At 36.8% G+C, this 60948-nt stretch overlaps 1 protein-coding gene across 10 annotated transcripts; it reads right to left on the bottom strand.

Annotated features, from left to right (window-relative positions):
- Positions 1 to 2484: 2484 nt before the first annotated feature.
- On the bottom strand, positions 2485 to 43636 carry wdr37 (WD repeat domain 37). Of its 10 annotated transcripts, XM_081352991.1 has the most exons (17): positions 42931 to 43636; positions 41170 to 41363; positions 38583 to 38700; positions 37466 to 37643; positions 32925 to 33021; positions 30907 to 31002; positions 30322 to 30386; positions 28870 to 28953; positions 24527 to 24662; positions 22695 to 22766; positions 22469 to 22513; positions 21475 to 21551; positions 18046 to 18280; positions 17811 to 17952; positions 5183 to 5317; positions 4623 to 4737; positions 2485 to 3457 (listed from the first exon to the last, which is right to left on the bottom strand). In XM_081352991.1, exons 4-17 carry the CDS (start codon positions 37601 to 37603, stop codon positions 3326 to 3328), a joined length of 1569 nt encoding a protein of 522 aa, XP_081209117.1. In that variant the 5' UTR covers positions 37604 to 37643; positions 38583 to 38700; positions 41170 to 41363; positions 42931 to 43636; the 3' UTR covers positions 2485 to 3325. The 10 variants fall into 10 exon arrangements, with proteins under 10 accessions (XP_081209117.1, XP_081209120.1, XP_081209118.1 ...); XM_081352994.1 differs by lacking the exon at positions 28870 to 28953; XM_081352992.1 differs by lacking the exon at positions 41170 to 41363 and having other exon boundaries at positions 43421 to 43620.
- Positions 43637 to 60948: the final 17312 nt, after the last annotated feature.

Here is a 60948-nt window from a genome sequence, read left to right as displayed (position 1 = left end):
GTCAGAGTGATGCGTCCCTCATTTTCCTCTCTCTCTCTCTCTCTCCTTTGCCTTTGCTTCATTGGTACAACTTTAAAATGAGGAAAAAAAGGAACAAAAAAAAAAAAAAACAGTAGGGTTTGACATTGCAAAGACAGGTTAATTCAGCTCCATTTTGAGCGTGCAGACTAGAGGTAATGGTGACATACTAATGTAAATGGTGCCATTACGACAACCCGGGTCTTTTTTTTTTTCTTCTTTTTCTTTTTTCCAGAGTTGGTACAGCTTTCTGCTTTAATACCTCAATCCCGCTCACAGGTGACGTGTCATTTCTCCGCTGGTTTCTCTTTGTGTGTCAGTGCTGTATCTTTACACACGGTGTTCTGGGCAGAGACCTGCGTGAAAGGAAAGGGAAACGTCGCCGGTTTGATGTAGACACAAAAGACGAAAAGAAAATGGAGTTGAGAGTGCGAGTCGAGATCCGTGATTATGGAGTAATTTGTACTTAATGGGTTCATTTACAAACCGAGCACATTACAAATTGCTTTGTAAAGCCCCGACCCAACCTTTGAAATGCATGCCACTTTACCAGAGGTTTAACCAGTGATTCACCTGCATTTGTTTATTTCATTTACAGATCCTTCATGTCATTTGATTTAGATTTACGTTTTGTGTGTTTTGTATGCTTTAACCTCGATATATATTATTTGACCAAGTCACAATTCATCTGTAAAGATGTTTATTGTTGTATACCAATAGAATCATCCTTCTCCATTATTATATGTTAGTCCTTTGTCATTGCAATTTGTTATTCATGTATTCTTTAATAAGCTTTCAGTATGAATATTTTCGAATGCCACTTTGTCATGTGGCCACCCTTTACGAACAGTTAAAAATGTCACAGGGACACCTAGTGGTGGCAAATATATTTTCAAGCCTCACTCAGTTCACACCTGATGTTATATATTTTTTTAAATGATAATGAATCTATCCAAGAGTAAACGTGATACACTTTGTCTACCCATAGAAATATAACGTCTATCGTTCAAACATGGCTCAACATTACCTGCCTTTTTCTGTTATCTGTATTTTAAGTCATTTTTTTATTCCCAGTAATTGCTCAAAAGATCATCTTGATGATGTTAAATAAAATAAAAATCTGGTTCATGCACTGATCTCTATAATGATATATAATAATCATTCTATATAGATCAGTGGGTTCATGGCTATTTTCACCGCACTGACAACCCAGTTTGAAATTTCCATAACTTGAAAGACTGTTAATGCACATGTGTTTTTTTTATACTTCTTTTTTTTTTTTGCAACATTCATTTTATGTTTGAGTTGATCGTTTTCTTCATCACAACAGAAACATAAAAAACCCTGGACGAACCTACGTCAAGTAATTCAGTCGTAAAGGCATGATTGATTGGCAATATTGTACTAATGACTGTACATTTTGTAAAAATTTGTAGAAAAAAATACAGAAAAAATTAAAAGAATAACCTTAAGATCTCTCTTAATAAAGTGTACATTTTAACCCAAAAGCATATGCTGCTAAGGTCTGTACATTGCACTTGAGTAAAAAGTGAATGTTTATGTGAATAAAAACTAAAACAATCACGTTGTGTTATACTTTGACCTGATTCTTTTTGTTGTGCTGTAATGTTATTTATATATATTTCGAATTTTTATTTATCTAATGATATAAAGTTTAAAAGCCAGGTGTTTTTGTACACACTATTTGTCAAATTATTGGTTTAATCAAAACGATGTGATCTTTGAAAGACATTTTCACTTTATTGTGAGTGATTTAATTGATTCTATATCTCTACATTGTCATTTTATGATGCAATATGTTTTTAAAATACAGCAAATTAAGTTACTCTCAAAAAAAAAAAAAAAAGGCTCAATACAGAATACTCCACAGAACATTATACCAAGTTAGAGAGACCACTAAAATGTTGAGGATCAGACTCGTTTTTAAAGGACGTTCTGATGGGTCATATGCGTACATCATGATGTCAGCACATGTTGTTTGACAGCAAAGATGAGTGTTTTCTGTGTTTTCATGTGCATTTCAACTCTAAAGTCAAATACAGCCCATTAAACATGGACATCACACCAAAATACATTGCACATTTTTGTTAGACCGAACAGACTATCTACGTGAAACAGAATGAACAACTGACACTCTCCACCAGCGTTTCTAATTAAAGTCCAATGAAGTTCTGGTGAAAGTGCAGTAATGCAGTAACGATGCCGACTGTAACACACTGACGGAAGAACTTCCATTTAAGGATTATTTATGAATGTCGAGAGAGAGGCTTCTGTAAATACCGGCTAAGCACAGTTGTTCACATCACAAGGAGTCCAAAGTACATCAGAACGCATCAGTGTCAGGCATCAGATCACACTGAGCAAGGCATTGACATTTGCTCTGATAATTATCGACGAATATCACAATAGCGAGAACTCTCCTCAAGTAAAAACTACAGCAACATGTGCACTTGTTCTGAATTCAGATGGATTGATTCAAATATTTACTTCTACACAACATGAAAGCCCTTGAAAGGGAAGTGAACATCAATCGTAGGGCTTCATAAACTGTCACGATACTTACAAAGTCTCAGCTTCTTTATGTTTTCAATAGGGTGAATGAGAATAACACAGCAATTATACAGCATTTTGCTTCACATATTTGACAGAGAGGCGGGTTTGTCATGCAAATGAGCTGCGGCAACACTGAAAGAAGCTGATTGGCCGCTTGAACGGCGGTTCCAATCAGAACATCAAGAAGGTGCGGATCCGTAAATGCGTTTGCCGATTTCCGTTCATAAAGGCAGAGTGCTCCGTTTCGTTTGCACATTTCATCTCTATAAAAAGCAAAGCAGAAATTTATACAAAACAAAACAAAAAATCTAAAATGCTGTCGAAAAAAATAAAAAAAGTCATCTGTACAAAGAAACAAACTGAACATTGCACAACAAAAATAGTGAAAAATGACTTAAATGTAACAGCGTGAAGGAATGTCCTGGTCTCGCAGGATTCACGGGTCGCATCATGCAAACACGTAAAAACGGGGTAACGAGACTGGGAGGAACTTCACCAAACCACATGACCAGCGCAGAGATAGATATGCAGAATATCCATTAAATACACGAGTTCCTCACACGATCAAGGCATGACGGGATGAAGCAGTGACCGTAGACGCACACTGGAATGAAGCACTGAATAGTTTCACGATGTGTTCTTTAGTAAAATCTACTGAAGGTGTGGCACTGAAGAACGTGTCGGAGGATTCAGTGGTGTGTTAAGCGTGTGTGAGACTCTGTGTGTGAGCGTGTCACTTCTCCTGCAGCAGGGCCGGGATGTTGATGTTCCAGCCGATGGCCTGGCGGTCGAAGCCACAGGTGAACAGATTGCAGGCTTGGTTCTCCTCGTTCCAGGCAGAGCAGCACACCATGCGCCGATGGCCCTGCGAGTTAAATGCAACATGGGCGTGTCAGGACGCATTCAAAAGTACAAAACAAGCCAATGAAACTGTTAAAGGACCAGGGCCATCTCAAAACCTAGCAAGCCGTCTTCCCACCAAAATACTAGATATAGGATCAATTATATTATATGAAACCATTTCCTTACAACACTTAATAAAAATGGTGAGTGTTTGTGTGAATATCTATATTAGCGTACATCATCATACATATATGTGTGTGTGTATACAGGGGTTTAAATAATTTTACATTAAAGTCAATATAACAAAACTAAATCAAAATTCACAACAGTTTTTGTAAAACTGCTTACAATTTCTGAAACTATGGCTTCATTTCTCGTCACACATCTCTTGCAAAAGCAAACACTTAATTTAAAACCATTTTAACTCTTCTAAAAAGGTGTTTTTGTATCTGCTGAATACATAGTAAAAAGGATTACATACACCTTCATCTGAAAATTAATACACAACATTATACACTACCATTCAAAACATTTATTTTTAAATCAACTAATATTTTATATATTTTAATTCAGCAAGGATGCATTAAATTGATCAAAAGTGATAGTATAGACATATAATTACAAAAGATTTCTATTTCAAATAGATACTGTTCTTTTAAACTTTAATTCATCATATAATCCTGAAATAAAAAATATTAAACAGCCAAGTTTAAGTTTTCAACATTGATAATATTAAGAAATGTTTCTTGAGCAGCATATCAGAATGATTTCTGAAGGATTATGTGACACCAAATTAATATTTTAACATTTCAATATCAATTTTAAAATACATTAAAGTAGAAAATTATTTCAAATTGTAATAATATTTCTCAATATTATGGTTTTACTATTATTTTTAATGTTTGATTTGAATTGGCTTTTTTTTTTAGCGCAGCAAAAGGTGTCTCAGAAGATGCCATAATTTTGCTACCTACTGTATAATTTGAGACAACATAGTTGGAATCATATATATGATGTCAAAAATAGAAAAAACTACTGTGTTGCTTTCCCTTTATAAGAGACGGTCCATAAGAAGAAACATAATCGAAAACAATTCAAGGAACTGTGGAGTGCTAAAAGAGTGAGAGGCAACTTGACAGACATGGAGCAAAAAGAAAGGCAATAAAACCTCCCTGTGAGAAACGTACCTGTCTGTTGCTCCGTGGGAGACGGGCCAGACGGACCCCATTCATGTCAAACAGTCTGACCTGCCTGTTGTCATGTGGCAGAGCGATGATTCTTTGGTTGGCAGAGACGCTTATCCTGCAGGTTAGTACAGTGAATCAATCAATCAACTCAAAGTATAAAGAAATAAGACTGTATTTACACTAAATGCAAATAGCTCAACTGGTTGGCAAAGGCTATTTTCATTCCCATCAGTCAGACAATTTACAAATAACACTGTGTGAATAGCATCCATCACTGCTTGCACTTAGTGTAAAGATGCTATTCGTTGCCTTTTAATGTAAATAAAGCTAGATAGTGTTTACATTAAGAGTAAATAATCAACTAACAACCAAAAATATAATCCAAATCTTTCCAACTATTTCTGGTTTAGGAGTCTGACTTTACTTATTCCTTTCAAAATATCTAGATGTTGAAATACAGTTTCTCAATTTTCCAGGACTTTCTAAAAAAGGCACTCTACTTGTTCAGAGACAAAAGTCTCAGAAAGCTGTCTTACACTTCACCAACCTGCAGCTCTTACCTATTAACGGCTGAGTCTGTGCGAATGGTAGCAATCGGAGATCTCATGTTCTTCAGGTCCCACACCTTGACGGTGCGATCATCACTTCCAGACACCACGTTGTCCCCCACTGTGAACACGGCTGATGTCACAGTGCTGAAAGAAATTAATTGTCAATGGAATCGTGATCCAATCACTCTTTAACACCTTAAGTCTGAAAATATCACCCTGAACAAACGAACATGGTTTTCACAACATGTATGTAAAGTATCTAAACGGACAGATAAAGACAGATCGTTCTGTAGCAACCGGAAGTTGCAGAGGGTCAAGGATCTTGGCTGCTAATGTGAAGGACAGCAATTTAATCCTGAGCGCAAGTCACTGTAACTGGGTTGTGGGAGGTTGAATTACAGATATGACAATCTTGATGTGCGAGACTCTTAACCCCAGAACGCTCCGGCAGGAATTGTGGCGTAAGGGACTTTGGATAAAATACATCAGCAAAATGGCAAGTCCCCTAAAAGTAAGTAGCTCAGCACTCAAGTATTCTTTCAAAGCAAGACAGACTCTCGCCTTTACTGACATGAAAAATGACCGTACAGAGTGACTAGAGAGTGCTCAAGGTGATTTGGTTATCTCTACAGTCCTATTCTTTGCAGAACCCAACGGATCAGGAAGCGGATCATGTGAGCCCCACTGTCTGCACTCACATTGATATACTTTGTAGACTTTGTTTTCCAGTTTTGATCACTGGTGTCATTTCTGAGTACTCGAGTCCAAACCTACTGAGGAAGAGGATTGTGTTACGGTCCTCTACAGTAGCACTGTTGAACAAGTGGTGTATAGTCTCGGTATGGTCCCGATGCATATTAGTTGTGTCTCAGTTTGCAGGCTGCGTGTGTTGACTGCATACATCATCAAGGACGTCTCATTTCAGAAAAGCTACCATTTTAAAATTGACCATTTCCCGTGTGAAAATTTTGGAAATTGTTGTAATTCCTTTAGAATGCAATGAAATATAAGAAGTGAGAATGGTAATAGAAGACTACTTTAGTCTTTGAAATGAGACATAGCAATTGCACAGAACAAAAAGTGCCATGATTTGGTGGAACTCACCAGTTCAATCTGACTGGTTCGCTTCTACACAACTTAAGGATTCAAGGTGGACAGGTTTGGACTGTAGTTGGTTGTCTTCAGATGCGTTCACACTGACTTAAATTCTAATCAACTTTGTTGTCTCATGAATGATTGCGGTCTATCATTTTGCTTTAAATTGCCAACTCTCATTGAAAAGTTTGGAAAGTGACTGGAAGCAGGGGCATCGCTAGTTGGGGGAAAGCTGGGATTACAGAGGACTCAGAGATTACAATGTTCACCGTCTTGTAAACTGAACAAGGAGGCCAGAAAACATAGCGACTCCAACGACCAGAAGTCAAAGTTGTCTATTACAAGCAATCAGACTTGAGAGTGAAAAGAGGCAAGTCTGTTTGGAAATTCTCATTGGTCAAAGTTTTCCTATGTCAGAGAAGAAGTTAAAATATCCTTAACTTTTAGGCGCATGATGAAGCATCGCTTTTCCAAAGCCTTGTGCTATCCCCTCCACATCTTTGTGAAACAACATCCCCATTGAATGTCAGTGTCTTCACAGTATTCCTCAGAGCACAAGTCCTGTGCAATCACCTTAAGTGGCCAATTCTCGGCTGTCACGTAGACTTTATGCTGATAGTCAAAGGTCTGGATACGTGAGCCTATCTAGTGTGTCTTCTTTAATGAGGCTTGAGTTGCTACTGGAATTGAATCTTCCCAACAAATTATATTATTGTGATTATGAAATTAAACTCATCTCTTTCCGGTTGGAAAGACCACCCTCTGCTCCTGTACAGGGCACGAGAGCACCAGCAGCTGGCACAAAGTGAGGCAGAGAGAGTGTGTGTGTGTGTGTGTGTGTGATTTGAGACAGTCTGGGTGAACAGCAGGAATGTCAGCAACCCTCAGGGTCACAGCGCACATTTAACTGCTCCGCTCAGCACACACACTTCCATTTAATGGACCTTAATATTTCTAATCTATCACGTCATTCCCTGCTGACATTTCTCTCTTCTTTGTATTCCCTTCTCTCGGGAGAGCGAGGGAGAGAAAAATGAAGAAAAAAAAAGGGCCAGAGTTGGTGCTCCACTCGCCTCTAGCCGTGCTAATTTGAATTGACATGATATTAAGGTTTAATTAGGGGCTAAATTCCGCTGCATTAAAGATTTGGAGTTGGGTTTGGCTGTATTTAACAGCTTTGCTCGGCTCGCTCCGGCACAGTTCACATCCAAAGTGAAGCGTGGAAACACTTTCTGACACCGTGGGTTGCCACCGGAAAGCAAGGGTGGGGGCGGTGGTGGGGCCGATAATAGATTAAAGGCTTGATTAAAATCCTATTACAACTCAAATGATATTTTGGGAATGTTCCGTTTCCCCCGGGACCACTGACAAGCAAGGTCGAGACTCATTAGAGGAAGAACGGCGTTTGTGTTTAATAGAGATCCAGTGCTGAGCATAATAAGCTCTTTAAAACAATGGCTAATGTAGTTGCATGGGATCATACTCTTGCTGATGCTGGGAAAGATGAGATGTGTGCTCTGTAATTATAATTGACAACTATGAATTTCATACATTTAAAACAGAGTTTATTCTGTGTACACAGTAAAGGAATGTCCAAATCCAAACTAGTGTTATTTTCTATCTTCCTTGGACACAAACGGAGAATCTCAATAAGAGGGAGCTCTCGTGTGTACTATGAAAATGAATAAGGACGGATGAACAAAGTCGGATGAACAGAGTCAATAAAAAGTTCCCGAAAAAGTTTCTGAAGTCATACGATTGATTTGTGATGAACAAAAGTCTTTATTTACCTAAAATCTTGCCCTCCACCATTTCTCTCAAATCCTATTCGTGCCTCCACATAACAAAATGATTTAGTATAACATTGGTATAAGAAACACAACTACTAATGGAATTGGCTGTTATTGAGTGTCTCATTTACATTTGTTACATGGAGATGTGCACATGGGCCAATACTCAACATAAGAAAGCCATATGGGTTTGGAAAGGCAGTTTGGCTGAACTATTCCTTTAAGATTCAACAAATATAAGTCATTTAGCAGTTTACTTATTACAGGTTCAGTCGCCATCAAAGGTCCATAAATGAACCCTTACTAGATTCAAACCTACAGCCTTTGGCCTCCAGCCCGAATCTTTAACCACTAGTCTCCATCAGAGAAACAGAAATAGGTGGGCATGTCATCCAGAATTTACGTGATCAGTCTCAAAGGAGACACCAGCTGTGATGCTTCCTCAGTGAGAAACCCATTCTGACACATTCCCCGAGACAGCAGGTGTGTCTCCCTCTGTCTGTCTGAAATCGAGCGCACTGGCGATACTCTCAGAAGCATCCTGACAGACAGATAGTGTCTCTGACAGGGAATGCCCGGCAGACGAAAGAGGAATGAGGCAGCAAACACTGCGTGCCCCCCGTGTACAGCGACTCATGTCATGTATCATTTGTACTGTGCCACTCATTATCATTTGCACCATCATTAGATGATTAGGGGACAACGTTTGAGGCCATTCTGCCGACTTTTGAGCACAAATATGCACAGGCTACAGGTTCACAAGGTCACATTTTCAAGTCAAGTCTTAAGTCACAAGTCAAAGTCAAGCCACAAGTCCAAGTCAAGTTTCAAATTCTGTTTGAATTCTAGATGGATTCAGATGTTCGACATAAGGGCCTTCAGACTCAGGTTTCCATTTCTGGTCACACTTCATTTTCTAGGAGCACCAGTATATACACTAGTTAGCTCTAAAAATGCTACTCTTTAAAGTTTTCAATGCTTATGCTGCTAACAGCAGATAAACCGGGCAAAGGCTTAAATGTTTCATCTAAGTGTCCATATGCCGTAATGCTGAGCTCATGGAGTGTCCTGATGCTCTGGGTTAGTGAAGTGAGACAGGCATATGTCAGCTGTACTGCACAACTGAGATAAACTTCACTCACTATTAGAAACTGTACAGCAGTTTATGAGTCTCAGTCTACAAAATAAAAAATAAAAAAATAGAAATATGTGACCCTGGACCAAAAAAACTCACATGGGTAAATTTTTTGAAATTGAGATTTATACATCATCATATTTGGCCGAGATACAACTATTTGAGAATCTGGAATCTGAGGATGCAAAAAAATCTAAACATTGAGAAAATCTCCTTTAAAGTTGTCCATTTATGTTGACGACTGTGCTGCATTCACTCACAAAAATACAAGTTTTATATATTTACGGTAAGAAATTTACAAAATATCTTCATGGAACATGATCTTTACTTAATATCCTAATGATTTTTGGCATAAAATAAAAATCTATAATTTTGACTGATACAATGTATTGTTGGCTATTGCCACAAATATACCCGTCGACTTATGACTGGTTTTGTGATCAAGGGTCACATATGTTGTTACTAGTACTGATGGTTTAAAACTAGCTACAGTGCTGTGAAAAAGTATCTAAACTCCATAAAAAGTGTAGATCTATATCCAACATATAGTACATGCAGATATTGGATTTGAATTAAAAGGTAAGCTGCGGTCACACTAGGACACTGCAGCAGTCGTAATATATCATGCCACATTCCGCTGCCTTTAAAGAAATTCAACATCCTAAATGTAAAAATATGGAATATGCTCCACTACACTGAAATGTTGCAATCCCGCATATTTAAAATTTGTATTCTTTTAATTGAGCTAAAAGGTCACAATGTGACGCATCAATCTTCTATTGCTCACAAGTGCGAAATTCCCTTTGACATGGTGTTTGAACATACATGTGTGTCGGCAGTGTGTGTACACAACCACCCTATAAATGGTAATGGACATTGCACAGGCCCCGCCCACAGACTCTGCCCTATTAGCATAGACCCCGCCCACAGACTCTGCCCTATTAGCATAGACCCCGCCCTGAATGAGCTCTACACAATCCGCCAAGTTTATCTCCTCAGAAAACAGAATTCAAATAAGAAATGTATTCTTATTAAATCTACTAAAGTTATTCAATCAAGAGCAGTGAGTGATTTTCTGTTTTTTGATTCATTTCAACAACATATTTAGCAGTAAGTACTGTAAATTACGCTTTAATACACAGATCTAATATACACATGTGATTTTTTTACTTGCCGTTTACGTTCACATAGGCCTACATAACTGACTGTTTATGTGTGTTTTTGTGTGTATTTGACAGTTTAAGCACAATAAGATGTGAAAGAACTTTGTTTAATACACACGGGATGTGCCGTCTGACATCCAGCTTTCTGTGTGCGTTTCGGATGTGTGCGCTCAGAAAACTATTTATAAGAAGTTTAGACTGGTATGGCTTTGAAAACATGCAGATAATAAACTTTTATGACGATGAAGAACTGCAATGTCACATGAGTGTGGCCGTGATAGAGATGATAATCAAAACTAAACAGATGTTTTAGTTTTTGCAGAGTATCCGAGGCACGAGCTGTAAAGGCTCCGCCCTCTTCTGGAAAACGGGGTGGGGAGCAGAAGCTCATTTGCATTTAAAGATTTATGCACAAAAAACAGCATGTTTTTCCTTCCACTCAAAAATGGTATTTACAACATGGTTTACAACATTATCTGTGGGGTATTTTGAGCTGAAACTTCTGGGGACACCTGAGACTTATATTACATTTTGTAAAAATAATGGCATAATGGGTCCCCTTTAAACTCTAGAATGCAGCGAAATTCACATGCACATGAATTGAAGTCAATGGAACAAAAAGTTAGAGTGACCATCCCTTTAGTTCACTCACAAATTAAAATTCTGTCATCATTTACTCAGAATGCATTTTTGCTGTTAACGATGCGAAACATAGGTCAGTGGAAAGGGGGAAAAAACAAGCTCTCGAGATACACAAGACAAAAATTAAACTTATTTTAACCACATGTTTAGAATGCTGTGTCATAATGCGATGTGACATGAAGGTCAATATGGTAACCCACACTCAGGATTTGTCCTCTGCATTTAACTCATCCAAACAAACACGCACTGCAAACCGTGTGAAGAAACACACACTGCAAACCGTGTGAAGAAACACACACTGCAAACCGTGGGGACACACGCCCAGAGTAGTGGGCATCCATTTGCTGCGGCACCCAGGGAGCGATTGGAGGCTCAAGGGCAACTCAGTCGTGGGTGAAGGGCATTGAGGGTGGAAGAGAGCGCTGTTCATTCATTCCCCCACCTACATTTTCCCTGCCGGTATTGAGAATCGAACCGTTAACCTTCAGGTTACAAGTCTAACTCTCTAACCATTAGGCCACCACTGCCCCCTGTCATGCACAAGATGCAAGCTCAACGGTCAAACTTTCTGTCTCTCCATTGTAAATGCGTTGTCGGGAAAATTCGTTTTGCGTACCTACCTTGGTTTGTTTAGGTTTACCTTGGTTTGTAGGGAATTACAAACATAGTCTGTGTAGAGAGAATGGTGTCGTCTTAGCGGCCCCTAATTTAATAACAAATGATCGTTGCAACGGAAGCGAATCTTTAGCTGGAAAATAACTTTATTAAAGAACCGCTATAAAGCCAAAACAATCTCTGTTACCTTAAATTATACGCTTATCTCTGTAAAGCTGCTTTGAAACAATCTACATTGTTAAAAGCGCTATATAAATGAAGATGACTTGACTTGCCTTGACTTGTAAGTTGATTCGCCCCAAAACTTTGACGGTTTAAAATGTTCATAAAGACATTGTAAAAGAAATCCAATGTCTATAGCCACTTTCCAACCAAGTAGTTACAGGAACTTAGTTCCAGGAACTGTCCACTTCTAAACAGTTCTTAAGAACTACTCTCCCCCAAACTCGGTTTTGCTGTTTGCGTTCGCACTGGCCAAGTGGCCATAGGAACTGGTAGGAGGGGTAAGGGAGTGACGCAAGCACGGTGACTTTTATTTTGACGGCGCAACGGACCTTTATTTTGACGGCGCTGAGAACGCCAGAGCAAACAATGCTCGCATTCTCTGTGTTTATTAGTTAGCGATCTGTCTAACAGTACTGTTTAACATGTTATTAGATAGAACTGTTATAGGAAGTAGACAGTATATGAAAAAAAGGTTATTAGCCTATGCCGTGTGGTTGATGTCCAGTGTTGCTAGCTGGGCAGATAAACATAATCGTGTTTGACTTGGTCCCCTCAAAGTTGCGTTGAATTTTCTCTTCAGCATAAAGGTTTAGAGACCCATCTATCACTGTTTTCCATGTTTGTATAGTTAGTTTATGGAGTAAATATATAGGCTATAATCTGTGTGTTTACATTCTAGCTGTTTTAAAAATGGCGGGTGCTGGTGTTCCGCGTGCGTTCGGCCAATCAGCGAACACTAACGTCACGGGTAGTTCCTATAGTGCTGGTTTAGACCCTACTCCGGAGTTTAGGGTACTCCGACCCTACTAAATTAGTTCCTAGTTTATAACTAAACTAGTTATAAAGCTATGTGGAGCTGGATTTTGGACCAATGAGATTCCATTGAGGGCGGAGCTACCGGTTATGGGGTAAAAAGAAGAAACTGCACAACTTGGTAAATGTGTGTGGTGTCGTGTGGAGTCAAGGGAAGAGAAGTGAGGGAAGTGAGTGAGAGAGAGAGAGAGAGAGTCTAGCATGATTCATGTATGTGTGCTATGCATAGACCCACACACACGCTCAGCATGAATGAATATAAACCCAGCCTGTGTGAAGGTGTGTAAGTGTGTGTGTCTGGTCTTTAGGAGGTCCTCAGCTCCTGCCAGGAGCGCTGCAGAGCTCATTCATCTTACGGTCCCAGTGCAGCAGAGCATTCACTCCCACTGACAGCACAACACCCTCTCTCTGTACCTCATGCGTGACTCAATCAACCCACACACACACTGCACTGTACGCCACTCATTACAACCAACAGCTGTCTCTACAGCCCACACACACTCACACATCTGCATGCAGAAATACACACACGCTGCCATTTACTGTCAAACATCTCATTCATTAAGCCTTTCGCCGCATTCGGAAGTCAAACTTTCCATGTCAGGTGTTTCATAGTCTGAGGAATATTCACTGCCGATATACTAGGGTGTTGTGGGTATTGTCAGGCCATTATTACTTAGTTGCAAGTTGTAGTAAGATGCTCAGAGTGTTTTCTAACATGTAGCGATGAGGTCCATTGGTCAAAAGAGTCCATCCTCAAGTCTCTATGATATTCTGGGATTGTGGGATTTTTAGAGCCCTGTGAAATGAGTTTTATTTTCCCCAAATTCAGTGTTTTCCGTTTTATTATTTCAGGATTCCATTTTAATGGTTTAATTAAAGTGTAATAATGAAAATTAATTTGGATCAATTAAATTCATGAAAACTTTAACAATTAAAAAATGTATTAAAATGTTTGCAATAACAGTGCCCTGCGAAATGTGATGGTTTTTGTTGTCGTTTTGTTTTTCAAAACATTTTGTGTTGTCGGTTTCACTTTTCTGGATTCTGTGTTTTATGATTCGCAATTTAATTAATCTTTAAAATAGAATTAAATGGAATTGAACAATTCCTTTACATTTTTGCCAAACAAAGCCCTGTTCACTGCTTAAATTGCTGAAAAATAGTATGATATTCCTTAAATACTGGTTTAATAAACTGTATTATTACTATTATTATTATTACTATAATTAATACTTTGAGAAGAGCATTCTACTGCAAAATAGCAATATATTTCTGTCACAATTTTTTTGCTCTGGAGATGAAGCTCGTGTGAAGAGAGTCCTGGTAGATGCTGAAAACACTAAAGCTACTTTTCACACATTTCTTTATTTTGCCACTCCAACGTCTGATTACACGAGGGGAAATCATGAGAAACTGCAGCACAGGTGTGAAAGTGTGGACTTGTGTCTGTGTTGAGTGTTGCTCAGGGCTCAGTGACGAGTGAATTCAGCGGCCCAACATAATTAGCTGCGTCTCATCAACTCCTGTGTAACCTGACAGCGCTGGAATCAATCTGATGCCCGACTCACATGTACAAAGCTCTTCACATATAACAAGTTCAACTACGAGACGCCAGCGGAAAAATGTGTTACCCCTCGTGTTTTTGGTGTTTTATTGTCAGGGAACACTCACGTTCATTTAATTTACACTGTACTCGTCACTTTCATAACCAAAGCTGTGTCAAAAGTATCAAGTATTTAAAAACTTTTCCTTTTAAAAGAAAAGTTTTCTTCTCTTGGAGTGTCTATGTACACTAAGTGCGAATAGCCCACCTTGTTGGCAGAGGCTATTTACACTAACTCCACCCACTGACGTCTGATTGGGCCAGACAAAATCATGGAAGAAAATTGGTTGTCAACAGTTGCAATAGTTATAGGGAAAGGAGCGGCAGAAAATCGACGCAAATCGACCCGAGTGCCAAACCGAAACTGAACTCGCTCTATTCCCTTTTCCCCATCACATATCTGATCGGAAAGGCATTTATTTTCAATAAAAATTATGCAAATATAGTGGAAATTAAGTGTCTAACGTGTGTTTAATATTAAAGTGTTTATCGGTTAGGGTTGGAGTAGGCAGGGCTTTATTGTCCCAATAAGGAAGCATCCATTTAATAAAGTTCATTAGTTAGGCTAACTACCTTAGTTAACATGAACTAAGAATGAACAATACTTCTACAGCATTTATTAATCTTAGTTAATATTAAATTTCAACATTTACTGATACATTATTAAAATCAAAGATTGTTTTTGTTAACATTAGTTAATGCACTGTGAACTAACACTTACTGTAAAGCGTTACCATCATTTTAATACATATACATATTTAATACTCATTTACACTATGTTATTATTTCATACCATTTAATGTACAACAACACTGGGGTGCAAATCTGCAACTATTTACTTACTACTATTTACACTTATTGCAAAGAAAATACTGCTATTTTGACTTTGTGTAAAAATAATCTATAACTATTTTCACTCAGTGTAAATAGCAAATCACTAAGAAAATGCTGCTATTTTGACTGTGTTAATAGAATCTATTGATATTTGTACTTAGTGTAAAAAGCATATATCGCTAGGAAAATACACTGTTTTCACTCAGTGTAAATAGATTGCTAGTTGCTAGTTACACTAGTAACACTAAGGTTTTGTGAGCAAATGCAAAAAAATATTTTTTTATACATTTACATTGCCAAATAATCTCATATTTTCCCTTCACCATGTCCCATTAGCAGCTCCTTCCTTTCTACAACATGTCCAAATACCCTTAATGTAAAAAATATTCAAACAAAAACAAGAGAAAATACAATAAGAAAATCATGTACACTATCATGGATTGTAAAACACATTCAAACCTTCTTATTAGCAGCATTTACCACAAAAAAATAAGCTTTTTTACAAGCTATGATAGTGTGCTTTATAACACTTTTTGTCTTTATAACAGTTTTGTCTACACACTTATAACTTTACGGGTGTGCAAGGTGCATTGATTTATACATTTCTGGAATAAAACAGCGGACTCTCATACTTTTGTAGGCTAGCTAGAATTAAATGTTTCCTAAAAATGTTTTTACTTGTTTTGGTGTAATTTGTGTAAGAATTTGTAAAAAATATTTTTCACACAATAAATATTGAAATGGTTTATTGTTTTTTGTTTAGCTCATTTCAGTTTTTTTAAAATGTATCAATTAATATTTCTATAAAAAAAAATTATTTTGAGATAACAATAATACAAAAAAACTAAAATACATTCGTGGATTCAAGACATGGTAAAAAAAAAAAAAAAAAAAAAAGGAATGTTAAAAAATACAAAATAAAATAAAAATTAAGTAATTCTAATAAACCTCAACCCCTATAGTTTAAAAAATTATATTTAAGAGAGTATTTTAATAAAACCATCCCTCTCTAATATTACTATTATTATGTAATAACCATTTTATAAAGCAGTATTGTGAACAGGTCCGGTTGTGTATTGTGTGTAATCCCACTATAGCACAGCCTCTGATACATTATTAATTAAATATGACCCCTGAGAGTGATGAGTGAGCTGAATGAATAGTGAGCGGTCGCAGACGATCCACACATGAACACTCGGAGGCGAGTGGCGCTCTCAGAGAGCCTCGGTCAGTGTGGACGAGAGTGACGGACAGTAATTGACTTTGCACGGAGGGGCTGACAGTGGGAAGCGTGCAGCAGTACGCCGGATAATCTCATTACGCTGATTGTCTATTTGAGAGCATTACGCTGGGATCTGACGGAATTATACATGTTGGGCTGAACATAATGAGCGGCGTGTAATCCCCGGTAATCAAAGACTGCAGCGCCTCCTCATTCCTGCCTTAACCAGCAATAACCACCACAACTGACTTCACTCGCACTGCAGCTGGTGACACGCTTTACACAGCAAAGGGATTGAACAGGAACGCTGGAAATAAATAATATAGAGCTAGACAGCAAAGGGTTTGCTTTTACTCGGTTTGAGGAAATTGATGTGAATGAAATAAAGTGCATACTGAAGTGTTCCTGTAAATGCTGTACATGCACTGCCATCTAGTGGTCAGAGAGAGGGAACAAAAACAACAGAGACATTTAGGATGATATTTCATAAAATAGTTCAATTAATGCCTATGATGTAATCCATAAACCTTCATAAATGACATATTAATGTCTAGAATTTGGCTTCTTTTCTTTTGTTTTCCAGGGAAGAAAGGAAGCCATAGATTGGGATGAGACTCAGAATACCTTAACGTCTACACAGCAACACTCTCGCAAAATCCTTGTATCATAACTACTACTTTTGTGACTTTTTCTTCAGAATGAATTGACAATACTGAGAATATTTATCGTTATTTTACAGATTTTGAATGAACCTTTTTTATTTTTTCAGTTTTCATTTTAATTTTAGTTTGTTTCAGTCATTTAGTTCTGCATTTTAAAAATATTTCTATTCAGCATTAGTTTATTTTTATTCCACTTTAGAAATGTAAGTACCTCAACATAAACTTAGTTTATCTGAGTAATTTTCATTTATGTTTATTAAGTTTAATTTTTTAATCTAATATTTATATTTTATATCAGCTTTATTTCAATTAACGAAAATGATTTTTAATAGTTTTAGTTAAAAACAAGAACACTGATATTTATCAGCCATAACTATCTTACAAGTCATGAAAACGTATTTTCATATTTTCCTGTCCCTATAACAAATCTATATTAAATACGAGTTATTTAGTCATGTCACTTTCAAAATTACTTAAGCTACAGTCTCTCACTATAAAAGTAACCAGGCACTAAACCATCGAGACCGAGACCTATATTGAGTTTGGTCTTTATATTCTCTCTTTGGTGACACAACATTAAAATGTCTCTCCACACGAAGTCACGGAGAGATAGTGTGAGTGTGTGTTATGACAACAAGGTCTTTTGGCTTCCTAGAAAAATGTCAGATAGTAAGTTAGATAGTGAGACAGTAAGTGGCCGACAGTCAAGAGCTTTTTTTATAACAATGATTTCATTTTACTCTCATTTGGCGCTTGGCAAGTGTTCATTTGTACCCTGTGTGTAGACAGTCAAACGTCAACATGTAAGAATGTAAGAAGAGATGATGTGACTTACTCGGTGTGGCCTTGGAAGACGTTCACAGAGTGGATGGAGGGATCTCTGAAGTCCCACAGGCGGAAGGTGGTGTCCCTGGATGAAGTCACCACCAGACGTTGGGTGGGATGAGTACAGCAGTGGGTCAACTCTTGATCGTGACCTGCAAACACACACACACACACACACGTGTAAAACAGAGGCGTATGACGCTAAAACCCTGTCAAAGGAAACACACGAGCACTGCCATGTTCACCTGTGAGGGTGTGCACCAGCTCAGAGGTTTCTACATCATAGAGGTTAGCGGCTCGATCCCAGGAGGCAGTGACCACCTGCTTTCCTCCCACCAGCCAATCCGCTGCTATCACCACCCCCTGGTGGCTCTTCAAGGTCGTCGTTGCGACACGGATGGTCGGACATTCATTGGGCCCTTCCGCCTCCCCGTCGGCCTCGTCTTTATCAGAGAAGTCCACGTCATCGTCCAGCGAGGCCTAGTTCAGAGAGCAAAGAAGAGTCAACACACAGGCATTGAAGAAAAGAATGGATTTAAAACTAATTCAGACTTTGATTAGTAAATACATACAATAAAATGTGATTGCAGCCAAAATAATTGAACATTTTAAAGCTGTAGTACACATTGTAACACACTTCTAGCGGTTAAAAAATAAACCTGCATGCGTTTTGCATTAGTTTTGCCGTTTTAATGATCATGGTCATTCTTGTCTTGTTCTCTGTGACAACAAACATTCAGCTTCACACTAGGAGCTACTTTTCTCTGTGTCAGGACTATTACAGTAAATAAAACCATAAAAAATAATTACTCAAACTGAAGTTAACATTAACTAAATTAACTAATTTTATTTCAGCTAGTTGTCAAAGCAACATTTCTCATTTTCATTCAGTTTCACTAAAACTTAAATAAATTAATACAAACCATATGGACATTTAAAAAAAATTACAAAAACAAACGTACTAAAAATATAAAATTACAAATCATTTAGGGTTCGTTTCCACAACAACTAAAAACAGAAATGGTTTTTCTTTGCGTATTTCGTGTACATATGACAATGTTGTCAAAACAAAACACGGATCTGCGAAAACGACTAAAAACGCTGTATTCTGCTGCCAAACCAGTAGGTGGCGATGTCACTTAAAGAAACACTACGTGCCTATTGACTGAACACGTAATACATGCGCTTGACGTCACCGATTTCACAAATCTGCGTTTTTGTAGTTTACACAGAGACTATAACGGTATCGTTTTCAAAAACGTACACTTTGAAACCCGTTTTCAAAAGTTTGCCTTTTCTGGCCCCCAAAACGCCGTTGTCGTATTAATGAACAGCCAAAACGCATAAAAAGTTTTACTTTGTTTTTTTTTTTTAAAACGATGTTGCGTAAACAGCCCCTTAGTATCACAGAGATATTAAAATAACATGACGTATGCATGCAATTTTTCACAAAGTCCGTCCCAACAGCTCCAAAACATAAATCATTATTATAGGTTTATCAGAGTGTATTTGGTTAAAGTAAAGACATGGTTTGGAAGATACATTTTTTGCACTCGCTTATTAATAACATTGTTATTTCTTTATCAAAAAAAAGATACATAGTGTAGATTTAAAGTTGCACTCTGCAATATTTTTTTGATCATATTCACTGAAACCGACACTATGCTCCGACAGAACAACATAAATAAGCCGGTTTCAGAAAAAAACCTGCGCTTCTACCTCCACCTGGAGCCTGTTATTAGTTTTGCAAAAATCAACCAATCCCAGTTCTTCTGGTCCACAGTTTGTCCCTCCCCCCTCCCCTCTCACGCACAATACAATACCACGTGCACACGCCTGAAGTTCGCAGGTGTGTTGGATTGTACGAAGTGTGATGGCGGAGAGAAAAGCTACTAACAAGCTTCCAATTCCTCGGTTAACAACCAGAGCTAGGAGGTCCAAAATAACCAAGGAAAAGAAAATGAGAGCTGAGGAGATGGGCGCGTTCACAGAAAACTTGGTGCACACGCACTGACGAGCACGAACTCGATGGGAGGGTGCTCGCTGGTAGTGGGGGAGGGGCATGAGAGTTGTAAACATTCAAAAGTCCTGTCAATCTGCCAGACTTGCCGATTGCAGCTTTAAAGGGGGGGTGAAATGCTATTTCATGCATACTGAGTTTTTTACACTGGTAAAGAGTTGGATTCCTATGCTAAACATGGACAAAGTTTCAAAAACTAAGTTGTACGTTTGAAGGGGAATTTTTTTTCCAAAAATGCTCCTTCCGGTTTGTCACAAGTTTCGGAAAGTTTTTTTTCGAGTATGGCTCTGTCTTACGTAAGATAGAGCGGAATTTCCTTATATGGGTCCTAAGGGCACTTCTCCGGTAAGATCGCAGGCGCGATCTTAGACTAGAGCAAAGCAGTGAAAGCAGTTCGCCATCAAAGCGCCCTGCCCGGCTTTTGGGAAGTCAATGTCACCAAAGAAGTGTGTTTTTGGTTGCCAGAGCAAAACAACCCTGCACAGATTCCCAAAGAACCCAGCGTTAAGGCACCAGTGGATGGACTTTGTTTTCCTGAGCATAAACGGAGTTGTGTTAGACTGTTTGTTCCCTGCATTTCGACAATGATTGTTTTATAAACAAAGCCCAGATCGACGGATTTGCAGATCGTCTAATGCTTAAGAATCGAGCAGTCACAATGATAAAGGTTCGCGGTCGTGCGTTGGAACGGTGAGTAAAACTGTTGAACAAATGTCTCTGTATGTTGTTAGCTAGGCGGGTAAGCACAGCTAAGCTTCGCCCACACGGCCCGCCTTCAGCCGCTCGTTTTTTTTCCGGAAAGACTCGGTACAACCTATCTTTCAATTAAAAATATAATAAAACAAAAGACTTTTTGGAGATATGAAGGATGCAATATTACTCTATAGGTACTCAAGATTAACAGGAGATTGAGTGAAAATGAGCATTTCACCCCCCCTTTAAGAACACAAAACTAAGAAATAACAGGGTAATTCTATAGGAAAAACATCAGTCAACATGAAACAGCATTCATTACCTATTTTACTCCATAATTGTGGCATATGTCCAAGTAAAATGTTCAGTGTGGGGAAAAAAAAATGTTGGATGAGGTTTCAGAGGTGGAGCAAATTATTATTTTTTCTTGAAATATTAAAGGGATACTCCACTTTAAAATGAAAATTCTGTCATCATATACTCACCCTCATGTTGTTTCAAATCTGTATGAATTTCTCTCTTCTGCTGAACAGAAAGGAAGATATTTAGAAGAATGTCAGTAACCAGACAGTTTCTGGTCTCATTGACTTCCATAGTAGGAAAAAATATATACTATGGAAGTCAATGAGACCAGAAACTGTCTGGTTACTGATATTCTTCTAAATATCTTCCTTTCTGTTCAGCAGAAGAAAGAAATTCATAAAGGATTGAAACAACATGAGGGTGAGTATATGATGACAGAATTTTCATTTTAAAGTGGAGTATCCCTTTAAGTTTTTTGTCTTTCGAATACCATGCTAGTGCATGAATAAATGGTGCAAAAAAATTGCATCTAAATGATATTGATTTCAGCATTCATGTTGAGGCACTTGGAAGAAAATGGAAGAAAACCACAGCTCTAGAGGAGCATTATTACACAAAAAGGAGGCAGAATTCTGACGGTGTGTGTTTTAACACTCACGCTGATGTCTGCTGGGGGCTGGGGAAGTGGCAGCTGTACCATGTAACGCCAGATGTGAGCCGTCTGGTCCCCGGACGCTGTCAGGAAACAGACAAAGCAAACACAGATGGAACATTATATAAAAAAAAAGGACAGTCATCTATCAAATTACATTTAAAAGCATCTGACAGGTGTGGGGAGAGATACAAATAGAGATGAAAAAAATATATCAGTCTTATGGAAAAATAAATATTAAAAGGCAACATAGCCTCCAGTCACATGATAAATGAATGGGGGTTCGATTCCCGCTTAGGCTGCGAGAGGTCCCTCGTTTAAATCCCGGACGAGCCCCCATATGAAGATAAAATTATGCCATACAGATTTGTGGAAGTGTACATAAGATTGTAAGCATAAATAAAATGTATGCTTTTTGAAGATGGAAATCACGTTACAAGTGTGAGAAAAAAAATATTTGCAGCATTTTACTGTTACTCATGGGTGTAATTCATGTATTGTGAAACTGGAGCTTCATGCTAACGCAAAACACTACAATAAAGGTCTCATTGGTTAATAACATTAGTTAATGCATTAACTAACATGAACTAGCAATGAGCAATATATTCTTACAACATTTATTCATGTTAGTTAATAAAAATGTTCATGTTCACCTCAGTGAATTATCTAAAAATGTAATAGTAAATGCTAAGATTAACAAGTACTGTTCTTTGTTAACTAATGAAACCTTACTGTAAAATTTTACCAAATTTAAAGTACTTTTAAAAGACTTATGTTGTATCCCCTGGTAAATTGTTGCTGTGATTCCTGATGGTGTTTTATTGTATTGTGGTTGATATTGTAATTTTTATTTGTACTTTTTTTGAGCTAGACTTTATTTGTACTTCTTGGCCAGGTCACGCTTGAAAAAGTTGTTTTACTTTTCAATAAAGGAAAAGAGAAAGGAAATGAAAGAGCAGACGCTGTTCAAAAACAAAGCACTGAATGTGTTGATGTCTACCTGTAAGTGCCATCTGCTCTGTGGGGTGAAACTTAATGGAGTTGACTGCAAGAAAAAAATAACAACAAACATTCATTAGACTCAATAAAACATAGTTAACACTAACCAAACCCACAGCATATAAACTCTTACGATTCTAATCTCCAAACAAAAGTCCACAAAATCAACACTTTCCCAAGTGTTACACATCATGACACATAAGCGTACTGTGAAAAGAGTCTCACACCTGATCCAGCGTGGCCGGCATACTTCAACAGGCACTTCCCCGTCTCGATACTCCACAGCATGGAACAGTGATCTAAAGAATAATGAATGACAGAATGGTCTCTGAAGCATCATGTGACACCGAAGACTGGAGTTACGGCATTTTAAAATATATTGAATAAGAGACTGTTTCATAACATGACTGTTTTAACTGTATTTTTGATCAAATAAAATACAGGCTTGGTGAGCATAAGAGACTCCTTAAAAAAAAAAAAAAATCAGTATCAGCCATTTTATTTTGCACAAGGCCTGCAATTCAGCAAACCTATGACCCAAATGTGGGGCACGTCTAAATACAATTTAAAACGTGTAATTCTATCAGTAATAAACATTATAAAAAAATTAAAAAAAGTCAGAATAAGTAACAAGGATCAAACTTTCGCCTAAATTAATCTGCCACTTAGTAGGGGCTATCTAGTTTGAATGGTAATTTACAGCTACTGATAGACTATAGTGTTTTTGAGCTCTACTAGAATATATGTTCATGCTTGGATGTTAAATGTTCAAGTTTTCCCATATTTGACATATTTGCAGCTCCTCTCTGCCCAGTCTGTCAGAAACGCTCTGTTTAGTTCCTGTCTCTATGAAGCCCCTCCTTCTAAAAAGCACACTGTGCTCTGATTGGTCGGCTGCACCAGAGTGCTCTGATTGGTCAACCACTTCAAGCGTGTTTGAGAAATGTCCCGCCCCTTACCATAACTGAGTTTCAACACACTACTAACTAACTCAACCAGGCCTCGCTTCTTTATTTTGTGCATGGGAATTATTTAAATAAGGAATATTTGTGTTGGTGTGGAATGAGGTGTTGAGAAAACGCAAGACTACAATGGAGGCGTTTCAGGCGTTTTTGTAACTTTGCAGACTTTTTTCATGCTCAAAAAGCAACATTTCACACTAAAGAAAGGTGAACATGTAAAACCGGATGATAGGACACCTTTAACTTGGCTAACAGTGATGAATACTTGAGCTTGATTAATGCATGTCATGACAGAACTTTGTATGTTTTTGGTAATTAAAATAGCAATAGAATTACGTATAATTTATAGATGTGACCATAGAGACTTATATAAATGGAAAAGATCACTTTTTTTTTTATTTAAAAAAAAAAAAGGTTTTCTGGAAAAATGGAAGAAATGAGTTGAATATGTATCAGAAAGAAGGTCAGATTTTGCTGCTATACTTAGATGAAGATTAATATATAATGTATATGTTAATACTATATGTTTATTTAATAATAATTCACATAAGAGGAATAATAATAATATTTCACATAATAAAATTATTCACATAATGAGATTATAATAATAAGTCATATGAGGTTAAGGATGGAATCTAACTAGGACACATGTTCTCTCTCTGGATGTATATAGTTTTTTTGCCCTTAATTATAACTTAACTTTTTCTTTTTTTTCTTTCTTTTTTTGTAAAAGAGAAAAAAATGAACAAATCTGTAGTACAATTTATATTTAAAACACATTAGGTAATTGTACATATCTGTATTTGTAAAGACACTTTGTGATTGCATTGACCACTATATGTAAACTGAAATATACTATATGACTGTACTCAAATGAATGATCAAAATAAACATAAAATAACAAAAAAAAGAATTAAGTAAAATTAAATAGAAATAAAATTAACTACAATTATTAATTATTAATTCATCATGCCATATTTATAATACAGTTCTTTTTCCACTGTTCACAAATATTCCTGATTTTTATTCAATCTGGACAGAACAAAAGAAAAAAGTGTTAATAATGTGCAAGGTAAGTGTGGTTGTGGCAGTTTTACCTGCTGAAGCTGTGCCCAAAACCAGCGGCGTAACCCGAGTCACGGCCAGGTCCCATATCCCATCCCGGTGTCCCACATACTCCTTAACCAGCTGACACACTGCACGAGATGTGGTGGCTTTGAAACTGGACACAATCTGAGGGACGGAGAGGAGAGTGAGCATTTGATCAAAAGATCTCTCACACACACACACACACACAGATCTAACTACAGAGCAACAGTAAGCAGCGCAGAAGCATGGGATATACTCAAACCATACATCACTATAACATCTCTACACGTATAACACACGTCATGTGGTTACAGCTGGATTGTGTGAACACACTGCATTCAGTCATACAGTCTCTCACACAAGATCAAGGTCTATGAAAGGAGAGCGTAGTCAATACTTCTGAAATGGGGAAGTTCAAATTAAAACACCCAAACAAACAAACATAAAATAACAGCCATCAATACTGTTAAAATATAGAAAAGCTTACAAAAACTAAATTAATTAAAAATACAAACAAATGAAAAAACAGTTCGTAAATTTAGAAAATTATACACGTAAATATATGGATCATATCTGAAAAGGAAAGAAGCTGAGCTAAAAGAGAGCAAGTTGGTCATTGGCTGCTATGTAGCCAATGCATATAGTATATGTTTATATATATATAATACAATGGCAGTAAATGACACATTTACAAAATTGCTGAAATTACACAAACAACTATTTTATACAATATTTACTTAAAATTCACTCAAAGATCTTCAATAACAGAAAATGTGGTACAATCGCTGTAACACACAACCTTTCCTGGTGAACTACTTTAATCCACTGATGTGTTTTAGAACTTTAAAAAAAGGACCCAAATATTGTCCGAAATGAACGAACTGGCCTGGTTGATTCACTACCGTTCAAAAGTTTGGGGTCTGCAAGATAACGTGAGATGATTTAATCAGGTTGTTATGCTCGCCAGCATTTTTTGATCAAAAACACAGTAAACAGTAATATTCTGAAATATTACAATTTAAAATACTGTTTTCTATTTGAATATATTTAATGTGTATGTAATTCAGTGTCACATGATCCTTCAGAAATCACTCTAATATGTGGTGCTAAAATGATATATTTTCAAGTTGTTGAACAGAAAGCATTTATTTGAAACAGAAATCATTTAAAACATTACAAAGGCCTTTACTGTCACTTTCGATTTATTTAAAGGTAGGTTAGGCAGTTTCGGAAAGGCAAGCAATAGCAATCTAGCTTTAGGAGGATCGGTAAAAGGCGGCTGTTGTTTGTTTGTGGTGCTCTGTGACTGACGTCTGTCTACAGCTCTGCATAGCCTTGCAGAACGCAAGTCTATTATTGATTGCTATCAGGATGTGAAGAGCTTCAACCAGTATAACAAAGAGTTGTTGTTTTTTGCCAACCCTAACTTTATTGCATCCTTGATCGATAAAAGAAAGAAGAAAAAAAAATCTTACTGACCCCAAAATTTTGAATGGTAGTGTATATCATTATATCACGAATTAAAATTTTGCAGATCATTTGGTATTTAGATATTTTAATAGGATCTATACTTGACTTAAATTAATAAAATTGCCCCTTCTGAAAAACACCAAAATACTGTAGTTGCACTGTAAATTGTAAAATATTGTACATCTGCAACTAATCTCGTAAGTAAAAATGTAATCTTGTCTTGATACCTACAGTGATGACACCAACAAAGTTAGTTTCACATATATTTGAAAAAAAAAAAAATGCTGTAATATTTAGGGATGCATGATATATCAGTGACCATTTCATGTCGTACACTATCATTTTTAGTTTTGTTTCATAATGTGAATCATATCAAATTCTAAAATCGTAATTGTAATTAAACTTACATTTAACTTAAAAACCTAAGTGTGAATCTCATTTTCTTTTTTCAACAGTAATATGATCCAAGTTAAACAGTTTAGATTATAATACTAGCCAGCAGTCATAAGATAAAATCATAAAAGTTGATTTCAACATTTCTATATCAGTGCATCCCTAATAGTGTTTGTAAAAGGCAATGTTCAGAATAAAGAAGTATTGAGGTACATTGTCCTAGCTTTAACAAATGTTTTGGCATCACAGGAAGCAAATGACTTCTATGGTCCTGTTTACACTAGGTATTAAGATGCGTTTTGGTCGATCGGATCACAAGTGGACGATGCTAAATACAGGGGTAAACGGGGTGTAAAACGTTTTGAGCTTGTCCACTTTCGACCTCTTCCAGAGGGAGTCGGAAACGCATTCGACCGGATTGCTTTTGTAGTGTAAACGCTCATGTGGTCGTATGCGTTCGAACCGCCACAAAAGACCATTAACTCTCCGCCTACTGACCTAATGCGTAAACATTATGGGAAGCGCGATAGCCAGACGGGATTTAAACTTTGTCGGCTGAAATGTACCAAGCACAATGTTCTCTCACCATTCCTGATTTTTGTGGGAGCAGGATCAAAAGCTGCTGCTTTGTGCGTTTCTGTCGTCTCCGGTCATGTTCATATGTAAATTGTGCAAGCTTATATAGTCCATTAGATCAGAAGATCTGAAAAAACCCATACATTTACCTGCCCATAGACCCTACCCTCGAAGAAATCAGGACAGAAGTGGTTGAAAGTGGACAAAAGAGATGGATTAAAACACTAGGTGTAAACGGGTATGTCTCCCTCATCTACTTATGATTCGATCGACCAAGACACATCTTAATACCAGGTGTAAACAGAGCCTATAAAGCAATGGACTGAGGAAAGTATGCAAGCATGTCAATATGCAGCCTAACTACTAATAAGCACTGCTAAGCTCGAAATTTCACTGAAGGTAAGAGCAAACACGGCAAGCACAATGAGCCCTCATCTCAGAAAGGTGAAAATGCTCTTTAATATTAGAAAACAATATTTTATAGTGACTGACCAAGCTACTCATGTCAAAGACAATCTTGAAAATCATGAATTATCAAGTACAATACACTTAAAAGTTACAGGAAACCTGAGGGCTATTACCCACAAGAGGGCACTTACTCATAACTACATTTGTAATGCATCCATTTGCAATATTATGATTTAATTTGAACAAAATAAAAAGTCAAAACACCAAAAGTATTCCACTGTCTGTTGCTGTCATGTTAAAAAATATTCTCTTAACAATATATGATATAAAACAATACTAACACAATACTTTGTTTTATGCTGTGATGTGTCATTTACAATTTAATAGTTAACAATTACATAGCTGAACCAAAAATACAATACAAAACAAAGCATTTAAATGAAAAGTTGAAAAATTATATTTAAAGAACACAAGTATTATTCTTTATAATACAATAAACAAGTATGTAATAAAATGTATAGAAAATAAATATTATTGCTACTAGACACTTTTTTTTCTTGTTTTGAGCCTTGTCCACAGATCTCAGCTTCAACATACAGCTGATTTTTATTGAGTGAATCAAGTTCTAATTTTAACCAATTATTAATGTTTTCAATACTTTTTATGGTGTTACAAAAGCAGAACAGAGTAAAACTACACTATGCACAGCCTGAAAACAAGAGAGCATTTTCAACACTGACTAAACAAGAAACATCAGCTAATGTTCCCTGTAACGGGGGGGGGGGGGGGAGAGCTGTTGGCGTTTTCTCTTCTGCCGTGTCTAGTGTTTTTGAAGAGAAGGGTTTGTATGAGGGATACCACATTACAGAACTACTCAGCAGGGGGGATCAACTTTTTATGTTATAAAGTGTGAATTTAATTACAGAGTTTATTAAATTGCTGCCAGTTTGTTAGAATAAAAACGAAAAACGAAAAAAGAAACGAGAAGAAAAAAGACAAATTGAGCTGTCTAAACTCTTCAAAGCCAGAATACGGTAATATCTTTGTTAGATTTAGCCAGCTGTTATGGTTCTCTCCCAGCCAGCACATCTGGCCCAGGACACCATCAAGATATTTAGCCATGGCAATTATTATTTTTTTGGCTTGTACGCAAAATTCTTATTGGTCACAGAATATTTCTGATTGGCTTTTTTCATCATGAACCAATTCAAGATTTCGATTTGCTCTGGCCAAATGCTTGAATGGGGTAAGATTTGCTGGCAGTTAAGAACATCAACGTCAATCAAAGGTTTCCAAGCCAAGCCAACTATTCAGAACATCCATAAGCGAGATTTCTTGATACTCAAGAAATATTTAGATATTTACAAGTCTTAACGTGTCGTATAATGCTGAATTAATGTTAGAGTTAGCCAGATAAGCACAGGTTGATGGCTTGTTGTTATTGGGTTATGACCCCCAACTGTTGGATAGTTCATGCATTTTGGCACACTGAGGAATTAATTACCCATGAGTCTCCACCCCATAACTCCCAGTTTCCTACATTGAAGTTGCGAGGTCCACCTACTTTCCCCGGGAAAGAATTTGAGCGCTACATCAGTGAAACCGAGAGAAAAGAACAATTGTAATCTGAGGATCAAAACGTTAAAAAGATGATTTTAAATTCGAATCAGCACCATTCAGCTCTATATTCAAGAGTCTACAGGTAAACAAGGTGCTTAGGTCCAATAAGTTGAGAGAAAACATGACATTTGAAAACATGAGCTTTCTAAATGCCTAACTGACTTCATTTCCAACAGCCATTTGGGTAAGATGACAAAATATTAGAGGTGTAAACATTTAAAATAGTAACTACACAACAAAAAATAAGAAAAATGAGATGCTGATCAGTGTACACAGATACTAGTTAATATTGTGTGAGTGAATTTGATTTCATTATGATTTGCTATTCAAATATGAGATGAAACATGAAAACAAAAATTTCTAGTCCAATTCAGAATTATTATTATTAACGGAGTATAATCGGAAATGTGCCGATTGTGTAAAAAACTGGGTGTTATTCCATATCAGAATAGATCATGAAATTCCAGAACTGATATATTGAACTTTCTATGTCAGATCAATGCATGACACGTTTTGTACCCCTATACTATTGATAAACTGGTATGTAACTCCATGAAATATGTAGTTTGTGTACTTGAAAGAAACCAGAATCTTACCAAACAGAGCACAACTCGGCAATACTAAAATGCATTTCAGCACAGAACCACTTCATTCACAAATCAACACAGAGACTAAATATAGACACGTACACAACCACCAAAAACAGCTTCGTATATAGACATAGACAAATCAATACCAAAACTGAACAGATGTAACGATACCAGTTGTTCAACTGTGTAAGAACACACCAGGTGATGAAATTACTAAATTGTTTAATGCCATTATGGTAGATGCCTTTCAGTTCCTTAAAGGGATAGTTCGCCCAAAAATGAAAATTCTGTCATCATTTACTCTCCCTCAAGTTGTTTCAAACCTGTATGACTTTCTTTTTTCTGTTGAACACAAAAGAAGATATTTTGAAAAATGTCGGTAACCAAACAGTTGATGGACCCCATTGACTTTCATAGACTATGGAGAGTAAATGATGACAGAATTTTCATTTTTGGGCGAACTATCCCTTTAATAATTATGGAAACTAAATGAAGGAGTGGCAATAATGGAATTTCAACCTTTGCTGTGAAGTTGACAGATTTCACTGGTATTGTGACAGCCGTTCAATTCTAAAGTATCTACATATGTTAAGCAGGAAACTCTGTAAGCCGGCTAGAAAGAGCAGAACTTTGCACTGAGTCTTGTTATAGAGATTAGTGAGGTTCACAGAGAAATATTCTGAGCTTGACCCACAGTAACAATTTTATTCAGAATGTGAGCGATAACCCCATAGACACAATCATACCTTGCTCGTGGAGGCCTTGTATGTCGTCTTCAGCTTTTGGGACAGTTGACTTGTGCTGTGACTAGCTGTGCGCAAGAAATTATAATATTATGAATGAAATATGAAAAAGATGAATTATTTGTTACAATATTAGTTGTTAGTTTTCATGAATACATGTCTCTCAGCTCAGTGAGCAGAGTTAAGTTCTTCCACAAAAACTATTTTTATGGACCTCGTTTTTTGTACCAAAACACTGTCAAGCTGAAACAAAAAAGGGCCCCGTTCTACTGTAAATGTTTGTCTACGGAGATTATATGGCGGTATGATTTTATGCTCCTGTTAGTAATGGGTGTAGCTGAAAAAGCCAAACCCCTTCATTAGAAGAGAGTGTCTACAAACATTTGACCATGTAGATCTTTTGATAATTGAAGAGCAAATTGGAGTTAAAACATCATCATATCATGCAAGGACACAGCTTTAGGCAAAATATTCTCGCTGAACCATCAAAAGACAGCGTTATTATTTATTCAAAAGCTTGTTCAATGATCTGAAATTATGAATGCAGAGTTAAACAAAAGATGAATGTCAGTTTTGTTTCGCATGTACCTTTTGTTTTCAAGGCTCCTTTGCTCAGATCACCGCCATCGACTGTCTGTCCTTCTCCAGCCAAACGTTCGTTTAGTGACTCAATCTCTCTTCGCACTGCACAAAAACAGAGGTTACGGTAATATGAGCGCTGACAAAACAAAACACTTATCTTGTCACATTTACACACAATATAAAGGATAATGTACTTTCAGCTAGTTATTACAAAAAAAAGACTTTCTAGATAAGTAAATAAATGGATGTGAAATATTGATTTGACAAGAAAGTGACCGCAGGATAACACAACAAAGGTCAATTGCAAAAAAAAATACTGAGACTAGAATCAAGTATACCTGAGAGCTGATTAATATATATATATATATATATATATATATATATATATATATATATATTAGGGCTGTCAAATTTAGCACGTTAATAACGCGTTAACGCAAAATCATATTAACGGCACTAATTTTTTTAACGGACGATTAACGCAGCGCGTATTTTCTGTTTGACCCGTGGCCCAAAACCTAGTTGGAGAAATGCAGATACACAGTGTTGGCAACTTAGCCACATTGCAGACCCCTTTAGCGATTTTTTTCCCTTCAACAAAGCGCCCAAACCTTATTTAGTTTCTGAGAATATACCGGTACCGCCGGTACTGCTCTCCCAGCACGCGCGCGCGCCTCTCTCTCTCTCGCTCTCTCTCTCTCTCTCTCTCTCTCTCTCTCTGCGTCTCACGCGGAGGAGCAGCGCTTTAATTCAGTTAAACACAGATATTATGTTGCTTCTCTAATTTTACAAATATAGCCGAAATCAGAGCACGGATATTGTCTTTAGCTTATGTGTATTTGATTTCACCAGACGACGGCTCGATTATCAGAATTTTTGTGCAGATTAACGTCTTGGAAGGGAGAGCTGGTTATGTTTATTTGGTCGCGTTTCAGTCACCATTTCAAATTCATTCCGTTGTTTGACAACAGAAACAGTAAAATATACGTTTTATTGAGAATGTATTGAGAATTTAGCTTCAGCAAAATGGGCACAGAGAGAGACAAACTACAATGTAATAATAAATGCTAAATGTACATTTAGCATTTTCAGAAGAGCTGCCCTGTCATGCAAAAATCTAAACATGTTTGTGTTAGTAAATTGCTCAGTGCAAAGAAAGAGAAGTAATGGGAACCTGGTATTTCTTTTTTCTTTCTACATGTGTCTAATAGACATGAACAAGTTCTTTGAAAAACATCTATGACCTTTGAAACATGTCTCGTCTTCATGCTATATTGACTATGGTTTCAATAATAAACATACATTTGCATAAAGCATCTATATTTATCAATGCCCACGTTGATTAGAGTATTACAAACTTGAAAAGTATTAATTTAAGGTATATTTAGAACAAATAAAAAATGTGCGATTAAATGCGATTAATCGCGAGTTAACTCATGACAACCATGCGATTAATCGCGATTAAAAATTTTAATCGATTGACAGCCCTAATATATATATATATATATAAGATCTGAATCCTTAATTGTTATCTGTATTAAAAGTGATATATATGTTATTTACATATATATATATATATATATATATATATATATATATATATATATATATATATATATATATATATATATATATATATATATATATATATATATATATATAACATATATATATCAATTTTTATATATATATATATATATATATATATATATATATATATATATATATATATATATATATATATATATATATATATATATCTCAAAATTGATATATATATGTTATTTATATATATATATATATATATATATATATATATATATAACATATATATATATATATATATCAATTGTAATACAGATAACAATTAAGGATTCAGATCTTGTAAGTGTGCAAGTTAACATCTCAGATAAATGTGTTGAGATTGTGTTGTCACCATAACATTAAGAATAAGTCATGTAAAAAATGTCCAGTCCAGCAAAAAGGATGATAAATATGATGAAAGTTATTTGGTTAATACTCACATTCCAAGTTTTCAATGTAGAGATTTTCAAACTCCCGTTCGATCTGTCCAAAAAGATCTAGTAAGTTGCTCCTTAAGGCCATCGGCAACTTGGAGTCCTAGAAATTGAATCAAATAAACCATATTGCAAATACTCAAAGATTGCATCTTCAAAACACCTTCAAACTTCAGTGAGATGCGTTTCTATGACATTTGCACTGTTCGTTTTACTTGGGTCTGTACATTCTATCTATGCTAAAAAATCAAAATAAACTACTAAAACACAGGGAGAGTCGAGGGCATCTTGATAACAGGATATTTTCAGGAGAAAATAAATAAAAAAGCACAGATCTACAAATAAACTTTACATAAAATGTCTTGCTGGTCTAAAACTTTACATCTAATTATTCGTATTGTAAATGTAAATATATTTTGTTGTTTTAAAGGTTTACATAAAAATATTGCGGTTCTAAAAGTCTACGTTAAAATTGATATAAAGTTTTATGTTAAGATATTTTACAGTAAACTTCAAGACAATATTTAACTTAAATGTAAAGTTTTCAGACAAGACAGTTTACATAAAATATCTTGCTCTTCTAAATCCTTACATCTAAATGTTCTAAACAATCTAAGTGTTCTAAAACTTTACATAAAATAGCATGTTGTTTAAAAACTTTATATCTAAAAGTTAATTTAAAATCTTGATATTTTAAATGTTTGTTAAATATCGTTTAAAAATTTTACATCTAAAAGTTTACGTAAAATATCTTGCCGTTTTAAAACTAGATCAAAAAGTTCACAAAATATCTATCGTTCAAAAACTGTAAATTAAAATGTTTAAAATATCTAGATGTTCTGAAATGTTACATCTAAAAGTTAATGTAAAATATATTGCTGTTCTGAAATTTTAAATCTAAAATTGTATCAAATATCTTGCTGTTCTTAATGTTAAACATCCTGTTGTTTTAAAACTTTACATCTATGATTTTACGTAAAATATCTTGCTCTTATAAATGTTTATGTAATATATATTTTGCAGTTTTAAAGGTTTACAAAACTATTGCTGTTCTAAAAGTTTACATTAAAATAGATGTAAAGTTTTACATTAACAAGATATTTCAAAATGATATAAAATATCATGCAGTTCAAAAACTTTACATTTAAAAATGTACTTAAAATAACTTGCTGTTCTGAAACTTTACATCTAAACTTTACGTAAAATATTATGGTGTTCTAAAACTTTACTTAAAATAACTTGTTGTTCTACAAGCTTTTAAGCCGTCTTTTTTTTTTAAATGAGCCAGGTTTGAGACAGAGAGTAACCAAACATTACTAAGGATGTTCAGACAAAAAAGATCTCTAACGAAATCTGAAAAAAAAGCAGAAACAATAAAGAGATCTCTATTCAATAAATAACTAAATCTACCAAAACAACTTACCTCCATTATCAACGATAAGAAGTTCCAAGTAAAGTCTTTCAGCCTGATTAAAGCTACACAAAGAAAAGGAATCCACAAACAAACATTGTTGTTGTGTTTTTTAGACTAGCTATGTCCATATTAACTACTCCAGGACAACTAGGTGTGCTGTCAAGTTAACAAGAGTTTAACGGTGAGAACAGAGTAAGCTATGTCAACCGCTCTCCATTATGTCATTACCACATGTACTGAGAGAGAGAGAGAGAGAGAGAGAGAGAGAGAGAGAGAGAGAGAGAGAGAGAGAGAGAGAGAGAGAGAGAGAGAGAGAGAGAGAGAGAGAGAGAGAGAGAGAGAGAGAGAGAGAGAGAGAGAGAGAGAGAGAGAGAGAGAGAGAGAGAGAGAGAGAGCAATTAAACAACAGCTCAACGTCTATTCTTATAAACCTACTCAATCCTAAACTTGTGGTCACCATAGCAACTGGACATAATGACAGCATTGAGAGGGTGAAAGGCGGTATAGTCTAAATCCAGTGAACGGTTTACAGTAGGGACTGCCAATCAGAAATGACCCCACAGAGGAATAGAGGGAACAATCGAAACCCATAATGGGCCGCTCTTTAAAAATGGATGAGGCTGTAGACCATAGAAAGCACAAACCATTGATAGCCACCACTGGGCATCAGGTCTCAAGTCTGAAATGAGCTTGACTATTCTCAACACATCTTGGCTTGTTGAATAAAACGTATTGCGTTGAGAATAATGTTTAGTATGATTACTAACATTTCAAAGAAACATCCATGATAATTTTAACATTCCTTTCATAATATGTAGAAAGAGAACTTTTTAAGAACATCCAAGTTCTTACACTTTATTTGAATGGGAGAGCTGATGATTCCTCTGGTGATTTACGAGCTTATCACTGACGTACTCCAGTAATGTTTGCGTTAGAAATGTGCGTCAATAACAGACTGGTTTAGGACAAATGATGTGTGTTATAGGATGTAAATTCCAGGGATACCTTACAGTAGCAAAACAATGACGGAATTAATTATTGACAGAAATACTTAACCCGTGTCATTTGTTCACTAGATCGATGTAACTTGGACTTTGACTTCCATCCATCCAAACTGGAATCCCTCTCAATAAAGACACTGATCCAGTGTAATTACACTTCCAAAATGTCAAGTTAGTTTTTATTTCTATTTTAATTGCAATCGGACTTTCAATTTAGTTTAGTTCTTGTTATTTCGTTTTTCAGTAGGGATACCAAAATTAATGCATTAACTGATATAATTAAAATATTTTTAACCGGTTTCATTTGAGCATTTTTGCTTGTTTTGCAGATGTATTGTAAATGTTTCCAATGTTTTAATAAACAGTGTATCAAAACCTAGAATAATTTTTATGGCCAATTCCATTTCATTATAATAGCTGGTTTAGAAGTTATTTTGTTTTACTTTTGGATTTTCCCCTTAGGTTAAGATTATTTAAATACACATGCATATACACATACATATGCATACATATATACAGTGCAATGCATAAGTTAATACACCCATGCTAAAGTTGACTAAAAAGAGGAATAAAAAATCATATTTTGGAAATTGAACTTAATGCCTTAATTTAAAAAATTAGGAAAACTCCAACCTTTAAGGACACCAATTTTCTTTGTGAATGAATAATGTATCGTAAATAAATAAATGTTCTTCCTTAAAATACATGGTGCATAAGTGTGTACACCCCTATGTTAAATTCCCATAGAGGCAGGCAGATTTTTATTTTTAAGTATTTTTTTTATTTTTTTTTTAGGATACTATGCATCCTGATAAAGTTCCCTTGGCCTTTGGAATTAAAATAGCCCCACATCATCACATAGCCTTCACCATACCTGCATCTCTCAATGCAAATCAAACCAGCTATTAGGCTAACTGAAATAAAACCATGCCAATCTCTAGGTATGGTGAAGGCTATGTGATGATGTGGGGCTATTTTAATTCCAAAGGCCAAGGGAACTTTATCAGGATGCATAGTATCCTAAAAATTAATAATAAAAAAATACTTAAAAATAAAAATCTGCCTGCCTCTATGGGAATTTAACATAGGGGTGTCCAGACTTATGTACCATGTATTTTAAGGAAGAACATTTATTTATTAACGATACATTATTCATTCACAAAGAAAATTGGTGTCATAAAAGGTTGGATTTTTCCTAATTTTTTTAAATTAAGGCATTAAGTTCAATTTCCAAAATATGATTTTTTATTCCTCTTTTTAGTCAACTTTAGCATGGGTGTATTAACTTATGCATTGCACTGTATATACATATATATATATTAGGGCTGTCAAAAGATTAATCGCGATTAATTGCATCCAAAATAAAAGTTTGTGTTTAAATAATATATGTGTGTGTACTGTGTATAATTAAATTTGTATATATAATATTATGTGTTATATTTAAGAAAAATGTGTAATTTATATATAAAAAAATTATATTTATATATAATATAAATTATATATAAATATATACAGTATATGTATGCAAATATTTCTTAAATATATACATCCATGTGTGTGTATTTATATATACAAATTTAATTATACACAGTACACACACATATATATATATATATACACAGTTACACACACATATATATACACATACATATATATATATATATACACATACATATTTTCCCCTTAGGTTAAGATTATTTATATACACATACATATACATATATGCATATATATGTATGTGTATGTGTATATAAATAATCTTAACCTAAGGGGAAAATATGTATGTATGTATGTGTATATTATATATATATAAGCAATCAACATGGGCTTCCTGGGGACTGAACATGTCTAACATTCTATAATCTAAAACAACAGAAAATTATTTAAACACAACATGACACGTGTTTATATGGATGCTATCCCAGCTGTCTTGGTGTTTTTTTCAAAAAAAAGAAAAATCCTAAACAATGTCACAGAACTGGCTTTGTGTCATTCTTGCCTGTACACCTGATGACGAACACACGCTCACACAACACAGTATCCTCTAGTGTTCATAACCACAAACTTAAACCCTGAGTCTATACGTGATCATACAGTTTACACTGGAGAAATGAAGAGAAAGAACAGCCCACCTGTCCCTCCAGCATGTCTCTCTGCATGCCTGGTCTGTCCTGCTCGGTGCTGTTGGTCCTCCTAATGGAGAGGCTGTGCGACTTGCGCTTCTGTTTGACTTGACGGGCGGCTGCGCTGTTTCCACTTTCAACAGGCATCACTCCTCAGTGACGTCCCCTACACACTTCCTACCTGAAACTGAGCAAACACACAGCAGGGTTTGCCCCGTCCTGCAGACATCGAGGAGTATAACGTGGCCTTTGTTGGATACTATGCAGTATACCCTATTCCTGGATGTCGTATGTAAATATCAAGTTAAATATTGAGGGAGGAAACGTAAAGTAAGTCTTGGTTGATGACATATAGAGGAAAGTCTACTGTGGGTGTAGGTTGATTTAATATTAGCAAAGCAAACATCATAAAAGTGAAGAGTTCAAATGAAGCCGCTGTAAAACTGATGCTTGGAGAGAGCAGGTGAACGTGAATCGAAATGTCAAGATGGATCTCATTAAAACTATCAAAAACACATCTGAGACATATTTCACCCAACAATCTAAAGAAAGTAAAAAGAAAGTATAGGCTATGCTGCTTAAAAAAGGAAGCTTAAATTTTAGTAATTTAACACAAATTTTACAGCAATTTATATATTTGTTTTATTTAAGGGCACTGCACAACACTGTAATGTGAATTATTTTAATATTAATTTTTCTGTGAATAATATTTTAATGTAAAAAAAGTATGACTGTTTGGACAAAATGATTTTCATTAGAATTTTATTTTACTATGACAAACAGAAGTATTGGAATTTTTCCTTAACAGTATTGAGAATGGGATATTTTTATATTACATTATTTAAAAACAAAAAAAAAAACATATTTTTGCAATATAGTAATAAGGGGGGGCAAATATGACCTGGACATTCTTTTTGAAAACCCATTATATTTATGTTTTTAGATAAAGTGTTAAATAAAAAAATCATGATCAAAAAAGCATGCAGGACATTATTATCCACAATAACAAACAACAGAAAGTGTTAATGTCAGCCTAAGCATCTTAAAATTAATGAATAATTATATATGAGAACATATTGCTAAATAAAGGGCATGCAAAAAACAAAACAAAAAAAATGACAAATACCAGGCATGGAGAGCAGTGAATGATAAACAAAGCAGACACATCCTCAGACGACTGCTTAAAGTGATGAAGAAGACCTCAACAGGAGGGCCCGGGGCCCGGGGCCACACTCACTCCAGCGCTGAACACAAAACAACACAGCTATCGGTTCACAAACATGACAGTGAAGGAAGGGGAAGCTGCAGGCATGGAGTGACAGCATTCGCACAACCTATTCGCACAAATAACTGTGTGGACGGATGGAGCAGGTAAAACAGACGGGTTAGAGGGTTTGAAGTTTAAACAACTCTTATGTAATACATGCATGAAGTAAACACCGGCAGCATCATGCTCAGTGTGTCCTGTCTGTCTGAGATGATGATTTCCACAAAGCCTCTCCTTCCAAAAACGCAAGAGTGCTCTGATTGGCCAGCTGAACTATAACATAGACTTAAGTCCCGTTCACACCAAGAACAAGAACTATATTAGCGTCTTCACCAGCAGATATTATCTTGTTGATTCTAAGCACACTGCAATTTTGTCATCTAAGTTTTAGAGAGGTGGTATAATGCCCTTTTTCAAGATGTAAAATAAGTCTCTGATGTCCCCTGAGTGTGTGTGTGAAGTTTTAGCTCAAAATACCCCACAGTTATATTTATATAGCATGTTAAAATTGTCACTTTTTGAGGGTGAGCAAAAACACAACGTTTTGTGTCTGTTCCTTTAAATGCAAATGAGCTGCTGCTCCTAGCACAGGGGGCGGAGCTTCAACAGCTTGCACTCACACACACATGCACTGAAAATTTCAAAAACTTTTAGCCTTTTATGTTCAAACCGGAGTCAGAAAATGATGGAGAGACTCAAGAAGAAGTGACAACATGTAGAAGCAACAAAACATTTCTGAATGGTCAGTTGATGAATGTATGTAGCTGATGTGTAGTTATCTTCTAGTCATTGATTAGCATATTCTGTGTTGATAATCTATAAATCGTGTTCAGGGGGCGGGGTTTATGTAAATTCTAGGGTTGGTGATGTCACTAACCCGGCAGGAATGTGGTGTAGTCTCTACCAGCCGTTTGTTGTAGTCCTTAAAGGGGGGGTGAAATGCTATTTCATGCATACTGAGTTTTTTACACTGGTAAAGAGTTGGATTCCCATGCTAAACATGGACAAAGTTTCAAAAACTAAGTTGTACGTTTGAAGGAGAACTGTTGAACAAATGTCTCTGTGTGTTGTTAGCTCGGCGCGTTAGCACAGCTAAGCTTCGCCCACACGGCCCGCCCCCAGCCGCTCGTTTTTTTCCGGAAAGACTCGGTACAGCCGATCTTTCAATTAAAAATATAATAAAACAAAAGACTTTGGAGATATGAAGGATGCAATATTACTCTATAGGTACTCAAGATTAACAGGAGATTGAGTGAAAATGAGCATTTCACCCCCCCCCTCCCCTCCCCTTAAAAAGAAATTTCTTTAAAAGCAAATATCTCCCTTTGCTTTGAACTTTGAGCGTCGTAACTTTGCAGATGTTGTTTATGCTCAAACAGCAACATTACACACTAACTAAAGTTAGAAAAGTGAAAATCAACTACCCCTTAAAATACTCGAGCTCTAAAAAAAAAAAAAGCTCAAATGGATTCTGATTGGCTGTCATTGCTTTTTCTAAAAGTTCTGCAAGTAATGGTGCGTTCAAGTCCTCCTGGGAAGTTTGTACGTACGAGGTGGGAAGTCGTGTTTACGACGTGAGGTGCGTTCAAGTCAGTTTCGTCAGAGCAAGATGGCGGTGTACCTTCTTTTAGTGGATTACACGAAAATACAGCAAGGTTTGTTAGGCTAACTCCTGCTTATAGAAAATGAAGAACAAAGAATGCGCATCAGGTGTGTTTTTCTTTTTATGTTTTTAATTAACTTATGAAGCCAATGTAAGCTGTATCATTATATACTTATTATATAATTGTTATATTACAATGATATAATTTCTTTGCTTTTATCGTTATAGTTATGGTATGGACTCTGCTATTCTTTATGTTTAGAACTACATCTTTACATGGGTATAGTTATAGTCCTTGGTGTGAACGGGCCTTTAAAGTGGCCCACAATGCATTTACTTCAAATGCTCCTATCCTAATGTTTATTCACTGGGAATTCCAGCTTTTGAGATTTGCGATGATGTCAGCTGAAAAGAAAAGTTATTTTTGAGATGAGGAAAATATAAAAAAGAAATTGGTGAAAAACACACACAAAAAAAAAAATTGGTTCAGGAATAATATGAACTAATGAATTGTTCACAATAAGGCCAGCATGTGCATTAATGAAATAATGAGACATAAATAGATATATTTTTTGCAAAAGTATTGTCAAATCTACTTTACTTTTTGTTCACTTCCATTGTACAGTAAAAGCCTCACTGTAACAGATTGTAGAAACAGATGTTTTTAAGAAACAATTATCAACATTTTTTTATCAACATCAATCCACAAAACGTGTCCACTTTTTACTCGTACTGAATTGGAATATTATTGTAATGATTTACAAATCATGAAATCATTACCATACTCATGTAAACCATGGTAGTGTCATGGTATATTGTTCAAAAAAAGCTGTTTCTCCTTACCTTTTGTAAGTGTTCCACGATATACAACTACCTTTCAGATAAGTTATGGAATCATATGACTATGTTTACAAATAAAGGACATTTACATTTATACCATTTAGAAAAAAAAAATAAAAAAAAATTAACATGTACTGCGTTATACTGAGAAGGGTCATAGCACTTGCATATTGTTGTCCTACTGTTAGTTTAACCCTCTGGGGTCCTTCGGGTCCAAATGGTCCCGAAGCGTTTAAATAAAAAAATGTAAAAAATCATAGCTTCATCGGAATGGTCCGAAATTTGGTGACTTTGTTGGTACTTGGTATATGAACACCCAAAAAAATTGGGGACAGGATTTGAATAGTCTAAGCGGTTGTAAAAAAAATAGTCACACTCAGGACCTTCGGGTCCAAATGGACCCGCCATAGGAAATGAATGGGAAATTGGCAAAAATGTGACAATACAGAGTTTTTTTTTGCGTACAATCTACAAATCAGCCACGATCCAGAAAAAAAGCACACAACAGTGAAGGGGTGAATCTATAAAACATCAAGAGTGCAAAACAGACACATCCACACACACACACACACACAAACACACTTTTATACACATACACACTAATAAATTCAGATTACAAAAATCTGTTTTGAATTTTTAAAAATCACAGCTTCATCGGAATGCTATGAAACTAGGTGACTTTTATGGTATTAGGTATGTGAACACACAAAAAATATTGAGGTCATGATCCAAGAATGCTAAGTGGTCATCACACTTCTGCTCTTTGGTCAAAAATGACCCCCATAGGAAATGAATGGGAAATTGTCAAAAATATGAAAACACAGAGGTTTTTTTGTGCATACAATCTACAAATCAGCCAGGATGCAGAAAAAAAGGACTCAACAGTGAAGGGGTGAATCTCTAAAACATCAAGAGTGCAAAACAGACACATCCACACACAGACACACACACACAAACACACTTTTATACACATACACACTAATAAATTCAGATTACAAAAATCTGTTTTGAATTTTTAAAAATCACAGCTTCATCGGAATGTTACGAAACTAGGTGACTTTTATGGTATTAGGTATGTGAACGCACAAAAAATATTGAGGTCATGATCCAAGCATACTAAGTGGTCATCACACTTCTGCTCTTTGGTCAAAAATGACCCCCATAGGAAATGAATGGGAAATTGCCAAAAATATGAAAACACAGAGTTTTTTGGTGCATACAATCTACAAATCAGCCAGGATGAAGAAAAAAGGACTCAACAGTGAAGGGGTGAATCTCTTAAACATCAAGAGTGCAAAACAGACTAAATCTGTTCAGGCAAAAATCACTAGAATTCGCAAGCCTTTCTACAGAGAGCTGTATATCCACTAGTGGTAAAAATGTGCTATTGCGTGATAAAAATGCTCAGTGTGTCCACCAGTTGGCGCCCATCTCATTTCAAAAATTGCTTTCATGAGGCCTAGGCTTGACTCTAAAATGAAATACAGCTTTAATAAAAATAAAATAAAAATTATATATATATATATATAAAAATTCTATTATATTCAATGGGAAAAAATGGGTCATAATTATTGCATAAATATTAATTATAAATCATAAAATTATCTCAAAACACCAAAAAAGAAAAGAAAAAATATTATAAAAAACAAGTAAAAAAAAAAAATATATGATTTTTTTTCCTATATATTAATCCCGCCCTTCGGGTCCATTTGGACCCGAAGGTCCCAAGTGTGACTGTTACACGAAGGACCCCAGAGGGTTAACTGCTTCTATACTCATTTGTAAGTGGCTTTGGATAAAAGCGTCAGCTAAATGAATAAATGTAACTTAGACGTCGTACATGTTTAATACTAACGGACATAGAAAATGTGGAAAACGTCATTTAAAATACTATTGTTTTGGTACAAGAAGAAAAAATGTAGTTCGGATTCAAATATCTTCCCCTGAATAAGTCTGGTGTTTTGAAAACACAATTATCAAAAATGCATAAGTGTCCTACGCAGGATTTGATCATAAACACGCACACACACACACACACACACACACACACACATCAGTCTGACGCAAGGTCAGCTGGCCTGCTCGGTTAAAACACCACTAACACAGTCAAACATGATGCCCGTTATCAGCCATGAGCCCAGTGCTGTGATGCCTCTGTGCCAGAAGCTGTGTGTTGATAAAAAGTAATTCACCTGATTAGCAGCTAATCTTCCATTGCGACAACACTAGCGCCTCTGCCCTCGTTAACACTCACATTAATGACCGCTTCAGATGATCTGCGCGCGTTTGTCATTCGCTGACGGTGGGCTGGTGTGTGTTTGAATCCTCCAGCATGATCCAGACGAACACACACTGATGATCCTGTCAAAAAAATCTCCGGGATTTTCGCACTTTGATGTTATTTTTTTATCAAACCCGACACTGTCGGCAGGCTGTGAAGCAAGAGGAAATGACAACAGATCTGACGGGCGACCAACCGGAAGCAAAACTTCAAAATAAAAGCTTCAACCTTATTCATTTGAAAAAAATAAAATCTTCTACACTAAATTATTAACGCACGGCTATCTCTCCACAAATACACATACATAGGCATCTATATTTGTAAACAAATTATAATGATTCAATTATAATGAATAATTCATTAGTATGATATTTCACACTGACAACAGATGGAGATGAAAAACATTATATTATAAATTATATTGTATTATGATAATAGTATAGTTGATTATGACTGTATTTTTTAAGAAACATTGTTTTATATTTTCAGTGTAACTGTTAAACGTTATATAACTCCAACATATGAAATATTATAGGCCTAAGCGGGCCACTACTACAATTTTGTGTTGTGGTTTTCTGGGGAGGTGGAGTAATTATTATGTGTCCCTTTTGTTTTGAGATTTTTTTATTGTTTTGATGTTGTTGTTTTACATGTTTGTTATTTAATCACCTCTATCTTTATTTTTTTATAGTGCAATCAATATATTAAAGGTCCCGTTTTATGCCCCTTTTCACAAGATGTAAAATAAGTCTCTGATGTCCCCAGAGTGTGTATGTGAAGTTTGAGCTCAAAATACCCAACAGATCATTTTTTACAGCATGTTTAAATTTACATTTTTGGGGGCTCAGAAAAACGACCTGTTTCAGTGTGTGCCCTTTAAATGCAAATGAGGTGCTGCTGGACGACACAGGGGGCGGAGCTTCATGAGCTCGTGCTCAGTCTGTCAGGACAATTTCGTCTCACGGAATGATGATAATATCAGAAACTCTCAGTAACGGCGTTCATTTCGAGTCGGACAATAATGCCTACAGAGTCAGAGTGCTGTATAGAGATGAAACAGGTATGGTTTAGTAGTTTAATTACGGTTATTATAACGTATTTGTCATCTGCTTGTAGGCTATGTATCCATTATTTATTAATAGCCTACAAGTCTGCTGTCTGAATGATGATCAAACATGTACTGATGAGTATAATAAAGTTTATTGTACATCACACAAAAGATGAAGCGTCAGTTTTACTTCAGAAAATCACCGTAAGAGCTGAGTAAACACAGTAGCCTAAGTTATAAGAAGTGCGCAAGTAGCCAGTAGAGTTGAGGGAGCATTCCTGTGGGCGGAGGTTAGTCTAAACACGGTTCTAGTGACATCATTAAAGAAGGAAGTAGAGGGATGTAGTCCAATCGAGCCGTTTTTTGTAGTCAACTTCTGTTAAATAAAATATCTTGCTTGGCATTGAACTTTGAGCTTTATAATTTTACAGATATTATTTATGCTCTAACAGCAACATTACACAATAACTAAAGTTTGAAACATGAGATCACGCAGAACGGGACCTTTAAGTGTACATTTTGAAAAAACTTTTTCATTCTATTAGGTTTTTTTTTTTTTTATAAATCAGGGTTTATAAACCAAGGACTGACATTTTTTAAATTAGGGTTAGGGTTACACGCGCACACTGATGTTTTACAGAGTCTCACTCCAGCCAAGTCCCAAAGTTGGCAACCCTGATTACTATTACAGTTCTGAACAGTGAAGACAATTCTTCTGTAACACTGATTTGACTAAGTTTGATAGAGCAGTATTTCAACATAATATGCTGAACTGGTGCTAATCTTGTATTGTACTTTAAATGAGACAAAATGAAATGTCTATCAATAAAATCTTTCAAAATTGTACTTGCAAATAGTTTATTTCATAAATGCCATCGTAACAATTCAGTTAGTTAAAGGAATTTGTATTTTATCATAACATTTTTAAAACCTTTGCTACTTGTTACTTTTATTACCAAACAATTTGTTTGCCTCCAGGTGACAGACATTAAACAAGTAATAAAAACTCGGTGAGTGTTTTAGCGCAATTTTCTCACCTCATGGGATCACAACACTAAGAGATAGTAAATCTTTTCCTGGATTTTTTTTGTGCGTTCCCGAGATTAGACCTTCCTTAACATAATGCCGAAAACCCCAAGTCTCTAGGTGGTCTGGTTGAGGAGTAGATAGAAGTGCAAGATTGGTGCGCACAGACGCACAGAACAGAAATCATGAGTTAACAAGCGCAATTTCCGGGGGAAAATTGCGCTAAAAAGGTATTATATCTTTATATTAATAGTAAATTAAATTAATGAGCTCATTAAATGTTAAATGCTGTCATAACAATCTTAAAACCTGTTACAGCTTTTACTACTATGTATCTAAATTATCAATAACACCGCTTTAATATAAAAAGGTAATGAAATGGACTGCGAAGATCTCTCCACAAGTTCTGCAGTAATAAAGAAGTGGTAGAAGCCTCCCCGGAAGAAAATTTTGCACATTTTAAAGATAAATTCATTTATTCAAATTCGATGAGGCCTTCACAGGGCTGATGAGGCTGGCACTTCAGGACGCGTCATGGTTAGGTCCAGGTGTAGATCCTCCATCTGATCTGGATACGGCCGGGGTCCACCTCACTTCAGGAAACAGAGAGACTGGTTGGCACTTCAGCACTGCGTTGTCATCGCGTCCAGGCGCTGGTCCTTCTTCAGATCTGGATACGGCCTGGATCCGGCGGACTGCGGTAAACCTCGGTATAAACAGAGAGACTAATATTAGCGTAGACGCCATTCTTCTTATGATGTAACGAGTACATCAGGATTTATGGGAAGTGTTCCCGGTTCCGGCTGGCCTAATCTATGCAGCCTAACGTAGAATTATAGAAGTCTATAATGTGTTATGTGTATGCTAGGTCAAAGAGATGTGTTTTTAATCTAGCTTTGAACTGACAGAGTGTGTCTGCTTCCCGAACAATGGTAGGAAGACTGTTCCAAAGTTTTGGTGCTAAATAGGAAAAGGATCTACCGCCTGCAGTCGATTTTGATATTCTAGGTATTATCAACTGGCCAGAATTTTGAGATCGCAATAGACGTGAAGGACTATAATGCGTTAAGAGCTCGCTCAAGTACTGCGGAGCTAAACCATTTAGTGCTTTGTAAGTAATCAGCAATATTTAAAAAATTATACGATGTTTAGTAGGGAGCCAGTGCAGTGTTGACAGAACAGGGCTAATATTTATTCCAGTGATGCTATATATATATATATATATATATATATATATATATATATATATAGTAGTATATTTATTTATTGTCCCTTTAGGGAAATTATGGTCATACTTCCTGGTTCTGGTAAGAACTCGAGCTGCTGCGTTTTGAACCAGCTGTAGTTTGTTTATTAAGCGTGCAGGGCAACCACCCAGTAGAGCATTACAATAATCTAGCCTTGAGGTCATGAACGCATGAACTAACTGTTCTGCATTTGTCAATGAGAGCATATGGCGTAATTTAGATATATTTTTAAGATGGAAGAATGCGGTTTTACAGATGAAAGATTGGTATCAAAGAGCACACCCAGGTTCCTAACCGACGACGAAGACTTAACAGAGCAGCCATCAAGTGTTAGACAGTATTCTAGGTTATTACGTGAGGAAGTTTTTTGTCCAATAATTAGAATCTCTGTTTTTTCAGAATTTAGTAGTAGGAAATTACTCGTCATCCAGTTTTTTATATCAGCTATGCATTCCGTTAATTTTGTGAATTGATAAGTTTCGTCTGGGTGTGAAGAAATATACAGCTGAGTATCGTCAGCATAACAGTGGAAGCTAATGCCATGTTTCCTAATGATATCTCCTAATGGTAGCATGTACAGAGTGAACAGCAACGGTCCTAGTACTGAGCCTTGTGGTACACCATACTGAACTTGTGATCGATGAGACATCTCTTCATTTACTGCTACAAACTGATATCGGTCAGATAAGTAAGTATGATTTAAACCATGCTAATGCAATTCCACTAATGCCAACATAATTTTCGAGTCTATTTAAAAGAATGTTGTGGTCGATAGTGTCAAATGCAGCACTAAGATCGAGTAACACTAAAAGAGAGATACAACCACGATCGGATGATAGGAGCAAATCATTTGTGACTCTAACGAGAACTGTCTCGGTACTACGCTACGGTCTAAATCCGGACTGAAAATCCTCGCAGATATCATTTATTTCTAAAAAGTAACATAGTTGTGAGGATACCTACTAATTCTGTAGGATCAAGTTGCGTTTTTTTAACAAGCGGTTTAATCATAGCCAGCTTAAATGTTTTCGGTACATATCCTAGTGACAAAGATGAATTAATGATATTAAGAAGAGGATCTATGACCTCTGGAAGCATCTCATCTTGAGTTCAGAATGTCTTTAAATGCCAATCCCAATGCATTTTTTTCATTATCTACATGTATATTAAAATCACCAACAATTAGTATTTTATCTGCAGCCAATACTAACTCTGATAGAAAATCAGAAAAAAATTCTTTGATAAAGTCTGTATGGTGCCCTGGTGGCCTGTATACAGTAGCCAGCACTAATGTTAAACGTGATTTATCATTTACGCTAGAGTGTTACATTTAGCAACAACACTTCAAAAGAATTATCTTTAAAACAAGACTTCTCAGTAATTCTGAAGGTATTACTATAAATAACAGCAACACCTCCCCCTTTGCCTTTCAGACGAGGTTCATGTTTATAACAGTAATCTTGCGGGGTGGACTCATTTAAAGTAATGTAATTGTTTCTGTCAAACACAGCACATATAGATTATGTCTTCGGATGCGGAGCCGCGCGCGCTAAAAAGCCGTGCACTGCACACCGCCACGATTGTGGCCTTGCGCACCCAACGCACACGACCACCCACACCGCAATGACAACATTTTTGCCGCGCGCACCCTCGCGCTCGTGCGTCCGCACATAAATAAGAGATGCTTTATTTTCAGTTTTATAGCTGATTGTCTTATTTTGTTTACATCTTACTTTACACACTTCAGGGCAGACTGTTGCAGCTAGCTCAGGGGAGAGACTGTATGACACTAGGTGGTACAGCCTGAGAAATGCACAATAAAAAAAAAAAATTGCCTTCTGCATTTTTGGTTTGCTTTTCTCTCCATTGCACCGAACTCGTACCGAACCATTATGTCTCAACCGAGGTATGAACCGAACCATGACTTCTGTGTACCGTTCCACCCCTAGTAACTCTGTCCTCTTTCTATGTCCTAATTCGGGGAACAGACTCAGTCTCTATATGATGATATCTAGGTGAAAGAGGCTCTATGTGATGGGATTTATCTGACCTTGGTGACGTGAGGCCGCTAGCAGACGGTCGGTTTAGCCAGTCGGTCTGCTTCCTGACCTGAGGCCCAGATTGTCATGTTTGCGCTCTAAGACTATGTGCCATATTACTAGAGAGAAGAGCAGCACCATCCCAGGAGGGATGAATACCATCTCTTTTCAACAGGTCAGGTCTGCCCCATAAACTTTCTATATTATTTCATCACACCCTCTGGGCACTACGAATGCCAGGTTATGCCTGGTTCAGCCCCATGGTGCAGTAATGAGCCGTTTGAAACAGAAGTGCTACCACATGGTTGCATAAAGCCATTCCAGCAGCACACGAGCAGGAGCATCCATTTAGTTCCACAGGTTTAACGGCATGCAGCACAATCTAGAAATGGAGAACACACTTGAGGGAAAAACTGAACAAAAAGGGAACTGGAGCGCTACTGAAATCCCTTGTATCCTCCGGTGCTCTTGGAAGGGTAGTAATAATTGAAAAAAACGTAGGAAATAATCCAAGTCCAGGCACTCAGTAGATACAAAAAGTAATACAAAACACTTTATTAGAGGGCTAAAAAATGTAAAAAACACCAACGCGTATCGGCCCACTGGCCTTCATCAGGGTGTTAGTGACAAACAAACAGGAGCAGTACTTATACAGTAATTGATTTCAGGTGTGCCACTCTGGCACCTGTACCACAACTCTTTAGCCACTAGAGGCAAAAGTTAGGTTCATACAAGTAACAGGCAAAATACAATAATAAAAAAAAAAATCTCTTAGTGGAAAAAACAACACTTCAAGTATCTAATATTCTCCACACAATATATAGGATCAATAATTGTGAATAGGCTACAGTTACCTCTCATAACTCTAGTGTCATAGACAAGATGATTCAAAACAGCTTTGACCAGAAATGAGTTCTACATTTGACGACAACAAACTGTACCTATAGAGGCACAAAAATCACAAAAAAGGTGAGAGATCAAAATCCTCATTAAGACCTGGATGTTTGGTGGCCCTCAGAGAATAGATCCAGTATGTCTCCCTTTGTTTGAGACGTCTAATTATGTCCCCACCCCTGGCATCAAGGCGAATAGCCTCAATGCCCACTACTCTTAAGGTCAAATCCTTCCCATGATTAGCGTCCATATAATGTTTAGCCATTGGATAATTGATATTACCAGTCCGGATGGCATACCGATGTTCAGCTACTCTGTCTCTTAATCTCCTTTTGGTGAGGCCTATGTAAAAACAACCACAGGGACATTCCAAACGATAGACAACATGGGTAGTATTGCAATTTATAAAGCTGTTAACAGTGTAAGTCTTGTTATTAAAAACATCAACAAACATATCAGTTTTAGTCATATTCTCACAATAATTACAATTACCACAAGGAAAGTTTCCCTTTGGTTGACGCAGCCAACATTCACGTTTAGGAGCAGGGAGGTAACTCTTTACTAATTTATCTTTAATTGTGGGGGCCCTCTTGAAGCTAATCCCAGGGGGTTCTGTGAATATTTCCCGTAAAGTCGGGTCACATTCAATAATGCTCCAGTTTTTCCTTATAATGTGTTTGATCTGAACAGCCTCCTTGCTGTAATGAGTGACAAAATAGGGTTTCTGAGTTGACACTTTTTTGGGTCTAGACTGGAGCAAGCTCTTCCTTTCAAGTGATTGGGCTCTATCATGAGCTTGAATCAAAGTTTGTGACCGATAACCTCTTTGTCGAAAACGCCGCTGCATATCCGTAGATTGATTTTGAAAATCCTGATCTGAATCACACATACGCCTTAGTCTCTGGATCTGTCCAAATGGTATGTTACCAATAAGCCATGGAGGATGAAAGCTGTTTGCATGTAATAAGGTATTGCGATCAGTTGCCTTCCTGAAGATAGATGTATGCAAGTATCCCTCATTATCCTTTGAGATCCGTAGATCCAGAAAGTTTATGGCGTGTAAGTCATAGTCCAGACTAAATTTAAGATTCTCATTCAGGCTGTTGACATAGGCATGAAAGTCTACAAGTTCATTTTCTGACCCTGAAAACATAAGGATCACATCATCAATATATCTACCCCACCACAAAACTTTATCTTTAAAAGGGTTACTTTGGGAAAATATATAACGCTCCTCCCACAAGCCCTAGAACAGATTGGCATAATTGGGAGCAAAACACGCACCCATTGCAGTCCCCTTTTCTTGTCTATACAATTTATCTTGAAAGAGAAAGATGTTATTCTTTAAAGTCCACTCAGTAAGTTGGACTATGAAGTCACTGGGAGGCATCAAATATTCAGGTCTAGATGAGAGGTAATGTTGCCCTAGAATGTGAAATTGAATTTATCTTGGCATAGTTAAATAACAAGAGTTCAGTACATGGACATGACATACAGTGAGTCTCAAACACCATAGTTTTCGCTTTCTTATTTAAATCTCGTTTTTGAAAAACACCCCTGAAAAACAGGCGAATCTCCACATAACACCAACTGTGACGCAACAGTTGGGATCATTAATATGTACGCCTCTAAATATTTGCATAAGCCAGCCCATGCTCAGTGCCAGGCGAAACTGCACAGCCGAATCATCGGAAGTTCTGCAGGTGAAGAAACAAGCGAGGATCATAGAGAAAATGGCAGATCTATCTATAATCTATCTATAATCGGATACCGCTACAGTTTAATTCGAAGTTATTAGTTGCTCTGCCCATTTCACTGCGGACTGTTTTTCTAACCTGGAACAATATCAAGCAGCCAGGCTTCTCTCGGCGTCTCAAATGGACGAAGGGGGCAATTTCAACTAACGTTATAGTCCCGCAAGCGGTAAGTAGTGATTTTATTAACGATAATTTACACTGTGTTATCTAGATCCAGCGCGATATTGTTTTTTCCTCGAGAGACATCGTGGCTTGCAGACGAGCGAACGAAGCATGGCAGTTGTTCAGTGTTTGGATGTAACTACAAATGAACACAAAAATATTTTTTAGCTCCTTCATCCGAGCCTCTGGAGAACCAGTGGGTTATGTGAATTTCTGATGTGTAATTGTTCAAGTCCAGACAGATAATCTTTCTCTCAAAGTCGTTCAACACTGTTTATGCATCAGTAAATCGCGTTGCAGTGATAAGATCTTCATTCACGCGATCGACAGGCTGTCATCTGCTCAATGCTGGAATAGATCTAAATACTTAAAAAACTTATCATGATTCGTTAATCCCGACAGCTGTAATAGTAAAAACGTATAATCGCTGTAATAGTAAATGTTTTCCAGATAGCTCTACATGTAATGCCAGATATTTCATATGCAAGCATGTCAGCCAATCACAGCAGTGGGCGTTTACACTGAAGTCTCACAGCAGACACGCCCCTTCAAACAGAGTGTCCAGATCAGGGTATGAAATCAGGCTAGGAAATATGCCTTTTATTTCTAAATTATAACAAATTTTGATCTAATAAACATACTAACATTATAAGGGCACCCCAGGAAACATTATAAAATAATAAAATAATCCATTCTACGGCACCTTTAAAGCCTCTAGAGTCTAGACCCTCATCATGCCTCATCATGTTGCTATATAAAAACTCCACATCCATCGTGGCCATAATGCAAGAGCCTATGTTACCTATTTGCTCAATTTTCTTCAAAACCTGTGTGGTATCTTGAATATACAAAGGCAAATCTGCAACAAATGGCTTGATGAAATAATCCACAAACTTGGAGGCAGGTTCTGTTATTGAGTCATTCCCACTGATAATCGGTCTACCAGGTGGATTTTCCAGATCCTTGTGGACTTTGGGGAGCATATAAAAAGAAGAATAACGTGGGTGTTGACAGAGCAAAAACTCATATTCTTTCTTAGTAATCCAATTGTGTGATTTTGCCTCATTAAGTAATCGGTCTAGCTCTCTCCTCATACTGTCCATTGGATTGGATGAGGGCTTTGAGTAGTACTGAGTGTTGTCAAGTTGGCGAAGAGCTTCACTTACATACTTCTTCTTGTCCCACACACAAACATCACCCCCCTTATCCGCACTTTTTATAATTATGTCATCTCTCTCTGAAAGCCATTTAAGTGCTTGAGATTCATTTTTTGTGAGATTATGCTGTGTGATCCTTTTTTGCTTACTGTAAAGCTTTTCTACTTCATATGTGACCTTTTTAGTAAAAGTAGTCAATATAGGATTTGTAGTACAAGGTGAAAAGGTAGTCTTAGGCCGAAAAGGAGAGTTTACAGTTGTAGTTGAACAGGTAGTTGTATCCTGTGCGTTCTGGGAGTACCAGGCCTTCAGATGTAAACTCCTATAAAATCGATAGAGATCCACTTTGGTGTCAAATGGTTTACCGGAGTGTGTAGGAGAAAATGAGAGACCCTTGGACAAGACAGAAACGCAGTCATCAGAGAGGGGTAGGTCTGAGATGTTGATTACGGCCGATGCTTGAACCGGCTCCTTGTTACTGGTGGTTCCTGGAAGTGGGTTCCGCTGCTTTCCACCCCTCCGCGTTTTCCTCTTCCTCTTTTGTGAGGTTGGTTGTACTGTTTGGGGCGAGATTCCAAAAAAGCATTTCTATCATACACATCAGCAATTTGAACACTTCCATCCCTCTTGTCACGGACATTAGTAGCATCTCTTTCATCATAGTTCTCATCATCAGTGCTTGGAAGATTAAAAGACACTTTTCTTTTTGTCAGGTGTCCCTTCCTGCCCCAGCCGTATATAGAGCACTTACTATAGTCATTACGGTCTCGCTTGAATTTCGTTATTTTGCCTAGTTTCAATTTTGTTGACAGTTTTTCAAGATCTTCTTTTAATTTGTTTTCAAAAGGCAACCTGTGTTCCTCTGATTCTGTCTGAATGAGCTCAGATTTCAATTCATCAATCTGAGATTGTACAGCTGACTTTTGCTTTCTGGCTTCTTCAATTAGCAAGAGGATTAAGTCTAGGGAGCATTTATTACGAATTGCTTCCCATTTATCCTTAAAATCCACATTATCATAACCAAACGAGGGAAATTTGTTCAATCTCAAACCTCTTGGAATCATATCTTGCCTCCAATAGTCAGGGTAATAATGTGAAGATTCAGCTTTACCTCTTTTTCAGAAAGTTTTTGAAGATCAATATGCAATTTGCGTGTGTCTGTCCCCTGTGCATATTCCTGATCAGTGTCCACTTCCAGAAGAGTATCTTCTACAATGATGGCTTTGCCCTCGTCCTTGGTGTAGGAGAAAGATTTGTTGGTAGCCATGTTGGTCTTGTGTCGGGTCCTCAACGTTCAAAGGGTAGAACGGAGCTGCTCCTGTCCAGGGTCACCCAAAATGATCCTTATGAGACTGAACAAAAAGGGAACTGGAGCGCTACTGAAATCCCTTGTATCCTCCGGTGCTCTTGGAAGGGTAGTAATAATTGAAAAAAACGTAGGAAATAATCCAAGTCCAGGCACTCAGTAGATACAAAAAGTAATACAAAACACTTTATTAGAGGGCTAAAAAATGTAAAAAACACCAACGCGTATCGGCCCACTGGCCTTCATCAGGGTGTTAGTGACAAACAAACAGGAGCAGTACTTATACAGTAATTGATTTCAGGTGTGCCACTCTGGCACCTGTACCACAACTCTTTAGCCACTAGAGGCAAAAGTTAGGTTCATACAAGTAACAGGCAAAATACAATAAAAAAAAAAAATCTCTTAGTGGAAAAAACAACACTTCAAGTATCTAATATTCTCCACACAATATATAGGATCAATAATTGTGAATAGGCTACAGTTACCTCTCATAACTCTAGTGTCATAGACAAGATGATTCAAAACAGCTTTGACCAGAAATGGGTTCTACATTTGACGACAACAAACTGTACCTATACACTTGAGGGAAAGTTTGGATGTTTAGGCAATACAGCAAGGAGCATTTACTTGACACTAGGAACATTATTGTGAAACTAGGTTGAACAAAATTAAGGCAACAGCAGCAGAATAACAAAAAAGGTACATCTGCAACAGCAGAAGAACTGAACAAATGCACCTGAACCTGTGTAACGTTAGGTCTGAAACCATGCTCTATTCACTACACATTACAAGTGTGGTGCATTTTGGTACTGTAGCACTGTCTGGATCCAAACTGAAAATCTGATGACATCCATCAGTGATCAGAAAGATTAGGCTACTATCTACATGATGTCCTGTTGACAAACTACAGGAAACCAGTAAAGCAAATTGATGAGAGCATGATTTCGGACTCCTGACAATGTAACCTGCAGTGTATGTGGCTCTTCGTTCTTTCGCATAGAACGGTAGCAGCTTGAATGCACTACCACTTCCTCACTCACTAAATCTGACACTGCAGTAAAAAGGGGAAATATTATCACATCATACTGAAAAAGGATTCAATGTTTAACCCCTTAAACCCTGAGCCATTTTTGGAGTTTTTTTGTCTGAGTGACACACAAAAAAGTAAAGACTCATAACTTCAAAACTATAACAAGGAGAGTCAAAAGGTAGGTATCGTTTGATAGAACTCTTTTCAAATTTTTTGAAAATATAAATTACATTACATTTGGATATTCTCCTGCCGAGAAACTGCTGATAAATACAAAAAAAAACATAATTTTTTTATGATTTTGAATATCTCTCTTGTTTGACATGCAATAACTCGGGGAGGAAATATGGTAGCCCAAATTTTCTTTTTTGGGCAAGTACCCCTAAATGTGAGCTGCATCTGAATCAAATTTTGTGGTGATCGCATAAAGTACTCAAAAGTTACAGCATTTGGAACAAAGGTAGCCTTTTTGTTTAGTCCTCACACATTTGGAAAGCAATAAAAAAAAAGAGTTTTCTGAGTGACATACACAAAACTAAAGACTCATAACTTCAAAACTATAGCAAGGAGAGTCAAAAGGTAGGTATCGTTTGAAAGAACACTTTTCACATTTTTTGAAAATATAAATTAAATTACATTTGGACATTCTTCTGCCGAGAAACTGCTGATAAAAGACAAAAAATAAATATAATTTTTATAATGATAATGCATATGTTTCTTATTTGACATGGAATAACTCAGGAAGGAAATAAGGTAGGAGGAAAATTCTTTTTTGGGGAAGTCCCTCTACATATGAGCTGCATCTGGCTAAAATTTTGTGGTGATTGGATAAAGTAATCAAACGTTACAGCCTTTGGAACCAAGATAGCATTTTTGTTGAGACCTTGACGCCCCCTCATGGGCATTTTTTATAGTGTTTCACCATGAAGAATATCTTGTCATAAAAGCAATAGATAAAGTTAATTTTGGGCTCATTTTAATTGTATGAATATGCTGTGAAAAATGAAGTGCCATTTTCAACGATTTTTGAATGTTTCGTGAGATGTATGATGTTTTTGACACATTGCAGTACATAGTACAAAAAAGTATTTTATAGATTATGATTTTTTTTATATATCTTTATCAGCAAATAACTCAGCAATACTTTGGAGTTTTTCAAATAGGCTACATTCACTGTAAAGTTCAGACTCTAAGGTTTCAAATGACACCAATTTTGTTTGAATCAAGGCAATATTTTTGAAAAATATGATAATGAATATTTTCGCAGCTAGGGGGCGCCATGGGTGGCGCACACGGGCGGTACACTCCGGTTTAGAGAGACTAGTCAGCACTCGTTCAGAGTTGATAATGATACAGAGCTTTAAAATGATACATATTTTGTGTTATTCCACGTTTGAAAACGAGCGCGGACGGTTCCGGGAAAATTGGAAAACACTTTGCTCCCCAGAAGGATGAGAGACTTGTTTTTTTAGCCAAGTATGCATTACTTCGTGAGGAATATCTCGTGATCAAAGCAATGGATTCTGTTGTGTGTGGGCTCTTTGTAATCGTGAGAATCTGTTGTCAATAAAGATGTTCGATTTTTCACAATCTATGCATGTTTCATTGAGTTATGAGCTGAAACGTCACATCAAAACAACATAGCATCACTGCTATTGCTACTTCATAGGTGCGCCTCTGGTATTTTTTTGTGTCAGAACGCTATAAGGAATATCTTTAGACCTGAGTGATGGATTATGGTGTGTTTGGGCTCTTTTTAATCGTAACATTCTGCTGTAAATAATGATGTGCCATTTTCCACAATTGATGCATGCTTCATTGAGTTATGAGTTAGAACGCGACATAAGTGCTACATCTATAATAAAGATCTATGTGCGCATTTGTGTTACAACTCCACGAGGCATAACTTTAGATATGAGTGATGGATTATGCTGAGTTTGGGCTCTTTTTAATCGTGAGAGTCTGCTGAAAATAATGATGTGCATTTTTCTACGATATGTGCATGCTTCGTGAAGTTATAAGTAAAGACCAAACGCGAGTGCTTCATGAGTATATATTTGGCTAGGTACGTCTTTGGTATTTTCTGTGTTAGAACGCCATGAAGAATATCTTTAGATCTGACTGATGAGTTTGGGCTCGTCTTAATCATGAGCTCCTGCTGTAAATAACGATGTGTCATTTTTCATGATCGATGTATGTTTCATGAAGATACGAGTAAAAAGGCCAAGTCTAAGCTACCTCGCTTGGCTACGTGCGTTTGTGTATTTTTTGTGAATTAGAACTCCATGAGGAATATCTTTAGTTCTGAGTGATGGATTACGTTGAGTTTGGACTCATTTTAATTGTAAGCATCTGCTGTAAATAATGATGTGTCATTTTCCACAATCGGAGCATGTTTCATGAAGTTACAAGCGGAAATGTGTCTAAAATTCAGCATCCATATATGGTTTACCCATGGGTCTCTTGAGGGGCTTATTTTACAAAAACCTTGCTCAAGTTTAGTAAAAGCCTGAAACAATTATGCTTGTTGTATTCTACTCATTGAGACCTTTCAAATGACATATGACACATGACTATCTGAGCAGTATGATGTTTTTGACACATTCCAGTACATAATAATTTCCTCTTCCTCATAAATTATGTATTAAAAAAAATCATTTTATCAGCAAATAACTCAGCACTACTTTGGAGATAATCATAATGGCTACATTCATTGTAAAGTTTAGACTCTAAGCTTTCAAATGATGCCTATTTTGTGTTGATCAATGCAGTAGTTTTGAAAAATATGACAATTAATTTTTTCCATAGCTAGGGGGCGCCCTCCGGCGGTATAATCCGTTCTAAAGGAATAACTCAGCACCTTTTAGGAGTTGAATAAAATGTATAGGTGCATTGAAAAGCTGAGATTCTAAGCTTTAAAATGATACCTATTTTGTATCATATCATTCAGTGGTTGCTTAGTAATTTGATTATGATTTTTTTTCATGGGGTGCCGTCCCGCCGGCGGGACGCTTAGGGTTTTGTTAACCACATACAACTTAACCTTAACCTGTGATTCTTAAACAGCCACAACGGCATTTTGGAACATTAATGTAGCCAAAGTGACCATCCAAACGTCGCGCTATTAACGTTAGCTAGAGCCATTTGGGCTCCTCAGGCAAAAGTTTATTAATCACTGACACTGACAAACCCAAGTGAAAGCCAAAATATCTTAATAGCATTAATAATCAGTCACATTGTTCTAATTATTCAATAGGATACGTTTTTTTGGCTGTATTTGAACCTATCTAACAAGCTGACGATTAGCTTATTAAACATAACAAGCTAGCAATCAGCGATAACTCACCAACAGAATTCGAGCCCCTTACCTCTATAATAAAGGATAAAATTCTCGTATGAAGAACTTGTATCCTTTCTCCAGCTCGGAAGATTTTACCTTGGAGTGTTCATTCACGAGTCACACCACATCGTCTTGACCAACTTTTGGGAGATGCGAGAGCGAAGTAGTCCAGCGATAACAGGCAGCCGTGGTGAACGCAATAACCGGAAGACGCAGTACACTGCTTCGAGGCTACTTCTGGCGTTCTATTGTTTTGTGATAAAGGCCTATTCAAGAGATACAAATGTTGAATAAAATATAAACACGTTAAACAAAATAAACGTTCTTGCTCAGACGTGGACAGGCTCTGAGTTTCTGTCAGGTTGGTGTTGGACTTCTGTCTTCGGGTCAAGTCTCGAGCTCAGGGCTCTCAGCAAGTATGTCATTTCCTATCCAAAACAAAGAGTATATGAACAAGTCAACTCATGAATGTTTTTTTAGAGCTAGAACAGAATTGAATTCTGTTTGGTTTACTGATTCTGTTATTTTCCTGTTTACTACAGTGAAGCCGCTTTAAAACAATCTGCATAGTATCAAGCACTATATAAATGAAGGTGATTCGACTATAACAAGAACATTACAATGTTCTTCTCAACACAATTTTGAAAATCTCACTACAAATAATCCTGAATTTAAGACAAAAAAATAATAATCCTACTCTGCCTGTTAAACTTCTTCTCACCTGAAACTGATCGAGTGAATCTCCTCAACTCAGCTATTAGGAAGAGTCAAGGCTCTCTGAAGACGAGCTCTCGAATGGCATACGATCAATCCATTTACAGTGAGGAAAATAAGTATTTGAACACCCTGCTATTTTGCAAGTTCTCCCACTTAGAAATCATGGAGGGGTCTGAAATTGTCATCGTAGGTGCATGTCCACTGTGAGAGACATAATCTAAAAAAAAAAAATCCAGAAATCACAATGTATGATTTTTTAACTATTTATTTGTATGATACAGCTGCAAATATGTATTTGAACACCTGAGAAAATCAATGTTATTTGGTACAGTAGCCTTTGTTTTCAATTACAGAGGTCAAACGTTTCCTGTAGTTTTTCACCAGGTTTGCACACACTGCAGGAGGGATTTTGGCCCACTCCTCCACACAGATCTTCTCTAGATCAGTCAGGTTTCTGGGCTGTCGCTGAGAAACACGGAGTTTGAGCTCCCTCCAAAGATTCTCTATTGGGTTTAGGTCTGGAGACTGGCTAGGCCACGCCAGAACCTTGATATGCTTCTTACAGAGCCACTCCTTGGTTATCCTGGCTGTGTGCTTCGGGTCATTGTCATGTTGGAAGCCCAGCCTCGACCCATCTTCAATGCTCCAACTGAGGTTATTCCCCAAAATCTCGCAATCCATGGCCCCGGTCATCCTCTCCTTAATACAGTGCAGTCGCCCTGTCCCATGTGCAGAAAAACACCCCCAAAGCATGATGCTACCACCCCCATGCTTCACAGTAGGGATGGTGTTCTTGGGATGGTACTCATCATTCTTCTTCCTCCAAACACGTTTAGTGGAATTATGACCAAAAAGTTCTATTTTGGTCTCATCTGACCACATGACTTTCTCCCATGACTCCTCTGGATCATCCAAATGGTCATTGGCAAACTTAAGACAGGCCTTGACATGTGCTGGTTTAAGCAGGGGAACCTTCCGTGCCATGCATGATTTCAAAACATGACGTCTTAGTGTATTACCAACAGTAACCTTGGAAACGGTGGTACCAGCTCTTTTCAGGTCATTGACCAGCTCCTCCCGTGTAGTTCTGGGCTGATTTCTCACCTTTCTTAGGATCATTGAGACCCCACGAGGTGAGATCTTGCATGGAGCCCCAGTCCGAGGGAGATTGACAGTCATGTTTAGCGTCTTCCATTTTCTAATGATTGCTCCAACAGTGGACCTTTTTTCACCAAGCTGCTTGGCAATTTCCCCGTAGCCCTTTCCAGCCTTGTGGAGGTGTACAATTTTGTCTCTAGTGTCTTTGGACAGCTCTTTGGTTTTAGCCATGTTAGTAGTTGGATTCTTACTGATTGTATGGGGTGGACAGGTGTCTTTATGCAGCTAACGACCTCAAACAGGTGCATCTAATTTAGGATAATAAATGGAGTGGAGGTGGACATTTTAAAGGCAGACTAACAGGTCTTTGAGGGTCAGAATTCTAGCTGATAGACAGGTGTTCAAATACTTATTTGCAGCTGTATCATACAAATAAATAGTTAAAAAATCATATATTGTGATTTCTGGATTTTTTTTTTTAGATTATGTCTCTCACAGTGGACATGCACCTACGATGACAATTTCAGACCCCTCCATGATTTCCAAGTGGGAGAACTTGCAAAATAGCAGGGTGTTCAAATACTTATTTTCCTCACTGTATGTAGTAACATCTGCTCTAAGCTGGGGCGTTTAGATGGATCCCGGGCTAGACACTGTCTAATCAGATCCTTGCAGGCTGT

This window comes from Scardinius erythrophthalmus (assembly GCF_964197995.2).
Source record: "Scardinius erythrophthalmus genome assembly, chromosome: 22".
Taxonomy (NCBI): Eukaryota; Metazoa; Chordata; class Actinopteri; order Cypriniformes; family Leuciscidae; genus Scardinius; species Scardinius erythrophthalmus.
The sequence above is the reverse complement of the archived record's forward strand: the minus strand, read 5'-3'. Positions and strand labels throughout refer to the sequence as shown.

What these genes read in the sequence shown, in the direction of transcription:
- wdr37 (XM_081352991.1), bottom strand. Translation starts at nt 37,603, where the DNA reads ATGCCTGTTGAAAGTGGAAACAGCGCAGCCGCCCGTCAAGTCAAACAG. An exon ending in GCTGGTGCACACCCTCACAG is followed by an intron (nt 17,953 to 18,045) that starts GTGAACATGGCA and finishes GTGTGTTTGCAG; the next exon opens with GTCACGATCAAGAGTTGACC. An exon ending in TCCCACGGAGCAACAGACAG is followed by an intron (nt 3,458 to 4,622) that starts GTACGTTTCTCA and finishes TTTAACTCGCAG; the next exon opens with GGCCATCGGCGCATGGTGTG.